Here is a 72,089-nt window from a genome sequence, read left to right as displayed (position 1 = left end):
TAATAATCATCTATAAGAACACTCCGGACCCAACAAATGATTATGCGACTAAGGTGGTGATGCCACAACACTCATGCCTTCAACTTACCTGTTGAAACACAGTGCATTCTCATTGTCATTGCCCATGATGTTAAATCATGACTACGAAAAGAAACAAGTACATATGCTTTTGGACAACAGAACGAAGGGGCTTGTCTTAAACTTTCCCATCTAAACAAAGTTTTGCTAATTAATTACAGTACATTGATAATTAATGTTGCATGCCTCTCTTTCCAAGGATAATTAATTGTACTATGAATTGCAAAAAAAATTGGCACACAATAATACACTTGTCAAGTACCACATATCCTTACCTTAACCAAATGGATTGTAGCCCAATGGTTATCTCTTTGTCCTCCCATAAGGAAGATCAAGGTTCGAACATCGGCAAAGACATTTGGGATTTAGGTGAGAAGTACTCCATATACAATAAAAACGGTGCGTTCACGCAAGAGACTCTTCTTGTGTGTTTCATTAACTAAAAATAAGTACTCTCTCCGTCCCTTATTTAAAGTCTAGTATTTTATTTTAAGTTGTCCCTTAATAAGTGTCCATTTTGTAAAGTTAGTGGATTCAAGTTGGTGTATTGTCTATTTTGTCCTTAAAAATAGTTTTCATTTTGAAAAGTTAGTGAGTAAAAGTGTAATGATGATGGGTAAGGAAAGAAAGTGAAGGAAAAAATTGATGTGAAAGGTATAATGATGATGCCTTTTTAATAAGTTGGAGTTACGAAGCAGGACACTTAAAAAATGACGAAGGGAGTACTTCTTTTTTAAATTAAAGGTGATGTATTAATGTAAGAGAATGTCATATCTCGTAAAACAGAAAATAAGTACTTAAAAAATAAAAACTTTAACAAAACGGAGCCAATAGCTTGAAATTGTAGCTTAAAAAATAAGTACTTAAATAGTAGCTCATCACTCTAGCTTGAAAATAGTAGCGTGGAATTGTCGTGGATATTCAAGGGTTAATGAGCAACTATTTAATTTTCAAGCTGGAGTGATGACCTTCCCTTACATAATTCTTCAAGATGCCCTATACTTTCTCTCTCAATTCTTGTACTGTATTCGCGCTCTCAATTCTTGCTCCCACAAATTTTAGTAGTTCAAGATACGTTTCAAAGATACTTTCACGCTCGCGCATACTCCCACGAATTATATGACTTAGGTGATGACTCAACACTCATTTGTGTTGAACCCATCCTTGGTATTGTTGTTGTTTTTCGAAGGTAGAAATTTTCATTGGCGGATATTAATTATCAAAATACGTCCCGGACCGTCATTTTCCCATATCATTAATTGGACATTGTTTAAAGATTTTAATTAACCCACCATTGGTTAATTTCTTCTCGTCAAAACCACCCCACGGCCCTACCCAACTGTCAATGCAAATCATGAAACAAAGAAAGAAAAATAGAGACTTCTCCTAATTCCTCACTTATCTTCCCTGTCGGCCATGACGTGCTCATCTCTCTCTCTCTCTCTCTCTCCTGGCAATATTTATTTTATTTCTTGGCAATTCATTTAGGCAGTTAAAGGGATCATGTGAGAAAATAAATACGCCAGCCTCATAAATCATTGAGTGTTCCTTTTCGTAATAGTTATAGTTGCACATTATATATTCATGCATAAACTATATCGAACAAAACAATATGGTACAAGGATTTCGGTGCACAAACTTGGTAATAGATATGTTCGGAATCCTTCGATGCACATGAACCCCGCAATACAAGTTTCGGGTTTGATTTTTGGGATGATGTAGTCATGGTCCTGTGTTGCGTAGATTCAAGTAATTGTTCCATTTGAGATTTTTCTATTGAACCAAGGGGAAGATGTATAATTTATTTCACTTCACTCACATTAATAAGCTAATTTGGCTTTAAAAGCCAAATAGTGACTTGTTTTTTTGTCTTTACTAAAAAAAAATCGCATTTATTTTTTTGCGTCAAACTTTTATGACATATTGATTCGTCTCAACGAGAAGAATCGGAAAAGTAAAAAATAAATTTTTTTGATCGAAACTCATAATTTTTTTTAAAAAGACCAAAAAGTAAAATAAGTTGAGTTTCGATCAAAATTTTTTACTTTTTCGATTCCTCTCGTCGAGATAAATTAATAAGTTAAAAAAATTAGGCGCAAAACAAACAAATGCAAAAAAAATTTGAATAAAGACGAAAAAATAAGTTATTACTTAACTTTTCAATCCAACCCCACCCCACCTTAAACATAAACAAAACAAAAATGTAGGGTGAAAAGCAAGAAAACTTTACGTGAGTAAAAAAGTCAACAAAGGGCAATTACCCACCTAAAGCGTCTTGTTCATTTTTCTTGGTCCTCCAACACAAAATAGTTTAAGTACTGAACTATTTTTCTTACCTCCTTTCAAAAAAAACTATTTTTCTTACCTCAGTTTTAAATTGGATGTCAATTTTTGATATTTGTGTCAATTTTAATTTCTTATATATTTTAATATGGATTACAAAAAATATGTAATATGGATCTTATTTGATAGTTCTCGATTAGTTCTATTATACAAAGTTTTTAAACTCATGAAAAATATTATAGATTGAAAGATATAAGCGATGAAAAATGATACGAGTTTCAAAAATCATCATCCTTTTTGAGACAGAGGGAGTATCTTTTTTTTTTTTCCTCCTATTTTTATGACGACAAAATGTAGGCCTCCAATTGGCCTATATTTTTGTCAACTTTTTTGTGCGATTTTTTTTTGGATATTTTCTCTTAATTCTTACAAAATTTTAGTCAATTTTTTTACACTACATCATTCGCCTTGATGAGAGGATAAAAACTCACCTTTTTTTAATAGTATTTTTGGTTGTCCTAGATGAATTTTTTATATTTTTTTCTATTTTTTTAAAATCTAGACGAACGATGTGGTATAAGAATTTGACCAAAATACAATACGAATTTGGAGAAAACAACCAAAAAAGGACAAAAGTTTGGCAAAAAAAGGCCCGTAGTCCCGTCTTATTTATATGATCGAAGTAATAAGATGTGCTAATCGACTTCCTTCTTCATAGACTGTATCATAGTCTTCTTCTTAATTTCCTCGAAAACATTTTTCCTTTTCCAGGCGACAGGATATTAGTATATTAGCATTTGTTAGACTACTACAAAGGCTAACTGTCTTGTCTATAAGAGTCGAACTCTGACTTCACGCTCCAAAAGAGCGCTACACGATCATTGAACCCAACACCGAGGTCGTTTGGGCCTTGAAAACTTGAAAAAGAAATTGCCAAGTCATGGTTAATTAACTAACCTATAAGAGCATCCCCATCTATCTCTCTAGCTTCTTCCTTCTTCAAACTAAACTAAAGAGCCAAAACTAAAAAAATACCCCAATATCAACCCCTCTTCCTCCGTCACTACTTTAATAAAAATTAGTAACATTTGCTACAGCGGCTCGTTTTCTTTGCTAAGGCGCACTGTTCACTCACGTCCGAATTTTTTAATCACTCCCTCTCTCTGTAGGCCTGGTTGAAATCGCTAATTGACTACGATGACGACGAAGACCTGGTTGGGGAAGTAGGCCGTTGAAGATGAAGACCACGACGCAGACCACAGTGGCGATCGGTTCGAGTCGGAATTGAAAGCTACGGTTTTCACGGTGGTGGAAGATCTGGTTTGGAGATGTTTTTAGAGAGAGAAAGAAAGGTTGCTGTTTTTGCTAGTTTTTTTTTTTTTTTTGCCGTTGTTGTTTTGGCAGGGGTGTTTGGGGGTGAGAGTAAAGTAGCATATGTTTTTTTTAAGTACGAATATTTAATTAAGTATAGAGCAAGAGTAAAGAGTCTGATTCTAATTGTAAAAAAGTGATATGTTAAAGTAGAGAAATGGATTTTGAGGATTAATTTGATCCAAAATCAGCTAAGCCGGTGTGAATGCTTTGAGAGATACTCCAGTATGAACATTCAGATACACACACAGAGAAAAAAGAAAAGGGAAACGAAACGAAAAGCAGTTTTTAAGCACAATTTTGGGCCACCTTTGCGCCAGTCAGAAGGAAAATGCTACTAGTAGTAATCTTATTCTAATCTAATAATATATATACTCTATATAAAGGGATACTTCCAGTTTGGTGTCTCCCATTTTTTAAATTCCATTACAAAGTGGTTTTCATAGGTACCCTCCTAAAAAAAGTGCTTACGACTATTTTTAACTCGCCGTAAAATAAGTGTTAGGGACAAAATAGTAATCAATTTAAAATCATTTTTCATAACCACCACCCCATATCTCACCCATCCTAAAAAACGTGCACGTACAAAGTGTGTGCCAATCTTCTAGTCTAGTTTCAATATGGGCATTGATAATGTCACTCTCCAAGTTAATAACCACACTCATTTCAAAAATAACATTATAGATTTGAAGAGTGACATTGCAAAGTCCGTTAGAAATACGTCAAAAAGTTGAGATTACAATTGATTACAGGGAAACAGGTAGTACCATAATTCCAATTTCAAGGGGTCCACTACCGAGAGAAAAGTCTAGTTTTAGAAGCATGTGGAAAGAAAAAAAGTAAACATCTCCAAGCATAGAAAAAGAAATTTGTTTTCTTTATGGACAGTACAGTCTTTTACTGGTAGATGGGAAGTACCTAGTTTTACGAAAAATCACACGCACAAAACAGATAGAACTTTTACAAAGCAAAACAACTATGTCGTACAGACTTACAAAAGCAACAACTATGGTGTGATGTAAAGTTTAAGCTTCTGCTAAATTTTCTTTTTATCGGCAGCTTCTACTTTAGTTTTGGTTGACAAGCAGATGTTCGGGTCAACTTCTGCGTACCTTTCTACTAATTTTGGAACACTCAAATTAACGAACGGACAAATCCTCTAATGACACCAAAGTTTGGCCTCTATCATAGCAAATATTTGCAAGATTTTGCTCCTAAAAAGGCTTTTCCTGAAATTTGGCCTAGCATTGGACATGAACAAAGAGGGGTAAGAGATTTACCAATTTGCCAATGAGATCTGAAACCAAGATCTTGCCAAGTTTAAGTACCAGGCTAATCAAGATTATTTAGAGCATCTCCAACCAAGCTCTAAAACACAAAAATAGAGAATGGATGTGACATACTAAGGGGAGATTTTGTAATTTATTTTCTCTTTTTGCACTTTATGAAAGAATCTTGGAGGGACCTATGGTACTTTTTAGAGATTTGGTCTCCAAAATGGGAATATGATCCCTATTTTTAGAGACCCAAAAGTAAATTTGGAAGCAAAATCTCTAAAAAGTACCATAGGTCCCTCCAATATTCTCTCATAAAGTGAAAAAAAAGAGACTAAATTACAAAATCTTCTCTCAATATGTTACATCAATTCTTTATTTTTGTGTTTTAGAGGATAATTTGGAGAAGCTTACAAGCTTCAATTAGTAAAATGATAGTAACTATTTATTTGACAATTAAGACATGTGGAATTTAGAGATTTGCTCTATTTCAGGTTTGAAACTATATATATATCTCCTATGAGGTCAATTCATAGCTTAATCATGGCTCCTGTTATTAGATTACATTGGTCTTATGAATTATTTGAAGTGTGCATAAATTAATCCAACTGATCGAGGGCGTACCGCTTTTTGAAAAAAGTAACTTTTAAAAAAAGAAGGTAATTTCAAGCTTAAAAGTCATGTGTTTACGCAAATAATTTTTCTACAAATATAGATCTTACTTGATAGATCTCATTGAGATCTTTTAAATAATGCAAAAAAAAATGAAAAAAATATTTCTCATTTTCATTATATTTAAACTTGAAATTACATTTTTTTTAATTATATTTAAATTTGAAATTACATTTTTTTTTAAAAGTTATTTTTTTAGAAACCAAAACACCCAAAATTAATTAATTATATATATATGGAGTTGAAACCAAAACACCTAAATGGGTTGTACCAGCAAAACGTGCAAAAGTCAATACATGGAGTTGAAAAGGAAAAGAAGCTTTTATACAAAGCTTTTTACAAATGCTATGCATTTTGCAAAACAGAATAAAGTGCCAGCTTTCTTTTGACCTTTTGAAATGTTTATTTTCTGCACCAAGATTTTAGTATTAGAGATTACATAAAAATAGAAAGCAAGCAGTTGCATCCTCATTAAAGAGATGAAATCGAAACATCTTCATCTGGGGAGAGAAAAGATGATCAACCAATACAATCAATTAGAAACCATTGAATACCCACCTAACACTTTCCTGTTAAATTCACCAACCCAACATTTACATTTCCTTCAGCCCTTTAATTCATGATGATACCCGAACTTCTGACCAGTCCACCCCACTGTCAATTTTCTCTTCCCAACATTACCTCTCTCTCTCTCTCTCTCTCTCTCTCTCTCACACACACACACACACACACGCACTCCCTTGTTCTCATTTGAAAAGGCTTCAGTTGGTTTGTTTTCTTTGTTGGCTTTCAGCAGCCCAGGCAACTTGAGGACACATTCCTTATCTTGAAACCCCTAAAAACTTCATTTGTTTTCTTTAGCAACCCATTTGTTCCTGAGCAGTAGTTTTCCAAACTACAGGCTAGTTTTTGTTTTTGTTTTTGTTTCGATTATTGGGGTTTTCTGGGGAAAAAAAAGACCACACCAATACTGGCGGAAAATGGTTTGTGATATCTCAAAGATTGAGTCTTTAACCCAGTAATCATATATTTGTTGCAACTCCAAAGCCACTGCTCACTTGGTGGAGTCTGTTTTTCTGGATACAATGGAGTTGGAGTGGAGAAAGAAATGGGGCTTTTGAAATGGTTAGAGCGTTTTGATACATTACCTCCCTCTTGCATCTGTTTCTGAGATTTTAGCCCCTGTCCTGAAATGGGTATTGTGTTTTTCAGCTCTATCCTTGTTCTACCACTCTTCTTTAGGGTTTTAGTATTTTGTCAAGAACCCAACACTGATGAGTACTTTGTCTCTGATTTCTTCCAGAAGATGGGCATAGCTTCTTCTGATGGTAACTTTTCTGGTCCTGTTTGTTCATGGGAAGGAGTATCCTGTGACCAAGAAAATGTTGTTGGGTTAGTGGCTTCTGGTTTGGGTTTATCTGGTTTAATTCCTGACACCACCATTGGCAAGCTAGAATATCTTGAATACCTAGATCTGAGCAACAACAACATCACTGGCTTGCCTTCTGATTTCTGGAGTTTGGGTTCTTTGAAATCTCTGAATCTCTCATCTAACCAGCTTTCTCAGACCCTCCCAAGCAATATAGGCAATTTTGGCTTACTTGAAACCCTTGACCTTTCTTCAAACAATTTTTCTGGGGGAATCCCTGATGCCTTTGGCTCCCTTGTCAGCCTTCAAGTTCTTAAGCTCAATCTTAATGGGTTTGAATCAAATATTCCATCTGGGATTACTAACTGCCAATCTTTGGTTTCAATTGATGTGTCATCAAATGAGCTAATTGGCACTCTTCCTAATGGGTTTTTTGCTGCATTTCCTAAGCTTAAGTCCTTGAATATAGCTGGAAATGGGATTCAAGGCCGCGATTCGGATTTTGAGGGGATTGGTTCCACTTCCGTTACATATCTAAATATTTCACGGAATTCGTTTCAGGGTCCGGTTATCGGTGTTTTTCAGGAGCCCTTGGAGGTGATTGACTTGAGCCAGAACCAGTTTCAGGGCCACATTTCTCAGGTGAATTTCAGTTCTAGCTTCAATTGGTCTAATTTGGTTTACTTGGACTTGTCTGAGAATCAACTTAGTGGGGAGCTTTTTAGTAATCTGAGTGAAGCCCAGAATCTGAAACACCTTAATCTTGCTTACAATAGATTCTCTGCACAACCATTTCCAGAAATTAGTATGCTCTTTGGTTTAGAGTATCTCAACTTGTCTGGAACCAAACTCATTGGACCCATCCCATCTGAAATTTCAGAATTGACTAGCTTGGAAACACTAGATATTTCCCAAAACCAACTAGTCAGCCAAATTCCTCAAATAAGTACCAAAAACCTTCAAATTATTGATGTTTCCTATAACAATCTAAGTGGAAGCATCCCAATATCCCTCTTGGACAGGCTCCCATTGATGGAGATCTTCAATTTCTCCTACAATAATTTGACCCTTTGTGCTTCGGGATTTTCACCCGAAACCATCCAAGAAGCCTTCATCGGGTCAGTAAATAGCTGCCCCATTGCTGCAAACCCAGATCTCTTCAGGAGGAAACCACACCAAGATAATGGTTTCAAGCTTGCTCTTGCTTTAACCATCTCCTTGGTTTGTTTACTTGTGGGATTACTGTTTTTAGCCTTTAGGTGCCGTAGAAAAACCAGAATGTGGGCAGTGAAACAGACTTCTTACAAAGAGGAACAAATCCTTTCCGGTCCCTTTTCGTTCCAAACTGATTCCACCACATGGGTAGCCGATGTTAAGCTCGCAACTTCTGTCCCAGTGGTCATTTTCGAGAAACCACTGTTGAATTGCACATTTGCAGACCTCTTGTCTGCGACTTCACATTTTGACCGTGGCACATTGTTGGCGGAAGGGCGTTTCGGTCCAGTTTACAGAGGGTTCCTACCCGGTGGGATCCATGTAGCTGTGAAAGTTTTGGTTCATGGCTCAACCATGACTGACCAAGAAGCTGCAAGAGAGCTTGAGTACCTTGGTCGGATCAAGCACCCTAATCTTGTTCCACTCACTGGATATTGCTTAGCCGGTGACCAAAGGATCGCCCTTTACGACTACATGGAAAATGGAAACTTGCAAAACTTGCTCCATGATTTGCCATTAGGTGTTCAGACAACCGAAGACTGGACCACAGATACGTGGGAAGAGGAAGATAACAATGGGATTCAAAATGTGGGGTCTGAAGGTTTGTTGACGACTTGGCGATTTAGGCACAAGATCGCGCTTGGCACTGCTCGTGCCCTTGCATTTCTTCACCACGGGTGCTCACCTCCTATAATTCATAGGGATGTAAAAGCTAGTAGTGTTTATCTTGATTGCAATCTGGAGCCTAGACTATCTGATTTTGGATTGGCAAAGATTTTTGGGAATGGACTAGAAGATGAAATCACTCGTGGGTCCCCCGGTTATGTCCCACCGGAGTTTTTGCAACCGGAAACTGGATCCCCAAAGATCCCCACGCCTAAATCGGATGTTTATGGATTTGGGGTCATTCTGTTTGAGCTCATTACTGGGAAAAAGCCGGTCGAAGATGACTACCCGGATGAGAAAGAAGCAAATTTGGTTTCTTGGGTGAGAGGACTGGTGAGGAAAAACCAAGGGTCTAGAGCTATCGATCCGAAAATTCGTGGAACTGGATCAGATAAACAGATGGAGGAAGCCTTGAAGATTGGATATTTATGCACAGCTGATCTTCCTTCGAAGCGACCGAGCATGCAACAGGTAGTTGGAATTCTCAAGGATATTGAATCAATTAGTAAACAATGAAGAACAAAACATCTGGTTTCTCTGCAATTTTTTTGTTTATGTTTTTCATGTCCTATGTTTTGGGTCCTTCTCTGCTGCCATGGATGGACATGTACAGTAATCTTGAGATTCTGTTTTGGAATTTGGCTTGTTTCTTTTCTTACCATTGTTGGTGGCAGAAGAGCTTGATTATATACTTGGGTTGATCTTGATCCTTCAAAGATTGCATTCTTACAAAATTATCAAATCTTCTCGGGTTTTAGAATGTACGTTCTGAAACATGATACACCTGAAACGTCGACTTTAGATTCAAATTGGTCCCCAAAGCTTTTCTTGTTTACTTAAAAACATCAGGCAGTGGATCTTTGAGAATAGAAAATGTAAAACCAGTGGTTACCATTCTCTGAGAAAATTTGTTTTACTTTCCTAATTTCAACAAATGTCCTTTGTTTTCTTGGATCCTCAGCACTTGTACGAAGCAGATTCTCATCTTCTAATTCATTTGAACCTACACATGAAACCTTTGCCTTTTAGTCCATAACTGATCCCACCAACCGCAACGGCAAGTTACACTGTTGCACCATGAACTGGAACCCCCTTGTATTGCTATTTCACACAAGCTTTAGCTTGCGGGAAGGGTGGCCCAAAAGATTTTGCTTTTAGTGAGAGTCTTACTAGAACTTGTGTTAATTTGCAAGACACTTACCTCGGCTCTGCAAGGCTTTGCATAGCATTTGAGGTAACACTTTAGGGTACCCTAAAGAATGGGGTTTTAATTACTAGGACTTTTGTTAAATTGTAAGACACTTAACTCGGCTCTGCAAGGCTTTGCATACCATTTGAGGTTAACACTTTAGGGTACCCTAAAGAGTGGGGTTTTAATTCAATGGTCAATGGGATGTTGGTGATGTCCAGGACCACTTGTTTTCTATATGTTTGCCCATATTTAGACCCAGTCATTCAGAAAGCTCCCATAGGCTGTTAATGGTGTTGGAACTCTCTGAAGGAGGCAGATGCATGCTTTTAAGTGGTGGAGAGCAAATGATGGGCAGCATTTTGTTTGCTTGTTTATGCATTCTTTTAATGCTTTGTTTGTACTGCCACTGGTAAGTTTTGATGGACCTGGTTGGTAAATTTTGGCACCATTACTGTTATGACTCTCAGCCATTTACTGTACTGATACACCATGGACCACCAAACTGGACCACTATTCCATTCCTGAGCCATGCATGTGATCGTTTTGACTTTGAGAGAAGAAATAGGTAAACGAGCCAAATCGAGCAGAGTAATACGTAACTATGTATTTTTGTAACTTACTTTTCCGGTAAAGGCGATGTGAAGGAACAGAGTGTTGCCTTGCTGTAACTTGTTTTAGCATGACTCGAAAACTTGTTAAGTTGGAAAATCTGGTAAAATTTCTTGTTTCTCTCTCAAACGACTCGTTGCTTGAACAATGGACGAAAGCGGGTTATCTGCCCATGTCTTCCAGCGGTTGTTGGGTCATTACAGGTTCTTATTGGGATTGTTTGGGCAATCTCGTTTCAAAAAACTGGTCAACCTTGGCTCATCTCTCTATAAAAGGCGACTTGGTTTGTGTACAGTTCAATATTACGCATAAGCTAAATGAAAAAATCCCAAGCTCAAAAAATTAACGAGCTTCAGAATTACTGACGTTTGACTTGTTCACAATACGAGTTGATCTTAAGCAAGTTATTTTGAGCAAAACTCATGCCTAGTGTCACGCCCGAGATTTTACCCTTGCGTGCCGCCATGCCTTTTTTAGGGGTCACGTGAGAGGAAGGAAGTGATCCGGTTTCTATGAAGGAGACACGCTCTAGTAGCCAGATCGGTTTTACAGCCTTAATTAAGTCCACCTTCAATCCTCTATGTCAAAATTGAACCATTTTCAAAAAGATTTTGCTGACCTTTTTATTTTGTTGTCTCTGCACGATTGCATCTAAAAATACTAATCTCATTCCAGCCTTCTAGCTAGGTAGCTGTTATTGAAGTCAAAGCTTGATATGTACATAGTAACAGATATGATAGTTTTGCAATGTATGTCACAGGAGAGAGAGGGGGTCCTGCCAGACTAGATTGTAGGATATGAATGATTATCTCATTAGAATATGATGCCAAGCCCACTTAAACAACTATAAGTTTTTTTTTCTTCTTCTTATGGCCAAATGTCCGGGTCATTTTGCGCGCAACTTTTACTAATTCTGGAGTCTTGAAGCTAACCGCTAGCAAATCTCCAGTGGTTCCAATATTTGAAATGTTTGACCTTCATAGAAATCAAAACTTGTAACCTCTTGGGGGAAGCTTTTTAGTTGCATTCTCATGTTCGCTTAGCGTAAATAGTTAACAACTATCAAGAGCATGCGGATAACAAATTGAAAAGTTGTGGTGAGAGGTTCCTATCACAATAGATACCAAGAAAATGCATCATTGCCTCACTTAGTCAATACACATAACACAGTCAAGGCATTCATGGTGTAGCTGTTAATGGCAAGTTCATGGCAACATTAGGTTATTGTTGGATTTGATGGTTGAGCATATTGGACTTTTTAACGCAATCTTGTCTCTGGTCCACGTAATAGATTGAACTGTGCTTTGGAACTTGTAATTAAAGTTCACCATTGTCTCATTTTGGTCTAAAAGATAGAATTGTGAAATCTCCACGAGTCTCGTTTTGATGATTTGAATCGTTCCAAACGTTAAAATGAATCTGGACCGTTCTTTTTTTTTTTCATGAACATTTTCATTTTCAGTGCATGCAACTTGAAATATATCTCTAGCTTTCAATATTAATAACTATCATACATGTTGGTGGGAATATACTCTCTCGTCCCATTTTAAATCCTCCCTACGTACGTGCCATTTTAACTTTCAAAAAAATCGTATTTTTCATAATCTTTGTTGAAACTTTTTTTCACCGTTTTAAAGTAGTCATTGAGATCTTTTAAACGATGCAAAACAAATTTAAAAAGTACTCTATTTTTTGAGGTTAAAGTTACACGGTCTCTCGTAAGGACCATTTAAATTGAGATGGAAGGAGTATAATTGTGTACCTCAGTGACGAGTGATATGGAGGCCCAAGGGGCCCTTTTCCGGGTCCAAACAAATACAGCCCAAGGAGTCCTTTTCAGAGACTAGAGAGTAGAGACCCTTTTGGATTTTCTTCCAGGGGAACCATCAATGGCTTGCAAGAACTGTCTTTAAACACACAAACCAAAACCATGATCGGTAAGGGCGACGACGCCACCGACGCTGAGGAAGATGAGGTAGACTCCGTTGGCCTCGGCGGCGTCGAAGGCGGCGAGCGAATATAATTTTCAATTTACTGACGGTTATGATCCTTCTGTGGGAAAAGCTGCAACAGTGGGGGGAGAGAGAGAGATGGAGATGTAGTGGCCTCATGGGGGGTTTCGTTCACCGGAAATGGTAATCGTTGTCGGAGCACGAGGTCATCGGATCCGTTGATATCGTGGAACAAACGCTAGCGGTGGTGAATTCGGGGTGGCAGCACTGTAGGGCAGCTGATAGCCGTCCAAGAGTGTTTTCAATTGGTTCGAATTTAAAAAAAAAAAAAAAACTTTTCCAAGGAATGTTATCCAAGTCTTGGATGAGTTTTTTTTTTTCTTCTTAAATTCGGACCATTGGAAAAGTCATTTTTAAATTCGGAGCATTGATTGCTCTGATGGAGAAGATGATCGGTTAATATAGTGAAAGAAGCCCTAGAGGTGCTGAATTGGGAGGCGCGAAGGATGAAGAAGGGTAATGTTGTCTTCTTACATGGAGGTTAAACTTTATTTACGTTTTCTTATCCTTCCAACTCTCGTAGCAAGCGTGTGTACACCACTTTAGTAATCGAGCTTGTTCAAGCTCAAGTTTTGGGTTCGTTTACTAACCGAATAGAGCACAACACTCAAAAACTTGACTGTTTGTGTAAACTCGGTTCGCTTTAAGATGCTCATTAAATAAATTAGCCAGGTTCGGCTCGTTTACACCCTCAGGAAAACGTAACAGTAGTAGCATTTTAGTCTGAAACCCCAAAGAGCTGAATTGGTCATTTTTAAAGGTTAGGGATGCGATGTGTAATGTAAAGGCTTAAACCGGTAATCTGCATTTAAGCCTTACTTTAAGTGATGCTAGTCCGTGACCGTGAGGTTCTCCTTCGTACTTGTAGCCAAGGGAGAGCCTCTTACTACTACTCCCTCCGTCCTAATTTATTTGTCCACTTTTTGACTTTTACTTGTCCCATAATGTGCATCCACTTTAGAAGACTAAGGGACCAAAAGCTACAAAATTCCCTTTTTGTTCCTTACCATTTGAACTAAAGTAATTTTTTTCAAAAAGTTTGGAGGGCAACTTTTGGAAAGTTGAGCATTTATAGGTGCAATGATTGTGTTCCCTTAAAAAGTTGTGCTCTCCAAATTGGACAAAACAAATTGGGACGGAGAGAGTATTAATTTCCCTCCAAAATCATCAAAACGGGTATGAATAAGATGAAAATGCCTCCTAATGACTATGGTGCTCCAAAACTGTCCGGTTCAGGTTCAACTTTGCAGAAACAAGATTTGACCTTGCGGCCGCGAGATCCAAAATGTCAAACCTTGTGGACGCAATGTCGATCCATCCAACTTTTATGAGTGTGTAGCTGCATGGTTTGGGATTGCCTGGGCTTCCCAAATTGATTTTTTTGGGCTTCTTGGATCTTACCAGGGACTAGTCCAGCTCTACTTTTGAGTTTAAAACGTTTTATAACCTTTTGGCATATGGCTGAAAGATGATTATTTTCATCAAGTTGACCCACACTAGTTATATGTTGGGCATTTCATGCTTCTTTAAAAAAATTTCTTTTACAAGTCATCTTTTAAAAATTGCTTGGAGGGTGTTGCAAAAATCATGATTCCTTATTGTGAGGTGTCTTATGGATGGGTGAAGTAAAGGTTTAAGAATAGATAATCCGGATACTTGAAATTAATGACCAATTTGAGATGTCGTTTTCAATATCATCGTCCGGGATACATCCGAGGCCGAGCTTAGGAATTTGTGTAATCAAATATGGGGTGTCTAGTGTCTACAGCTACTGGGTCATATTACGGTCTTTGGTAGGTGCACAATATTCTAATTGCTCAAATGTTCTGAGTTTCTATTCTTGAATACTAAACTTAGAGTTGGATTTGGAGAAATTATGCCAAACTTTTTAAGTTTTGTATGCCATTATGTAGTCTAACCTTGAGGATTATTTGTAAGAATCATGAGCGGGAATCATGGATCTCCCTACCTAAGCAAGTTAACATTCTTGGATACATGCTGATAATAAAAAAAAAGAGAGCAAATTCTGGGATGCAGTTCACATTCCCAAACATGATATCCAGCGCTAAAAACCTTGGCTTATTATACATAGAAACTTTTCACTACTCTTTGATTTTATCCTTACAGTGAAACCTTTTTGTTCTATTTGGTTCCCTGGCACTGGAATACTAATTTCATTGAATTGATATTCTATGATGTTAAAGTCAGCATGTTGATTCAGTTTTTGAGGAATTCCAAATTCATTGTATGCATCATATGAACAGAAAATTTCTCTAGTATTGAGTTGTCGTGTGTAGATTTACTGTGAAGTTGAAGGTGATCCCGTAGACTCCTGAAAGGCGGTCCTGGCGGGGATTATTAGGATGGTGATTATGTGAAACAACCCAGGCCTAGCTGGCGGTCCACATTGGAAGTATGTGTGGGCCCTGTGGGGGTTTTATAAGCAGGGTCAGTGAACCCAGATGACATCGTTTGGCTTTCCCTTTTTCGATGGGATCCCGTGGTGGTTACTTATGGTGTCCAAATTGTAAGGAAGACGAAAACACTGGACTTGCTGTTTTTCGCTTATGTTTACATGAGTTCCCAAGGAAATGGAAACATTTCAACTACCTTGATGGAAAAGGGTGGTGGGATTTATCAAAATAAATGGGTTTACTTTTGGGTGTTTTCCCATATCCCTTTGAAAGCTTCTATTTAGAGAGTTTGGTATGTAATTTCTCACATTTCTTGAATTTTATACTCGAAGTCAACTTTACGTTGCTTTATTGCTTCATTTCAGTTAGGTAGTAGCTCTCTCAAGTGTCAACGCATCACAATTGGCAATTTGTAATTTCCCACATTTCTGAAATTTTATACTACAAGTCAACTTTACCTGCGTTGTTTTATTGCTTCATTTTTGTTAGGTAGTAGCTCTCTCAAGTGTTAGCGTGGCACACTCACATTTCTTGAATTTTATACTCCATGTCAACTTTACCTGCTTTGCTTTTCTTGCTTCATTTCAGTTATGTACTAGCTCTCTCAAGTTTTAACGCAGCACACCTGCACCCTCTCTCACTCTCTCTCTCCACACAAACACGCAGACAGGGTTTCAGGTTTTCTCTCCATGAGCAAGTGATGGCTCAACCTGTTGTATTTGAAAATTTTAATGCCAGACTTTTTACTCAGATTACTTGACTTTCTTGTTCGACAACCCCAAAAGAAGGTTTATGGTTTGTCTCAAGAACCAAAAAGAGTGCTTATGGTTTCAGCATACCGGAATCATTTCGCGATGTATGAAATTTGGAATATTGATTGTTTGGCTGGTAAACTTGAGGGAGTTACGTTACCTGCCAAAACCAATAATATTCCAAGTTTCACATATCATGAAATTTTGATTGGTTGAATTAGAACTTAGAAGGGAGCTTAATCACCGTCTGACCCCTTTCAGTCGAATAGAATTACTTGCTGATATTGGGATCTTGGAATTTTGAATGGGTTTCGCAAGTAAATTAGAAGGATTTAAAGCATTTGCGTGAGGAAGACATGGCTCACAATAGAAGGGGGTCAGATCAGCAGCCGCAGAGGCGGATTTTGCGGACTCGGACTGCCCATTATTCAGGAGAGACTATGATGGACAGCGAGGTGGTACCCTCATCACTTGTTGAGATTGCACCAATTCTCCGTGTAGCTAATGAAGTTGAGCCCAGCAACCCCAGGGTGGCTTACCTTTGTAAGTCCTAATCGCCCTCGTTGTTCATATGTTATTTTTGAGTTGTATCTACTTGTGAAATTTTTGTCTGAATTCATGTATATAACAATTCTGTTCCCGAATCTATTAGATTTGTGTATTTAAAGAGCCTGTACATGAGGCTCCACAAAACACTGGCATAGAACAAGAGATTGGGCTCCCTTCCTTGGTTGAGAGAACCAGCTCCCGGTTGAGGTTAGGGATTCCCTCCCCTGGTCTTGATATTCTTTGATGAGCTGAGCTCAGGGAAGGCTAACGAAACATTCTCAAATGCAAGCCATTCAACTAGGAACACTTCGTTTATGTCAAGATTGTCACGGACAAAGGGAGGAAGATGAGTGGTTAGGTGGTAGAACTCTTTCTTCGTGCCTTTGAACGACATTGCTTCAACTCAAGACTTAGAATCAACTTCACTCGCACTTTTGTTTGTGTTAAAGAATAGGGGAGGTCTAAAGCCAACGTCCCTGTGGAAGTTCCATAGCCTATAGATCCAAAGCCATCACCCCCCCTAGATCCGGGGGTTCATACCCTCAAGTAGCAGAGGCAATAGAAGCCGGGGTGGTAGATCCATCATATCCAGATAAAGAACCAGCACTAGTAATAGAGCTAGAAGCATAGGTATCAGAACCCATTGATCCAGCAGCTCCAGATCTAGACCCAGTGCCAATCTTATGTTGCTTGGGAATGGAATGGGTGATCGCTTAATATAATGTTGGGACCTCTCCACCTATGAACTCTTAAGATTTTATGTTGGATACAAAGTTTCTGTATGGTATTAGAGTGGGGGCCATTTCATCCCACATTTTACAAAATTCCATCCGCACCCCACAATGACAGACCCAGTAAAAAGGATGTACGATGATAGACCTAAAAAGAGGCTATACTTAACAGACCTCAAATGCGCGCTGCTGCACTTGAGTGTAAGATAACTCGATATACATTGGTGGGCCTATTTCCTAACAGCTTAAGCTTTTGGTACTACCGGTGATTTAACATTTAACATGCTATTAGAGCTCAGGTTGCAAGAGGTCTTGGGTTCAAGTCTCTCTGTTTGCATTTTGTTCCCCGTTTGCATTCTGTTTCTTCCCTTCGTATTCTGTTTCCCTCTATCTATGAAAATTTGAATCTCCATGTGCAAGATGGGGTTGCACGTGAGGGAGGGTGTTAGATAACTTGATATACATTGTTGGATCCATTTCCTAACAGCTTAAGCTTAAGCTTTTGGCATTTTTTTCCCCTTTTGCATTATACTTCTTCCCTTCGTATTCTGATTTGCGCTATTTATGAAAATTTGAATCTTCACGTGCAATAAAGGGTTGCACTTGAGGGAGGGTGTTAGATGGAGTAACTTGATATTCATTGTTGGGCCCATTTCCTAACAGCTTAAGCTTTTGGGACTAATGGGGGATGTTAGTTACAAGACTACGTTGCTTGGAAATGGAAATGGGTGAATATAAAGAGCTTAAGCTTCTGGGTTGAATATAAAGTTTTTACAGTTTGTGCTCTCGGACAGGAAATATAATGAAGTTTCTACAGTTTTTTTCTTTGAACTGCGTGCCCAAGCTGGTTATATCAATAATGACTTAATTTAATATACACTGACCTACCCTAGGGTTCCTCATAATTACAGGCACCTCCCCTCAGTTTCCTAACATTACATTGACCTCCCTTCTGCTTTCCGTTTGTGTTTCAGTCGTCCCCTTCCGTTAGTTAACTGTAAGTGAGTTTAATAAGGTCACCAAACTTGTATATCTATATCCTGTTATGCCCTTTCCACCTCTTCCCCTCCACAGACCCTAGTAAGGCCTTCTTCCTTCCCACCTCCTCAATAATCCAGAATAAGCTCCGCTGCATGCGTTTCACTTTAGTTATATTTTTATATCCCGAAAATTATTATCTTTTAGCACAATACTTTCCCCCACCACACCAATATTCAGCTCAGTAAAAAAAAATAAAAAACTTAGCGAGATAAATTGGAGATACTTTTCTGCATACCATATAAAAATGGGAGTTGTAATTTTCATCGTCATTTGCAGAGCTCAAAAAAATCGATTATAATTAACTTTGTCAAGAGTGATGTTATTCTCTTATTGCTGTTTGGAAAAAAAAAATGCAAAGGTCATTTGAACATGAATCCTCTATAAACCTGGTGCATATTGATGTCGTTGCTGGGATCAGGTCGGTTCTATGCCTTCGAGAAAGCTCACAGACTAGATCCAACATCACTTGGACGTCGAGTTCGGCAATTCAAAACTGCCCTTCTGCAACGCCTAGAAAGGGTATGTTGTGCTTTTTCTTGATACAGCTAAATGTGCATATGACATCAATAGAGGTGTAAACATAGACGATCTTATTATGCATGAACATTTAGATGGCTGAAAAAAGAGAATATCATTGTTGAGGGTTAGTGCAGCATGGCTGTATCAGGAAACTATATTGCAGAACCATAATAGAGTAGATAAGGACATTTTCTTTTGTCTATGTAAATGAATTTTTGAACGGCGAAGAAATTTTGTTAGTTATAAAAAGATCAAAACCTTGAAACAGTACAATAGGGTGACATCGTTCGGCTTTCCCTTTCAGATGAGTTCCCGTGGTGGTTACTTATGGTGTCCAAATTGTAAGGAAGACAAAAACTAAGGAGAAACCACCAGCCACATTTCAGGCTAGTTCAAAAAGGTGAAACTAAACATTCCTGAAGCCTCAACCACTTAAACTAGACAATAAACATGTAAGATATTTTCCAAAGGCACCTGTAATGCACTTAAACAAACTGATACCCATTTAATATATTTCCCTAGACCTAGGCTATTCTAGCCTATTAGTTTTTAATGTGGATTACGTTTTACAGCCTTTTTTTGAAAGCAAAATCTAAGATTACACCCTTTGCTCGAAGACAAGATTTTGCATGTCGTAACTGATAACAAGAAAATCTCTGCACATGGAAACATTTTTATTTTTTCGTAGTCAGGCTCAACTTTTCTTTTTGTTCTCTTTTTAACAAAAAGAGACAAATATAAAAAGCTCTTTCCCATATTCCTTAGAGGTGTGCTTAATAAATTTCTTTTGCCTATCAACATAAAAAAAAGAAGCTGTTTTTCACTTATGTCCATGAGTTCCCTAGGAAAAGGAAACATTTCGACTTGCCGTTTTTCCTTTGTTCTCTTCAATCTCTATTCAGAATTTTACACTATAAGTTGATGACCCTTGTTGTTTTCAGGAAAGTGTAACAACATTAGAAGGACGAACAAAAAGTGATGCTCGTGAAATGCAAAGTTTTTATCAGCATTACTACAGGGAATATATCCAGGCTTTACAGAGTGCAGCTGATAAAGACAATCGGTAAAATATCAGGGGGCCATCTAACTATCTACTTGGAGATTTCACTATTTTGCATTATGCTTTTGTAAAGTAGGCTTAATTATTTCTGGGGTATTGTGTTGTTTAGGTGAGGAACCAATGAGTGTAGATGAGAGGGGGCCAAAACCAAGATGTCTTTGAATTCATTTGGGGGGTTGGGAGTTACCTAAATTAGGTTTAGTTGTGGGGATGAGATTGGAGTAGAACGTGTATAAATTCCTGTGTATGCTAGTGTTGAAATTGTGGGAAAAGAGAGAGGGGGGAGAGAGAGAGCGTGAGCAAGAGAAGAGAGATATGGGGAACCCAAGGGCGTTTCCCCTCAACCGTATGTGTGAGTGAGGGGTGTTTGTATTTTGCATTTTGCAAATTGAATACAATCAATTAGTGTGGTGTGTCAAATAAGAATCGACTCTCTTAATCCCATTGTATTTTAATAGACATAATTTGCCCCGTAATCCAGTGCTCGGCTTACTAAGGCTTATCAAACTGCTGCTGTTCTCTTTGAGGTTTTGAAGACGGTTCTCCTGACTGAATCTGTTGAAGTGGCTGAGGAGGTGAAACTGAGTTTTTATTGGTGACTTTTGAGTAATGTCAAATCTTTAAAATTTTGCAATTCAACTGTTGAAAACAAACCTTCTTCTTTTAGAACTTGATTTGCTTCTGGTAGTCCTCTTGCATATTCTGTCCTGGTATATATATGTACACGCGCGCGCACACACACACACCTTTTTCTTGTCAAATTAATGGACATAAGAGCCTGTTTGGTAACCTTCTTATTTTGTTGAATTTACTATCTGCCCAGATTTTGGAAACTCACAATAAGGTTGTTAAAGAGACAAAGATATTAGTACATTACAACATACTTCCTCTCGATCCCGACAGCTTGGATCAACCAATTATGAAATATCCTGAGGTTAGATTTTGAATAACTGGTGTGATATCATGATCTTTATCAGTTTCATTTTCTATTACTTAGTTTTTTCCAATCTGCAGATTCAAGCTTCTATTTCTGCTCTTCGTAACACTAGGGGTCTTCCATGGCCCAAGGACCACAAGATGAAAGTAGACGAAGACATTCTAGACTGGCTTCAGGCTACGTTCAGATTTCAGGTGGCGAACTTGTTGCTTTTGATGATTTCTTTGCCTATGTGTCATGAAGGGATGATGTTTAGTTAATATTTTTATGCAGAAGCATAATGTGGCAAATCAAAGGGAGCACTTGATATTGTTGCTGGCAAATGTTCAGATTCGGCAATCTCGAAAGCCTGATCAGCAACCTAGGGTATTACACTCTGAAATGCCATTGGCTCAAAATATCGTACTTCAAAAAAGATGCTTAGTTGACTTACATGTCATGATTGGGGTGTAGTTGGATGACCGCGCTCTTGAAGAAGTTATGAAGAAGCTTTTTGAAAACTACAAAAAGTGGTGCAAATATTTGGGTCGTAAAAGTAGTCTTTGGTGGGTGTATGTTTTTATTTTTCCTATCATTTTAGGTCTGCTGGGAGGATCATATTCTTCTGAGTTGTAGTGGTTATTCTCGATATTGGATATATTCTCATACTGTCTTTGTGAAAAATTAAACCTTATATTATCTTAGGCTAGGCTCTGTTTGTTTCGACGTAAAATATTTTTATCAAAACTAATTTACTAATGAGTGGTAGTGGTTATTCTCCGTAGAAATTTCTTTCAAGGGTTGATGCCAAATACTAAAAGATAACTTCAACAAAATCATTTTACACGTAAAAAGTTTCACTTTCCTTGGCAATTATTTTATGACGAAACAAACATAGCCTTAGGCTCAGTACCTATAAAGTATTTACATTATAAAAAAATTTCCTCGTAAAATTGTTGTACTGAAAGTAAAACTTTTCTCCGGTCTTCCAGTGCAACGCCCCAAGTAGACCACTGGCCCAATACCTTGATTTTGATCCACAAGCCACACCACATAGCCCAAAAGCTTAAGCCCAAGGTACTAGTAGTAGCCCACAAGATTTGTTATATGCCCAAGGTCACCCATGTAGACTTCCGATGTGGGACGGGGTATTACAAATCTCCCCAACTTTATAGCCTCGCACCCTCGTGAGGGGTTAAGCACTATAATCACTAATACTAATCAAACCAATAACCAAATCGAACCAAACTCCACAGGCCCACATGGTCATGTACACAACTTGGCTCTGATACCATTGATACCACCTGTAACGCCCCAAGTAGACCAATGGCACAATACCTTGATTTTGATCCACAAGCCACACCACATGGCCCAAAAGCTTAAGCCCAAGGTACTAGTAGTAGCCCACAAGGTTTGTTATATGCCCAAGGTCATCCATGTAGACTTCCGATGTGGGATGGGGTATAACATCCAGTGTTTGGTTGGCCCTAGGAAAAAGATTGTCCAAACCAAAGCTCAAACCCTTGTTAGGCTCCACTAATTACAAACCACCGATACCTCAATCTCATGGAAATTCTGCCAAGTGCCAACACACAATCAGCTTGCTATACATATATACATGTATGTAATATATGTATACATACTCGTGCGTTTTTGGCATTGTACATATAACCGCAGGTTGGGATGAGGCCAAGCCAACCTTAGATTCCAAACCCTCTTAATCAGCTCCATTCCCTGCAGTACATTGTGCAGATGTCAATATCCTGCTCTCACTCTTCTTGGGCTTTGACGGGAAAATGACTTACACAGGGATTCATGTGTAGAGGCACAAGTATTTTACCTTCCTGCATGGAACTATATCTTTTAGTGTTTGGCCTAGGTAGATGTGGAGAGGCACTATTCACAAATGTATTTTACCTTCCTGTTTGTTGAGGCCGGTGCAAGCAGTTTTTTTATTTTATATTGCCTGGCTAAAATAGGTAACATTCCATTTAGCTCATTTGGTGCACTTGCTCTAAGGTCAGGTTATTCTGCAATTGCAGGTTGCCAACTATTCACCAGCAACTGCAGCAACGTAAACTCTTGTACATGGGACTATTTCTTCTCATATGGGGGGAGGTGGCTAACTTGAGATTTATGCCAGAATGCCTTTGTTATATTTATCATCATGTAAGTATTAAGATGTGCTCTTTCCTTTGCGCATGACAAACTTGTGTTATAAATTGCCTATTTGTTTTCTAAATTTTCTTGTAGGATTTTTTTTCCTGACACTAGTGTCTTTGCCAAGTGCGTTGCACGTGGTACATATTTTTCCTTGGCTTTGATATTGTTCTTGTGTTCAGAGTTGGGTGACTCAGGGAGATAGGAGTCATCAAGTATAAGAAGTTGTAATAGCTTTAATATGATATTCTTGTGTACGTATTTTTACCTCAACTGTCATTATGAAACTTAAGTTCATTGTAGAGTGTAGACTATTATTCCCCTACGGCTAGAGAGGTCTAAGATTTTGGCATGGATGGACTGGGTTTCATATTTTGTTTACTATAAAAGCATCCAACTCAAAATTAATTCGTGTGGAGAGGCCATCCAAACTTATGTGCTCGTTTTGGAGTGGATAATGAACAATTGTGGGACATGCACTGACACTTTCCGGACATGCAATCCCAATCTGTCGAGATGTAAATAAAGGATCCATTACATAGGGATCCCACTGGAAGAGGTGCACTTAAAGCCCAAACAAAGGGTTATCAATCAAGAAAGTGTTGTCCAAAATCCTCCGAAAACCTATTGCTGGTACTGTGGTAAATCATCAAACTCAAAACCATTAAACAATGAGTGAAGAGGCTGCCTAGACTCATATAATAGTTTTGGAGGTGATAGTCAACCAATGTGGGACAATCAACATCCAAGTGTTAATGTTTCCCTCTTGGTTTTTGTACAGATGGCATTTGAACTGTACGGTATGCTAGCTGGGAGTGTAAGTCCCATAACAGGTGAACGCATTAAGCCTACATATGGTGGTGAAGAGGAGGCTTACCTAAGCAAAGTGGTAACTCCAATCTATAATGTAATAGCCAAGGAGTTTCCTCTGCTTGTTTCCTGTAGTTTTTGAAAGTAATTGATGTGATGCTTTGATTATTGCGTTTTCTTTGGTTCATATATATCTTAGCATTTTTGCCGCTTCGTGCTTCGTAGGAAGGTAGAAAGTCCAAAGGAGGAAAGTTGAAACATTCTCAATGGAGGAATTATGACGATTTAAATGAATACTTTTGGTATCATGCTTATTGTTTGTAAACATTTTTTTTTGAATTTGCATATAAACATTTTTTTGAATATGAATCTTTTTTTTTTCAAGTGTAAACGAATCTAAGAATAACTGTAGGTCAGTTGATTGTTTTCGGCTGGGGTGGCCGATGCGTGCTGATGCTGATTTCTTTTGCCTGCCTATTGACCAGTATGAGGTATATAACATATGGGTCCTGGTAAATAACTACCCTCCTGTTCATTTTTCCTTTGTTACAGATGTTTGACTGTCACTTCCTTTATAATCAATTATGTGAAAGCTATAGGCTATTTCATGAATTTTTTACTAAATCAAGTTTACTGTCACTATCTCTAGCTATCACGCTGATTTTCATTTTCAGGAGATCATACCAGCTACCAGGGATCGATGGATTGGCAAAGTCAATTTTGTTGAGATCTGCACATTTTGGCATATATTTAGGAGTTTCAATAGGATGTGGATCTTTTTAATATTGTGTTTACAGGTAATCTAGTGTGCATTCTTTCTGTTTTCTTCTAAACAGTTTCCCTTATGCCTCGGTATCCCCTTATCACATCATGTTGACATGAATTTCCCTCTTAAGGCGATGATCATCATTGCTTGGAATGGATTAGGCAAACCAAGTTCTATAGTCAAAGCTGACGTGTTCAAGAAAGTATTGAGCGTCTTTATAACCGCTGCAGTATTAAAACTTGCACAAGGTAAAATTTGCTTAATTAGATTATTGTTTCTTTTCTGGTACCTTCGATTACCACACTCTCATCCTGATAGGCCCAAATGTGCCTCGATAGAAACAAGTCCATCACATTTAAAACAAGACTTTTTGAGAGGCTTTAAAGAAATTTTTGAACGGCACATTTAAAACAAGACTAATACTCATACAAGACCAGATTGCAAAATCGAGAAAATATGCATTAGGTTCAAGTCTACGAATAATGCAGTGGGGAAGTTTTAGGTAACAATAACAGTCTACTCATTGTATTCTTGCTGTAAATATCAGCAACAAGTACGTAGTTTCATGGCTTGGTGCAATTTTACTCCTATGAGCAAAGAGTAAACACACAGTCTCTCGATCGATCGACTTCCCTTGCTCCACATTCCTCCCTCCCACGATGCCAAGGGATCAATTCCTCTTCATAGTCCCTGTCTCCCCCCTCCATATACTCTTTTTATGGCTCCAGTCGACACCGAGAGTCGGAACTGTTCATCTCGTAAAACTTGCAGTTAGCTACGTCTGGAAAAAATTAGATTCATCGGACATCTATAAATGTGTAAACAAATCGCATTTTGGTTCAAACATTGGACAGTTAAAGTTTATAGCGACATAGCTTTCCATTATGTGAAACAAAATACGATTTGTTTATACATTTATAAATTTCCGATGAATTTGATTTTTTTCACAGACGTAGATAATAGCAGATTCTACGAGATGAATTGTTCCAATCCTCGGCATTGGCTTGGGAGTGAAAGCCACAAGGGGAGTATGGAGTATGGAGAGGAATTGATCCACAGAAACCCAAACCCTGCCCCTCCTCGCCTTATCCCTCACCATCACCTGCCTCCTCGTCCTCCCCGTCCTCTACTGCAAAATACTCTCACAAATGCACCACTCCAATAGCATTAGATCAAATAAAACTCTTTCCCCCTCACCGCTTCGCCTACTCTGTGGGTTTGTGTCAGTTTTCAAAGGAACACTCAAATCCGGCCAAAACGTCGCCGTCCACAACAAACTGATGGACTGGAAGAAGCGATTCGCAATCGCAATGAACATCGCGGAAGGATTCATATACTTCATTGTCTTATTCCGGCAATCATTCACGGGGATATTAAACTGTCTACTATTCTGATTGATGCATTTTTCAATGCTAAGCTAGCTGATTTCGGGTTAGCTCAAGCGCTTACTTCTTTATCTTTAATCCTTTACTCGAGGAAAAACTCAGGGTGCGTTTGGCATTTGTGGGAAGAAAGACAAAGCAAGGGAACATAATTATGAATGAAATTGAGAAAGTTGGTTACTTTCCTATGTTTGGGTTTGCAAACAAATTGAAAGAAAAAGAAAGAGAATGAGGACAAAAAAATAACTTTACTGTGTTGGACTATGACGAGAAAGATGATAGAAAACAGTAGCGATGACTAGCAAGCAAAGAAAGAAAGTGAGAGTACGGAAAAATAGAGGAAATTGTGAAGAAAAGAAATTTCTAAATGATTTGCTTGATTTTGTTTTATTTCTTCCCAGAATAGGAACCAAACATAACAAGGAAGAAAAAGTTGAAGAAAAAAAAATTGTACTTTCTCTTTCTTTCCCTGTATTGCAAACAGACCCTGAGGTTTCATGGAGACCTCTACATTCAGCAATAAGATACAACATCGATAGCATAGTACCCATGTAATCCCCAATCTACCGGGGTATGGATGGGGGATGACTAGAGACAGATTCAATCTTTGGCTATATACGCACAAATTAGCTGCGTTCAGAAAGTTTTGGCCCTATAATAGCGGCTTCCCTATACCTCCAAAAATCGAGGAACTTAAGGGACGTTATGCTGTGGAAGCATGCTTCCGGATCAAAGCTGGAAGGCATCAAAGAGGGCAGGTCTAGGGACCCGATTCAGTTTTTGTGCTCATTACCTTCCTCTAATAAAAATCTAGAGCATCTTTAATGAACAAATGGATTCAGCAATAATGAAACAATAATGTTGTTGGTGAAAGTTAGTGAATTTCTTTTGCTTTTTGTGCTTGCAGCTCTCCTTGACATAACTATGAGCTGGAAAGCCAGGCACAGCATGTCAATGCATGTAAAGCTAAGATACATTTTGAAGGCTGTTTCTGCTGCAGCTTGGGCAATAGTTTTACCAGTAGCTTACGCATATAGTTGGAAAAATCCCTCTGGTTTTGCGCAGACCATTAGGAGTTGGTTTGGCAACCGTTCAAGTTCACCTTCTTTCTTCATTGTGGCAATTCTAATGTACTTATCCCCGAATATGCTTTCTGCACTGTTGTTTTTGTTTCCATTCATTCGCCGGTACCTGGAAAGATCAGACTATAAGGTTGTGATGCTCATCATGTGGTGGTCCCAGGTATGCAGGGACTTCTCAACCTTGTCTAAAACTCTCTCCGTCTCTCTTTGTTAGTCCATTTTGGGGAATCCAATTATTCAGGAGACATATTTATTGCACTTTGAAGACTTAGAGTTTCCAAGAGTACGCCACGAATTTTTTATATCCCTCCATGTCATTTGAGTTATTAAGGGCTTGTTCGTTTTGGTATTTGGATTTTGGATTTTGAGTGGAGAGAGAGAGAGAGAGAGAGAGAGAGTAATGATTGAGAGAAAATTTATTGGAGACCGTGCATAGGGAGAGAATCCAAAATCCCAAGTACCAAAACTAACAAGGTCTAAGCGATTTCAAAAGTGAAGGGCAAGACTGTATTGTGATAATTTTGCTTATTGACCTTTGAAAGAGGACATTCTTTCTGGGACAGCCAAAAGTGGAAAAACGAATTAACAAAGAGAGACGGAGGGAGTATCAAATTTCTGTGTTTCTCTACTCCTTAATTCCAAAAGTTATTGTTTTCATAGATATAGTGCCTGATGCTGCATCCTTTTAATATGTCGTTACTATGTTCCCTATGTGTTACTGTTGCATTCTTTCTGATATCCTGTGATGTCTTGCAGCCGCGGCTCTATGTTGGAAGGGGAATGCATGAGAGCGCATTTTCTCTTTTCAAGTAAGAACAAAATTTGGACTGTGAATCTAGCTGGGATGGCATGAATCAGATATCTGCTGTTGTAATTGAGTAGTTCTAACTGTTTCAACTTTCAGGTACACTACTTTCTGGGTTCTCCTGATTGTTGCGAAGTTAGCGTTCAGTTACTATGTACAGGTGTTTCTCTCTTCAACTTCTACTGCTAGACCACTAGTGTTTATTCTAGCAAGAGTGGAATCTTTGGTTCATTAAAAAATGTGTGGGACGGAAACTGTTAATTTGGCCGACTTACGGCAGTAATCTAAGATCTTTGTGAAATGTTTAGGCCGTTTGGCTGCTTTTGGCTACCACAGATTGCAACCCTTTTGCAACAGTGTGATAATCACGGAAACTGAATTATTTAACCAAGCACTCCTAATAAATTGTATCAGCGTAAGGACAATTTGAGTCTAAGGTAGTCACTCTTGTTAGACTTGTCCCACACCGCTCATCTAAGCCACCCAAGCTTGGTTAATAAATTCTAGAGGCTACTCCACCTATTGTCAATTGGTTTGAGGTTGGAACCCTCCAAGAAATCTACCATGGTATTAGAGCTAGGTCTTGGGTTGCCTCACCTATCGTGGAAAAGTCTCTGTCGCCCTAGTCAATTGGTCTGGTCTCCTGGTCTGTCACCTCCACGTGCATCCGGCCTGCACGTGAGGGGGAGTGTTAGACTTGTCCCACATCGCTCATCTAAGCCACCTAAGCTTGGTTAATAAATTCTAGAGGCTACTCCCCCTATTGTCAATTGGTTTTAGGTTGGAACCCTCCAAGAAATTTAACAACTCTGATCTTTTAGTTTGCACCACTGGCATTGTCTTACGAGTTTTTACGCGATTTAAATTCCCATATCCTAGCTGATGAAAGTTATGTCTCATCATAGAGACTAGAGATTATGTATTGTTTCCCCAGTCCCCAAGACATCGGCCAATTGCCTCATTCATTTTCTGTAATTACAGATAAGACCTCTTGTGGGTCCTACCAAGGATATTATGCGACTTCACATAACAACTTATCAATGGTATGAGTTCTTCCCTCATGGTAAGAAATGATTGACTGTTATTCCGCAAATGTGTAGTATAAATGTACAAGCTGGAGATGGTTTTTGATATTATCATGTGCTGTTTGCAGCCAATAAAAATATTGGTGTGGTGATTACACTCTGGGCACCTATTGTTCTTGTAAGTTCATTTCCATTTCGTGCTGGATCTGTTCCACTCTGTTCTCTAAGCTCATTTTGTTCCCAATGTCTAAAGACTAAAGCAATGAATACTGCAGGTCTATTTCATGGATGCACAGATTTGGTATGCTATTTTCTCTGCAATATTTGGAGGTTTATATGGTGCATTTCGCCGTCTTGGGGAGGTTAGTGGATATTCCTATTCTCTGACTCTAGTTTGTATACGTTATTTGTTTCGCTGCACAGTTTTGTGTTTTTACTCCAAATTTGTTTTATTTTTATTTTTTGACCGTGGTTCAAAGGATTAGTGAATATGCACACAAGCACAGAATAGTTTTTGTCATAATCAATTTGTGAAAATTGAGTGTCGTGTTTCTTGAAAAGGTGCATTTTATTACTTATCATAAGGTTCTTCGACAACCTCATGGAAGAAAAAGTAATTTTATTACAATGCAGTTTATTTCTGTATCTTAGGTTCTTTAAATTATTACTCACCTTTTCTGTTTTGCTTTCAGATTCGGACACTAGGAATGCTGAGGTCCCGATTTCAATCATTGCCAGGTGCTTTCAATGCCCGGTTGATTCCACCGGAAAAGAATGAGCAACCTAACAAGGGACTGGAAGCTGCACTATCCGGCAAATTTCATGAGGTTCAGTTACGTTTTATTTAGTATTTTTGTTTGGTCCTTTGTGAAGTTTCAGGAATTGTTAAATATTCAGTTCTGTTGAACGAAGGAAAGGAGGCAGCAAGATTTGGTCAGTTGTGGAACGAGATAATAACTAGCTACAGGGATGAGGATCTTATAAACGATAGGTATTATGGGGATTCCAACACTGGAAAATCTTTCCCTTTTGGTTTTATCTAGTTTATCACCTTCCTCTATATTATCCGTTCTGGTATTCTTACTTTTGTATGTTTTCTGGGTCCTATCCTGTGGTGCTTATGTTCGTGTCCTTGCAGGGAAATGAACCTATTGCTTGTCCCATATTGGGCTGATCGCAACCTGGATCACATTCAGTGGCCTCCATTTTTACTTGCTGGCAAGGTTTATGCTATGTTACATGGATATCAAATGTCAGGACTATTTGGTCCTACTTCTTTACTAATGCATAAACTACAGAGAACTATTTGCAACTGTTTTTATTTAGTTTTTGGACTTTCAATTCTATAATATTTTGTTTATAACATATCATCTTGCGTATATGTGACTCTTTATGTAGTGTCCTTACTCCGTACTACACAGAGGATGTCCTTTTTTCCATGAATCTCCTGGAAAAGCTGAACGAAGATGGTGTATCTATCCTATTCTACTTGCAAAAGATTTTTCCAGGTTAGACTTCTTATGAGTTGTCTTGTCACCCTTTGATCTTCTGTGAATGATATTGTTTAAGCATAGAACTCAAAATTAATTGGCTAAGTGCGGAGAGGCTACCCAGGCTCATATATTAGTATTGGAGGTAGTAATTAACCGATGTGGGACATTAATTGGCTAAGTGCGGAGAGGCTACCCAGGCTCATATATTAGTATTGGAGGTAGTAATTAACCGATGTGGGACACGCTCTCACTTATGTGATAGGTGATTAGGGTACAGTGCCCTAACTCTGGATATATGTGAATTGTTCAGATGAATGGAACAACTTTCTTGAACGGGTTGGATGCAGCGAAGAGAAACTAAAGGGAAATCCAGAACTGGAAGAACAACTTCGGCTGTGGGCGTCTTATAGAGGCCAGACATTGACCAAAACTGGTATTGTTTAATTTCAATATCTTTGTGGGTTTATTTTTTTTTGGATAGCTGTTGTTCCTTCAAATGATGAAAATTTTCTCTATGCTCTTAACTCCATGCTTACCAAATAAGTACGAGGTATGATGTACTATCAGCAGGCTTTAGAACTTCAAGCTTTCCTTGATACAGCTAAGGATGAAGGTACTTACTTAAAGCATGATTATATATTCTTCATAGTTTTGTATGGTAATTGAATTCTTATTCCTTTCTCTTATTATTTGCTTGTTTTCTTAAGAGTTGATGAGAGGTTATAAGGCTGTTGAATCCAATACTGAGGAACAACTAAGGAATGAAAGGTCGTTGGTGGCTCAATGTCAAGCAATAGCTGATATGAAGTTCACGTATGTGGTGTCGTGCCAGCAATATGGCATTCAAAAACGAGATGGAGATGCTCATGCCCAAGACATTGTTAGGCTTATGACAACGTATGTTTTCAAGATTGAGTTAATTGTTTATGCTATGGTTGGATGCATGGAATTGTTAGGCTTATGACAAAGTGATGGCGGTTACCACCTTTACTAGACTTGTTTTTCGTCAATGTCAGATTATAGACTATGTTACATGGTTATGATATTTATAGAAAAGGAATATCAAATTAGCTAGAAAAGCAATATTTCAAGTATTTTACTTTGACAGGAAATAGCAAAAACATATTTTTCTTAACCCCTTCTTTTTTAAATACATTTTTTTTTTGTTCAGGACATGTTTTTACGGTATCCATATCCAATTTGGGGACACATATCCTAGTATCCTAAGATTTTAAGTTTAGCAAGGTTCGACGCTTGGACTTGCACCCCGCACCCGGTACTCACACCCGAGTCCATGTAACATAAATTATAGCAGTTCCCCTTCTCAAATCTAATAAATAGTAACCCTTTCCTCTGCTGTTTATGGAGAATGCCTAAAACTAAGTAGTCAAAGGCCCAAAGCCCCCAAAATCAAGTGGCCTACTCAAAACATTAAATTTATGTCTCAGTTGACGGGGGAAATGTGTGTATAGACCATATCGTTCTATGTTCACAGAAGCAAAACAATCTCTATGCTTTTGAGTCATTTCCATCATCCCGAGGACATTGCAATTGAAGTGCTCAATTTTTCGAACTCTTGATGCTAATGCATATAACTTGAGAAATACTTTGTTGGAGTTTTTGATGTCGATTGTACCATAGGTTTATTTATTGACATGAATTAAAGCAGGTTGAACACAATGTAAAATGTCTCACTTTAGTAGATAGAACTTAAATTATTTTTCTTTTGTTGTCTACGTGGATACAAGAAATATGTTAATTAAATATTCATGTAGCATTCTATATTTCTATCTGCTTTACTCTAATATATTTTCGTGTAGAATTCTATCATTCTATTAGCTTTTTGGTCTATGTTTGCCACTCTTTTAAGTAATATCCCGACTCCGTCCCTCCTTGAGAAGGAATGGTAATTTGATTAGTAGGAATCAACTACCTAGTAATCTATTACCTGAGCTAATCCCCATTTCAATGTTTGGATTAGATCAGGAATTTAACTCAAGAATCTTTTTTTTTTTCTGGGAGATTTGTTCAAGTCAACGTTCTTCGGAAAGAGCTTCTATCACCATATATCGAGAAGAACCCACCTAAGAAGCCCCAATAGAGATACGAAATGCGGGCACGAAATGACACAAATATGCGGGCATGTGATTCTTCTTAAAGCTAGGACAAGGACGCGTTGGGATATGTGAAATACATAAATAGATGACTGTATAGCTATACACATAAATTTCATAGATTATGTGAAGATATTATATTTTCCCAAATTAAAGATAACAAATCCAATGACGAAAATGAGAATGGCATATTGAGTTTTCTCTTTAACATAGATTATAGATTATAACTTCCATATTTCTTCTCAACTGTACAGTTGGGAAGAGGATGAAGAAGAGGAAGAGGAAGAGAGAAAATAGAGATACGGATCCCAAATCATAGGGAGCCCAAAATCATATAAGAACTCAGAAAAATAGAGTATCTGGTGTGCTGAAATCTTCTCCCTTGTCTCTCTTAGTCGCACTCTGTTATTCTGTCTCCTAGGGTTTTCTCAGTGTGTATGTTACGCTTTTCATCCTTTTTAAGTTATTTAAGTGTTTAATTCTGTTCACATTTCAAATATAACATTTTTTACCCTGTTTGAAGTTGTAAAAAATACATTACGACCAAAAAGGTGTCCCACGCGTGTCCGGTAAGTGTCGGAGCATGTCCAAAACGTGTCCGACTAAAAAAAAAACCAAATTAGATACTCGGACAAATAATTTCACTTGTCAGACACGTGCCAGGAACGTGTCCAAGCTAGTTTGTATCTGATACGTCTTCAATACGGATACGGATGGCCCGAAAACTTGTTCATACATCTTAGCAACCAACAAATATAAATTACCATGGTTTAGGGAGGAATCAGATTCTTGTTTGGTTTACTTAGTTTCAGAATGTGATAACGGGTAGATGTGTCATTAGGAATCACATTCCTATTCCAGTCTGTTCCAAATGTAGGAATCATGAGAATACATCATCACATTCCAATTCCTCCCCAAGATTCTTGCCGTCGAAATACAGCCTCGAGGTTTATTTCTTACCATCTTCTTGTTTCTCGGGTCAGGTATCCATCTCTTCGCGTAGCTTATGTTGATGAGATTGAAGTAACCAGCGAAGATAAATCCAAAAGGACACTTGACAAGGTTTATTATTCAATTCTTGTGAAGGCTTTACCGAAATCTGTTGACTCATCTGAAGTAGACCAGGTACTATTCCAGCTGAAATTGGACTTGGCCAATCTACTTATAATGGTTTGTTTGAAGTTGAACATTGGATAAATCACTTTAACTCTATGTTTCCATCCCATTCAATAACAAGCATTAGTGACAAATGGCAATTGCTCAAATATCCTTATTCAGGTTATCTATCGGATAAAACTACCGGAACCTGCTATATTAGGTGAAGGGAAGCCTGAAAATCAAAACCATGCCATAATTTTCACACGTGGGGAAGGCTTGCAAACAATAGATATGAACCAGGTAACTATCTTATATACGTCTTCTTGTCTAGTTAATGATAAGCTTGATTTCAATTCCTGAAGTAAGATCGTTGAATTCTTATTCACAGGATAACTACTTGGAAGAAGCCTTTAAAATGAGGAACTTGCTGCAAGAATTTCTTAAAAAGCATGGTGTGAGAAATCCAACAATACTGGGACTTAGGGAGCATATATTCACTGGCAGGTACCAGACCTGCTGTTACCATCTGGTGATGGATTCTAGTTGGTATATCGTTCCGTGGTTAGTGACAGTTCCTTTTTATGGGTTAATTTGTGCAGTGTTTCTTCTCTTGCATGGTTCATGTCAAATCAAGAGACAAGCTTCGTAACAATTGGACAGAGACTGTTGGCTAATCCCTTGAAGTATGACGTCAGTTTGATCTATCACTTATCTGTATGGGGTGTGTGTGTGTGTGTGTGAGAGAGAGAGAGAGTGAGAGAGAGAGTCATTGGATTGGTAGGTGGTGATGGGAGCATGGGAAAGGTGGTGGCAATTGTAGTGGTGGTTTTCTTGATTCCTAGTAATATGAGATTAATTTGACAATCTGCGTAAAAAAAAAAAAGAAAACTGTCGGGTTTAGAAGGTGATTGCGGGTTGTCCACAATGTTCTTATGAAGAAGGATTCAAAATATTTTCGCTAGGATTCAGTCGCTGTTTAGTTTGCTTATGTAGTTGTTATCTACTTTGTTCTTGTATGTTTAGTATACTGAATGTTTGTAATTTTCTCTTTCTACCCATTTAGGGTTCGTTTCCACTATGGTCATCCAGATGTGTTTGATAGGCTCTCTCACCTGACCAGGGGCGGTGTGAGCAAAGCTTCCAAAATGATCAACCTAAGTGAAGACATATTTGCAGGCATTGTCATTGCTTCGGGCCTTTGTTTTTAATTGTAAATACATGATTTCAGCTTCATTGTCCATCTTTCCAGCTCCTCCATGATGTGCAGGTATCAACTCTACTCTACGAGGAGGCAATGTTACCCATCATGAATACATTCAAGTTGGTAAAGGGAGGGATGTGGGCCTTAATCAAATCACGCTTTTTGAGGCAAAGATAGCCAATGGCAATGGTGAACAGACACTGAGTCGTGACATTTATAGACTTGGCCACCGTTTTGATTTCTTCCGAATGTTGTCATGTTATTTCACAACTGTGGGGTTCTATGTCAGCACCTTGGTATGATATGGGCTAAGTCTCAACCAATTGGGGTCGGCTATGTCAAATTTTATTTATTGTTGTTGTATGGACTGGAAACGTATCTTTCATTGTTGTCTGATCACTGTGGTTCTTCCCTGGCAGATAACTGTGCTTACGGTCTTTGTATTTCTATATGGTCGCCTTTACCTTGTTCTCAGTGGTCTTGAAGAAGGACTGATTACTCAACCGGCTATTCAGGACAACTCTTGCTTCTCAGTGTTTTGTTCAAATTGGGTTTTCGATGGTGTTGCCTATGATGGTGGAAATAGGCCTTGAGAGGGGTTTCCGAAATGCCTTGAGTGATTTCTTACTGATGCAACTACAGTTAGCTCCTGTATTTTTCACGTTTTCTCTTGGAACAAAAGCCCATTATTTTGGAAGGACTTTGCTTCACGGCGGTGCAGAATACAGAGCTACAGGTTGTAGATTTGTTGTGTTTCATGCGAAATTTTCTGACAACTATAGGCTGTACTCACGGAGTCATTTTGTGAAGGGGATTGAATTCATGATCCTACTTATCATGAATGAAATATTTGACCAATCTTATGGAAGTTCAGTTCCATACATACTGATTACAGTATCAATGTGGTTCATGGTGGGGACATGGCTGTTTGCTCCCTTCCTTTTTAATCCCTCTGGGTTTGAGTGGGAAAAAATCTCCGATGATTGGACAGATTGGAATAAGTGGATAAACAACCGCGGAGGGATTGGGGTGATTCCTGAAAATAGCTGGGAATCATGGTGGGAGAATGAACAAGAGCATCTTCGGTATTCTGGATTGTGGGGTATCATTGTTGAGATTTTATTGTCCTCGCGCTTCTTCATCTATCAGTATGGACTTGTATATCACACGAGCCTTACCAGGAAAACCAAAAGTGTTCTGGTATTTTCCTTGACCATATCTACTCTAGTATGTGCATTTTTGGTTAAGAAATTTCAATCTTGTTCACTTAAGTGGCAGTTGAATTTACTTTATTTTTCTTTGGGCTACAGGTGTATGGTATATCATGGCTTGTGATCTTTGTAATACTGTTTGCGATGAAGGTGAGTGATCAAATTTCTGCATTTCCCAAGTTTTTATCTTTCGATTTTTTTTTTCCCTCCTTCCCTTTATACCAAGCTGAGGCTATATACTAGGGTTTGCGTGTTCTATTATAAGAAAACAAACTAGTATTACAAAGTGAAGAAACAAGCATCTTTGGCCTTTTTTTCTTTTTCTTTTTTTTTTTGAACGACGTCTTTGGTCTTTCTTACTGCTCTTGTAGTCTTGTGGGTCTAAAAATAGTACGCACTCCATCCCAATTTGTTTCTCCATTTTGGGAACCCAACTTTTTAGGAAACACAATGATTGCACCTAGAAATGTTTAAGTTCCAATATTTGCCCTTGAACTTTTTTGAAAAGTTACTTTATTTTAGAAAAACAAAGGTAAAAAGGGAATTTCATTCATCCAAAAAGTCAAATGGACACAATTTGGGACATGCAAAAGTCTAAAAGGGGACAAACAAATTGGGATGGAGGGAGTAATTTGCTTCGAATACCTACAGAAAATAGAAGTGCCCGAAATCTGCTCAAGCTAAACGTATGTGCATACGTTGTATGTCATGGTAGACACTAGACAAGTAGCGGGAACAGCTGATGAGATTTATTTGAAGTTAGTAATCAGAACCTATTTTGTGGAGTTGTAGACAATGTAAAGGAATGAGGAATCCAAAGTAAAGAAAAAGATATTTGCCGCCAAGTGGACTCATAATCAAGAACGGACATTCACAACAGGAACTTTTGGTTAGACATAATAGAAGACTTCATGAATTGCTATATTGCTGCTGATTTCACTCTTCGGCATGTTGTTGACACTCAATTTTGCCCCACCACTCACAAATCAAATATCAGAAGATTCAAAACAAGAAGCCATGCACCATGTGGTCTCTTGGATTCGCTGTTCGTGTGTTTGCGTAATTGAACGACCGACCTCATCATTACAATCTTTGCGGTACAACAAGACAGACTTTTGACTGGATTCAGGTCTCAATCAGACACCATTAGAGCGTCGCACAACAGTGTGCAACAGTAGCCAACAAGGGACGATAACCCACCTTGTCGTATCACTACATGCGTTTTCTGCATCTCTAATTGCGTCATCCCTCCCCCCACCCATTTTTTGGACTATAGGTAGCAAGCCCTTGTTCCAGTTTTGATATCGAAAAAATACCAGAGAGAGAACTCTGGGTAGAAAATCCAGAGAGCCTTTGGCAGCTCTGAGCGTGTATTCATCGGCCCGAAAAACTTCCGAAAGTGTTCTGATTCTGTCAAATTCCCCCATAACCCTCCAAAGTTGTAGGCTACAACATTAGTATAGCTCGGAAATATTGTGATTTACTAGAGCACTTTTCAAGTTATAATTTCGTTTAGCTTGTGTTTCAATTCATCAAGGGCCTCATCTTCCTCACATTTGTTACTGGCCTAATTCTTTTAATAGCATTCTTTTCACAAAAATAAGAAAGAAGCATTCTCTTCAAATTTTGCAGGTTGTGTCCATTGGAAGGCAGAGATTTAGTACAACCTACCAGCTTGTTTTTCGATTCATCAAGGGCCTCATCTTCCTCACGTTCGTTACTGGACTAATTCTTTTAATAGCACTTCGCCATGTGACATTTAAGGACATTATAGTATGCATTCTTGCTTTCCTGCCAACTGGATGGGGATTGCTTCTGGTGAGTTGTGTCTTCTTTGATCCTCTCACTTTTCAAGTAAGGTCGTGTTCCTCTCACTTTTGTCCTTTCATTTTTTTATAACTCACGTGTCCGACCCAACTTACACACACCTCAACTAATTCTGGGGAACCAATCCTTCAGCCCACTTTTATTCTTTCATGTCAATACACATGTATCATTAAATTAGTAACTGATTAATAGTCTGGGTGGGACCCATGTTTGTTTAAGAACTTCATCAAAAAATCAAAAACTTAATAGAAACCTTGATTTGAAACAACTAATGTTTTTGGAAATGTTACTCCATCCTCTAGTTTAGTTTTTCTTCACCTCTAGGAGTGTTGTTTTATTTTTGCCTTTTTTGGGAAATTAACTTTTCTCAGCTCTTAAATGGCAAAATTTCTGTGTATGTATTTAGATAAGGCTTTTTGCCCCCACTTTATGAAAATTGTGTCTCTGCCTCTAGGCTAATGTTTTATATGATGTTGGCCTTTGACCATTCACCATGTTTTTGGGGATCTCGTGTATTTGAAGATTGCGCAAGCTTTGAGGCCTTTAGTTCATTGGGCTGGATTATGGGGATCAACTCAAAAGCTTGCTCGTGGCTATGAAATGATGATGGGCTCGCTTCTATTTGCCCCAGTTGCATTTTTGGCTTGGCTTCCCCTTGTTTCGGAACTCCAAACACGGATGCTGTTTAACCAAGCATTTAGTAGAGGTCTACAGATCTCGCGTATTCTGGGTGGACAGAAGGACAGGTCTTCGAGCAAGAAAGAATAAGCTTTGTGAATCTGTGATCCACGTACATATTCTCAACACCAGTTCCTCTGTCGAAGGCACTACTTTCATTTCACATACTTCTGTTGGTATTGTTCAGCCATTCTAATATATATATATAATCTGTACTGGTTTTGTTGTAGACATAGATTGGAATCGGAAATGAGTACATGTATAATTTTTAAGCCATTTTACACATGAAAGTGGTAGTTTTAGGCATAAAGGGGAAGTGTAGTGGGAAAAAGACCTGTTGTTTATGATGATTCAGTGTGGACTCGTCTTTAAGTTATCCTGTATATGGCAGTGAGATATATTAAGGCTGTATATGAGGTTTTGTAAGATATATAGGAGGGGCCAAGTTGCTGGTCTGTTCAATAAACTCTGTTGTTTGCCGAGTTTGGCCTCTTTTGGAGTGCTGTATGCTTTGTCTTAGATTTTCCTCTTGCGAGGAATTTTATCCTTTGCAAGTCAGGTCTTTCACGCTTCTGGCATGCCTTAAATTCATTTGTTGCTGCACCAGTGATTTCTCTATCAATCTTGTGTTTGTATTCGCGATATCAAGCACAGTCATGCAACGGTTATAATTAGTTTGCGATTTGTGTGATTGAGATAAATTATGTTGGGAGAGATGAGTTGTGCAGGCGATTAGTGCCTTTGCGAAGATTCATGTCAAGCTAGTCTATGTTGATTGACGAATCGTAATCTCCTTGGGTTTCACTCTTTCGGGATATACAGTCTCTGACATAGGTATACGACATTACTCATTAGGCAGGTTGTCAATGACCAATCCTTGCCATTGAGATGGGTGGTGTCAGTGAGACGATCCGGTTGAGATAGCTTTTACGGTGTATGAATCCCGTGAATCTTCTTGGTGACTATCGTTAGGGATTGCATCCCTTCCGGTAGTCTCGTATTTATGTTAAATAATTACTCTAGATTCAAGTACAATTATGTTATGAGGAAGAGGTGAACTCGAAACCCTAGTCTTGTTCTCCAATAGTGGGATTCGAATTTGCAACCTCTTGGTGAGCAAACACTTTAGTTGCTTTTTTATGCCAATAGCCCACTCAGCTGTCAAGAGCATGTGGACAACAGTTTCAAGGTGTGGTGGCCCCTATCACAATAGATACCAAGAAAATGCTCATCATTACCTCAGTTAGTCTATACAAAATAGTCAAGGCTTTCATAATGTAGCTGTTAATATCATGTTCATGGCAACATTTAAATATGTTTATACTGGAGCAGTGGTTGAGCATAATATTGGACTTTTTTAACCAGTCTTGTCTCTGATTCACTTAATAGATTGAACTAGTGTTGTTATAGCCCTTATGATTCACCGCGGTCCCAATTCGGTCGAAACATTGCGTCATGAAATCTCCACGAGTCTTATTTTGATGATCTGATGGCGAATCCTGCAGGCTTTTAGAGCATGGTTCAATCCTTCAACTGTGCTAAACAAGCCTTTTTAAATCTTCTTCACATATTGAATAATGGAAACAATCTATGGCACCCTGCTGTACCATTGGAATTTGTTAGTTGATTTTGTTACCTCCCTGCATCAAATAATGCAACTGAAAACATAGCCTAAATAAGTAATATGAAATTACAATCATAACAAATGAATAAACTTAACTTCAAGGGGTTGGCCTAGTGGTCAAGGCTTGAGACTTAAGAGTTTGTTCATTCTTAAGGTCTCCGGTTTAAAACCTCTCAGGTGCTACCAACTCATTTGGAGTCAATTGCGTCTCCGCAATTGGGTGGTGAGATTGGACCCTCAAGATTAATTGATGTGTGCATAAACTGGTTCGGACACCTGAATTATTATAGAAAAAACAAATGAATAAACTTGGGCTATGACATGGTTGATTTCCTTTTCGCACCTTGTGGGAAGATCATCAAAAGTTAAATTCCCCAGATGATGAGAGAATTTCAGGGCATGCAACTTGACCCAAAATCTTTATTACTAACTCTATCATACAAGTCGGTGGGAATATAATGATTGTGGGAAAAATTATTCAATGCCCATGAGGCACCGCCTCGTGATGTCCCAGACCTTTCTTCAACCACATATTTTTGTAGGGCTTAAGACTAAGTGTGAAGACTCCACAACAATGAAAAGTGGGGAGAGATTCACAGGCTCCGCCACTCCCAAGGGCATTAAATAATCTCTTGTGGATCTCATGTACAAGTGAAAAGGAGGCCCGGAGAGCCCTTTTCCTAGTTCATATCATATACCACTTTCTTTTTGGCATATACCACTTTCCTCCCAAAAAATTGTCCGATCCGTAAAACGAATAAAAAAAAATTGTCTGATTCATAAAACGAAAACTTAAAATTACGTATTTTTGTCACAAAAACATTCAGACTTTTTGCAGCTCATTAATAGATAATGTATCTTTACACCAGTACCACAACCCTTACATGAACCATCGTCCTCTCTACATCTCTTCACCATATTCTACCGCTACAACCACTCTGCTTCATCACTATTCACTACTAGCTAAGACTACACTACCATTTCCCATTGTCAATTTGTCATCACTTATAACACCACCATCCATCTACCACCTCCCCTCATTTGCTAAAATAAACACCACCACAAGCTAACATGACCACCATCTCTTTACCGCGCCACCGCATTCAATCAACACCGTCCCTGACCGCCACCACAGGCGCTAATAAAATCAAAGAAGATAAGCAATATAATCATAATTCGTTGATCTTTGTATCAGTTCAACTCTTAATTTTTTTATCAAACAGTTGTTCAATTAAAAGACAATTCAGCATTTAATCAGGACTTTTTTTTTCATTTTTCATATTTTAATTTCAATTTCCAGTTACATGAACACATTTTCAAATGAAAACCATCTCAGTCCGTGAAGGCGTGAACAAAGTCGGGTTCATATAGGAGCTTGGCTGTAAGACTATTCCTCCATTTAAAATAAAAAAAGAGCATTTTTGGATAATGAATTGCGTTTTATTTTTTTTACTTTAAAGTTGATGGGAAGAAGATTATTGCTACTGGTACCTTTTCTAAGGTGGGGCTGCCAGTGCTTGCTAGTGGGGAATCTGAGTTTTTAATACTATGTCCCATGGCATGTGGCATCTAATTCCTTTTGTGGAAAATGAAAACAAAGAAAAGAAAACGTGCGAGCTCACTTGATTATACTCCATGAAAATGGACTGCACCATTTAGTTGACCCGTTTGTGGGCTCTTTCCGGATTTATTTGACAATCCAAATCATCCGTATTTTAAAATTTTTTGAGAACATTAGTCACTCTAAAATTAGGTTATTGTAGAATTATTGAACGGTTTGGATTATCCGTGCATGATCTGAAGTAGGCCCCGCGTGCCAATGTGTGCACCGTCGGTGCACAGATGGTCAGTTCCCATAGAAGGGCTCATTTTTAAAATTTGTTGAGAACATTAATCACATCAAAAATCAGGTTAATCGGATATCGTTTGATATGATTTCAGAGCAAATTTGTTTTAAAAACATAACAAGATTACAACTTTAAATTGGAACCCACTTAACCCATTTATCTCAAGCAAGTACATTCTGAAATTACATCAATCGGTATCCAATCAATGTGAATTTTAACGTGATTGATATTATTGATGAGCTCTAAAATGTGAATTGTTTGGATCATCAAAATGAATCCAAAAAGAACCCACAAAATGGGCTAACTAAACGGTCCAGTCCAATCCATTTTCATGGGCTAGAGAGGATTCTCTTCCATTATAATACTCTGGAAGAGCAAATTTCAATTGTGGAATTGGAAAGAATGATAACACTGTTCTACTTCTACTTCTGCCAAGGAGAAAAGGTGAAAGTTTAACTAGAATGGAAGGTTTGTGTTAAGATCAACCGTTTACCATCTTATCAAAGCCGTAGTGGTAAATGTGCAATTCTATTTCAGTATTTTTTTATACTAAAACGTAGCAGACTCCAAATATCACGGTTTAACATGTGTAGGCAGGATGCTGGCCCGCGACCAATAGTTGAAAGGAAAAAGGATAGAACGGGGGAGTGAAATGGATAAGGTGTAAAAGAGGTAATTGGGTCCCTCAATGACTAATGCGGTACGCTTATAGTACACCTTGGTAAATCTTTGAATGTAGCATTATCATTACGATTTTAATCGTTGATTTTACTATAGAGTTTCCTTTAATTTTATTTGTACAAAAATTAAACTAATCGAATATTTGTAGTTAAATGATCAGTCCAATTGATTGTAGAAACAATAATGTGTTCAACAAATGAGCGATTTGATTGATGGACCCGCGATGAGCATGATAAATCATTTGGAGTGCTAGGTACCAAGAAAATATACCCCAAAATTATCTCAACAGATACACTTCAAAGTGAATCTGTACCATTGATTTACCTTTTCGTGGTACAATTTCTTTGTATTTAGAATTTCTCAATCATCAATTATTCTAGAGCCACAAATATTTTACGCACGCACTCACATCTTTTGATGGGTATACACACGTTGAAAGTGTAGTATGAGAGAATTCCAATGTGAATGTCAGTACGTTTGTGTAAGTGCTTATGGTTATAAAATAATTGATATGTCATTGATCCAACAATTCGCATTGCTGCTATTTTCCAGTGAAAGAAGAAATATAGTATTAATAATGATAATAATAGGAGTAATATTAAAAAACACTAAAAACTTAACGTATTATACTATCTTGTTTCTAGTCCCCTTCTTATAAGGACCTCCTTATTTTAATAAAATGCGGACCTCCCTTTTCCGATCGAATTTCGATGATCCGAGCCGCTTAATGTGTTCAGAACGTGATTTTAAGGTTACTCACGAGGAATTAGCAAAAAAAAAGACCGGAAAAAGCTTCATCTGAGCAGTTTTTGTTTATTTTTATCGAACAGTTCAAATAAAAACTGCTCAAATCAAGCCTTTTTCGGTCATTTTTTTTGCCGATTTCTCACAAATACCTTTAAAATCACGTTCTGAACACATTGAGCGGCTCGGATCATCGAAATCCGATCGGGAAAGGTGAGAAATGGAGAGGTCCGCATATAAGGTTCTCATTTTAAGATCTTTATCTGAAGATTTCTACTTGTTTCTATTAACAAAAAAGTTTCAATATTTTACAATCTTGTTTCCACTAATAAAAAAGGTTGTCAACAATTTTTTTTTGCTACAGTAATTCTACTCACAAACACATCAATAACTTATTCATTATCGAAATATTTCTCAACAATTTATTCACTTAAGAACTTTTCAACTATAAATAAAAATCTATAAATTTTTTATTACCAAAAACACCCCTAATACAATTGATAAAAGATACTCCCTCCGTCCTAATTTACTTGTCCCAGTTTTATTCTAACTGAATAAAAAAACTAGTTATATCTTTAAATTGGTAATGAATTTTATATCCAATATGGATCTTGTTTGATAGATCTCGATTTGTTCTATAATACAGTATTTTTAAAATCACCTAAAACATTATAAATTACAAGATATAATCAATTGAAAAGTAGCACGAACTCCCAAAAATGACAATTAAATTGGGACGGAGGTAGTATAATTTACAAGTTGAAACAAATAACATGTCAAATCGAATGAATGACATATATACTTATAAATTGATTGGACGGTCAAATGAATTGCTGCTATTTTCAATGGTTGTGTTACTTGTGTAAGAGAGGTGCTAGGGACACATTAGGTGTGGCACATGTCCCACCTGTATGTGAGAGGGGTGTTGCTGAGATGTGCCACACCCGATGTGCCTTTAGCATTTTTGCTTGTGTAACTACTAAAACTGGTATAAAGATGCTGCGATGGACTGAATCCTTGCCTACTTTATACTCCGGCAGAAAGAAAAAGAAAAAAGGCTTTCTTCAACATTCTTAGAGAGAGAAATAAACTTTGAGATATCACAGAGAGAGAGAGAGAGAGAGAGAGATGTCGGACGAGGAGCATCACTTCGAGTCCAAGGCCGACGCTGGGGCCTCCAAAACCTTCCCACAGCAGGCTGGAACCATCCGCAAAAACGGCTACATAGTCATCAAGAACAGGCCTTGCAAGGTCTCTCTCTCTCTCTCTCTCGTGTGTGTATATGTTTATCTCACTCTTTTTGTTTGAATTCGTGGTGGGTTATCATCATCTTTCATCTGGGTTTGTGTTAATTTTTCCAGATCTTGGTGGTTTGTCTTGTATATGCTCCTTTTATATCTATCATTGTTGTGGGGATTGATTCAACATGTTATTGGGTGTTTATTGTTGTTTTTTCGTTTCAACAAGTAATTGAGTATATACGGATTACATGGAGACTAAGTTATTGGTTCCAGTGACAATATTGATACGTGAATAAGAACAATTTTTTTTTTTTTTGGTCATTTTGGGGCAGATAAAAGGGACTTGATAAATTTACAAAAAGTCTACTCACACATACAATTAAGCACAGATTCGACAGAGAATTTCTAGGGGGCCCGCCTCGGGTCCCGCAAAGATGATCCAAACTACTCAATTTTCCTAAAATATTTGTTTTTGCATTCCTGTTAAAAATTATTTCAATTGGATACCGGTAAGAGCTTTTTAGAAAAAAGTTCATAGAATCGTTTAGCTTATTTAAAATACACTAATGGATTGGAGCAACTAACTGAAATCTAATTTCCTAAGAGTAGTTTGTCTCAATTTAAGAGGGTTCTGAATCTCAACCGTTATGCTTTGTTTCACCTGCTTAAAATTTTTTTATGGCCTACTGTATTGATATTACCTTGTATATCGACCACTATTGTGTGTTATTGGCTGATACATAGCTGTGTCACTGATACTTATCCAAATCCCAATACCGCCGGTGTTCTAAAAGGCAGCCTAGCCGATTAATCGGTGCCGAGGCGGTACCTCGCCGCCTTGCCTAGGGATCTAGGCAGTGATCTAGGTGCCGAGCTGATTAATCGGCCGCTAGGCGGGATTACTCAGCAATTAATTGGCTAAGTGGCTAGGCGGGCTAGTGGGATAAGCGTCTAGGCGGGATTCGGTGGACAATTAATCGGCTAGGAGATGTGATTTTCAAATTTTAAGGGCTTTTGCTGTCATGGTAATACAGTGTAAGGGGCTTTGGTGTAATTTTTGCCTATGATATAAACTAATTTCCAGTAAACCCAGTACCCAGTTCACCATTGAAAATTCAAAACCCCAAAGGCCAAAACCTAATCGTACTATGTGTCATCATGCAAAATTGATTGCTTTTTATAACAGTGCAGTGGTGTAATTTTGTCCTACACTTCCTTTTCCTAATTTGTTCACGTGTATCTTAAATGGAGATGCTGCACTACTCACAAAATTATCCTTGATTCCGATGCTCTGAGTCACTGAGCGTGTCTGATTCTAAGCACTCCAAGGGTATGCTCAGCTTACTTTTGTTTATTAGGTAATCTTAAATCTTTTTAATGATGAACTCAATCTATTTGCTAAACTTCACGCCCTAGTGCACCTTGTACATTGGGCACCCCAAACTTGTTCCCAGAGTGCATCTTCCACTTTAAATACATTAGTTTCCTTGCCTTGATCATCTCAAATATTTTAAATGATGAGTACTTTCGGAGTTGATTTGATGCATCTAGCAAGATTGATTTGGCTGAAGACATCTACATTATGCATTTGACAAGAAAAATTTAGGTTCATGCTGACTTCAATTTGATGCAATTACTGAGGTTTATTTATCCCGAGTTTCCTTAGATTTCTGCACTTTAGTGCGGGTAGGCTGTCTCGAGTGACCTTTTTTCCCCTAATTAATCTAGCGAGAAGGGGAAAGTTAGATTTGATGCTATTTGCATGTTTTGGTTTATGTTCATACCTCATCAAGAGATTCAGGGCCTTAGGTGTGACCTTTTTACGTCTAATCTTTGTCAAGAAAGTACATGAACTTACAAGTTCCTTCATCTGAATATAGCGTCTTCACAAATGCACCTTCTCTAATTTTTGACTATTTCAAAGCATAGCAGAGGAACACTGCTCGGGTTATAGGCCCTCAAAACTTAAGGAATATGTTCACGCCATGCATGATTTGTAAAGAAGCTCATTGTCTCAGAAAGATGAAATAAAACTAAATACAATCAAAAGGCATGTCCTGTCTCGTAGGTAGAGATTATCAAATATATGCAACTAGGGACTGATGCAGGACATTTAGGAAGGATCAAATCTTGAATCTTGTCCGCACACAAGTAGTTGACCATTCTCTTTAAGGAGATAAGATTGGGCCAGCTTAAGTTTTGAGGCCTATGCCCCATGTAGGCTGCCCTCTACATATTTCATTTTCATATTATTTTTTGTTATATGGATTTACTCACATACCGATATGAAGAGTAGGATACGGTGGATGTAAAGAAAACCAGTGGATCTGACTAGGATATCAACTATATTGCTTGATCCGAGAATAATGGATGTATTGTATCATCTAGAATATTTTCTTTTGTCAATCGGTAGGATACTAAGATTCATTTGTTTCATGAAAATTACAGTAGCGGGACACTACATCAACCATGTGAGAGTCTGCAATAGCTAAATCAAACACTAGAGCCACCAATCAAAGAAATAGCCCTGTAAGATTGAGAAATGAACCAACAAAAAAAGGCTCCGTGTAGAAGAGAAATTTCTTAGGCAATATTTGCTCCCTGACCCTCATTTGAAACTATACAAGGGTAGCCAACTAGGAAGTTATCTAGTGTGAAGTGAGATGTGCAGAAGAGAAGGTTGAAGACTATTAATCTAATATTGCAGTTGCTCCTTTTGGTACTGTGAAGTATAAACTGTGTTAGAAGCAACTTTGAAGTGCTGAGCTTACATGCCGACCAGGCTTACACATGGCATAACTTCTTTGGCAAGAATTTCGTATTTGGTCACACCTTTTTATCATGAATCCATGCTGCAAGTCTACTAGGATGTACTGATATTACATGTTGCTAGCTCAAAAGAAATGGTCTTCGGCCCTTGTAGTATACTTTGTCTTAGTAGCTAGCAAGATACAGTTGTAGACTTCTCTCTCTTTGATCTACTGTATTCTGCTATTGTAAGTTGGTGAACAAGTCTAGCTTTCTTGTAACAATCCTTTGCTTCTCTTCTTTTTTTTTTCCTGACAGGTTGTGGAGGTCTCCACCTCAAAGACAGGCAAACATGGACATGCAAAGTGCCACTTTGTGGCAATAGATATCTTCAATGGCAAGAAGCTTGAAGATATTGTTCCTTCATCCCACAACTGTGATGTAATGTCATGCTTTGTTATTAGTTTTTCTTTTTTCTTATGTTTTAACATTTACATACGCATTGTTTCTTGCGTTACAAATCTTGTAATTCTTCCCCCAGTTATGCATTTGTTTCGTTGATTTTTGTTTTCTCATTCTGGTCACTTATTTCGTGTTTTAATCTTTTCTCAGGTTCCCCATGTCAATCGTACCGACTACCAGCTGATTGATATCTCTGAAGATGGTTTTGTAAGTTTTCTGTTATTATTCGATAACAAGATTTGGTTCATGGCAAAAGTAGTGTTCAACAGTGTCCCCTTTCAAATCAGTGTCATGCTAGAGAGAAAATGAATTAGTTTTCCCTGTGTTAATTTCCGTAAATGGGATTAGCATAGGTGAGGTTCAATATAGAGGACCCATATCATTGTCCATTCTTGTGTAACTGTTTTGCCCCTGAGCAGATGTGGGATTATCCTGGGCTGGACTAACTTGTTCAGTAATCGCTTCCATGCTCAAATAAAACTCTAGATTTGTGTTCACCAATAGACAATCACGTTTGAATTGGCAGTTGGAGTCCTGTGATCTTAAATGACGCGTTTTTTTTTGCCTTTTCAGGTGAGTCTTCTAACTGACAATGGAAACACCAAGGATGATCTGAGGCTTCCCACGGATGACGCTCTCCTCACCCAGGTACACCATGTAGAACCAACCTGTTTTTTGCCTTGAACTTCCGGAGTTCCTAATTTTTCCCCTCTTTTCTATATTTATTTGTTCCATTCATAATTAGAATGAGCTTTTTGTTTCTACATTTCTTGTGTGTAGATCAAGGATGGGTTCGGTGAGGGGAAGGACCTTGTGGTGACTGTTATGTCTGCAATGGGAGAAGAGCAAATCTGCGCCCTCAAGGACATTGGTCCCAAGACTTAACAATGCGCCGTGCTTGTGGGCAAAAGCTACCCTTATGTTCTAACAGTAAATTTTATTGACTATATGGTGTGTAAGGGCGTGATACTTATAAATATTATCTAAAGCCGTGTAACTAAAACCTATTTCCTGGCTTCTGTCTCGCGAAAGGGGTCCTTGTTCTTGTAGCAAGATGAAATTCATAAATGCACGATCTCTGTGACATATTCCGTTCTGTCCTTGTGTTTCTTTGACAATTGTTTGAAGCCTCAGTTTTCATTTGTCGTTCTTCCTCTTTCTTACGAGGCTGGTGTCCAAAATGGGTTAGAAGTTGGCACCACAATTTTCCGTTACTGCACGATTTGAACCATGAATATTGGGGAAGCTTGTTGGGCTTTCTTTGAGTTGCTCATTTAAGGAAAACAAAATTCGCCATTAGTTACGTTGATGGCGAGGAAGGTCCTCGATCCTCGATTCTTGGACAGATTTTGAATATTGATTTGAAATCATCATTTGCAGAACACCTCCCTTGGGCATGCATCTTCTTTAGAACGTTGGTTTGTTCTTTCATGAACTTTGGAACCGGACCGATTTTTTGAGGTAAAAAATGAACGCAGTCTTTATGCTTTATAGTTTGTACAAGGAATTGTTCCTTCTTGAGCTGAAATAGCTCTTAAGACTACGAAAACGTCTTCTTGGTATCATGCTTGAAATGCAGTGACAGTCCAGATCTTGTTTAGGATCAGATTCTGGCAGAGGCTTTTGATCTGTTTTCCATAGATTCACATCCACATAAAGCTAAATAAACCAAAACCCAAAGTCAATTTCACCTCCATACACGGTTTCGCACATGCGTAAATTGAATCAAACAAGCGGAGAACGAGAAAAGCTCGGAAATGACTCCGGCGAAGCAGTAGCCCCGATATCAGTCATGTAATTGTGGTAATACCCGAGAAGCTGAAAGGTTCGGAGGAGAAAATGAAAGTGATACTTCCATACAATTTAAGCTGTTCTTTGATTGCTTCTTCTTCTAGGTGATGTGCATTTTAGAGCAGGGATTAGCTGAAATGTTTGACATAATCAAGAATTCAGCTTCTTGATAGAATAAATCGTTGCTTCTCAATATTTTTTGCTGTCGAGGTCATAGGTAGGGCTGTCAATGAGTTTGAGAATTTACCTTCAGGCTTGGGTCGGACTTTGAAGGGACTCTCACCGTTTTTAGCAGTAAATGGATATCTCCAACTACGATGAGAAAGTACCAACTGCCTCAAAAACTCTTTACTAATTGTGAGTTTGAAGATATTATTTTTCTTTGAGTTTATGATTGAAGATCGTAGTATAATGTTCACGTATCGAATATCCGTGGCTCGTGTCCTGTTTGAACATGAGACACTTTCATTAAACCAGACACAAACCAACTCCCATTCTTGAACATACAGATGATGTCGTTTCAAAGTGGAGTTGGCGATAGCTCCCTCGTTAGGTTGAAGGTATGATTCACTTTTTTATGAATACGTAGGTTACAGATGCCTTCCCTCCAGTTGGTGACGATACGCTCTAGTAGCTACAGGAAAGGAAGCTGTGGCATTGAAGACTGGTCCCGAAAGCGATTAGTAAGTGAACTAGGATCTGCAAAGATTCGACTTTGATCCGCCTATGAACCTTGGCTCACGCTCTGCGTATCTTATTCTTTCAAGCCTCTTTCTTCTGTCTGAATTGCTTGGTTCCTTCCCTTCCTTTGCCGAAGAAAGGAATGAACCAAGTGCCATAGCCCCTTCTTTTATTGTCTTCCATAACAATAATGAAGGCGCGCATCTCTAAGATATTCAGTTTCGCAACTCTATGTTCATACCGTTCATAATGCGCGCATAACTACCGGTCTAGCTTTAAAATGAGGTTCAATGCAACTTCTAGGCCTAATGCAATGCCTAATCCAACTGAAGCAGAAGATGAGGCTGTAACATCAAAGTAAAAAAGAAAACCTGTCACTGATACTCTAGGGGAGCCAACCAGACAACCCCAATTAAAACCAAAATCCCATTTGCCATTGCTCTTTTAAACAGCAGTTACCATCGTTAACTATAACAGAACTTTTGGACTCAATAACGAAAATATTATTTAGTCAATATCGTGAACGCACCCTTTAATAGAAATTCTATTGACGATTAAAAAAGTCTATACCTTGTAGCAGTTAACCAATTCAGAAAATGGCCCAATTGAGCGAAGTCTAATATTATCCAATACCCATTGTCGCCATTGCAGCTGTTGTCAGACAGCATCTGAATTTGCCATCAGTTGGAGGGAAAAAAAAAAAACCCCTAGACTCCAAAACTTCGCTTCACCCAAATCATTTGTTGCTCCGGAAGGTATTTTCTGACGCCGTGGTGACGGATGGTTTCAGCCACGAGAGAGCAACTGATTGTATAAGGTGGCGGGAGAGGACTGTTGTCGAAGTCATGTTCCTAATTTACGCTTTTAAACGTTTGCATCATGAACGCAAACTTTCGCACTCCGGCCGCAAACTTTGTTGAAGTATCATTCGCGCTTTTATACAAAAACTCCCGACCACATACTTTTGTGTTATGGCCGCAAACTTCTTTGGACGCAAAGAATTACTCCATCCGTCCCAATTTAATTGTCCCTCGTTCTATTCTAACAGGCTAAAAAACTAGTTATATCTTTCAATCCACAATGAATTTCATATCAACTATAGATCTTGTTTGATAAGGCCTTAGTCAGAGGTGCAGGATTTTCTTTTCACTGAGAATGTGAAGAGTAGAATCAGCTGTGAATGGTGTGAGGGATTCTTACAGCAAGAGTAGAAATAGCAGGTCTAAATTTTAGGAAAGCTCAAATGACCCTGTGGTCAACAGTTTCGAACCTTTTTCTGGAAGATGCATCCTGCTCTTTTGTTGAATGGGTTCACCTCTCACCAGTAAGGTCAGTCCAGTTGGTAATGATAGTAATTTTGCCAAGTATAGCACTTGGATTTCTTCCAAATGTAGTTCTCTGTTATGCAGCAGGAACATTAAACTTTGTAAGCTTTACTGTCTACCCTTGTTTGTGCAAGTTTCTGGTGATTTAAAGTTTTAGCTCTCTGGACTTGATTTTACGTTGGCATTATTGTTTTGCTTGGGAGATACGATATTGAAGCACCATGCTAACATTAACTATGTACTATGAGTGACATGAACATAGGACCGGGAATCTGAATATCATACATATGCCTGCTTCGATTATTCTTGTGGAAGACCATTCGAGGAAAGTATCACCAACTCCACTTTGGAAAGACATCTTGTGTATGTTTAAGTAAGAAGTTGGTCTGTCATTGGTATGAGGGGAAAGCACCCGTGGATCAGTTCCAAAATTAACAATATAACTCATTGATTAAACTACTTGTGTTCTCTTCTACCCTTGTTCTTGTTTTTATTTTCCCCGAAAAACTGTAAGAAAAGAAGACCAGTTTGAATCTTTGTGTTTGTGAATAGGCTTTCTTTCCAATTGGGTTTGCATGAAGACTGGATATTATGGGTAACAGGATGTGAGAAAAAGGCATATATAGTTGGTTTCCTTTGTTTGGTGTTTGGATTAACAGCTTGGTGGGTCTTTGATTTCGTGAACAAAATGGAGGGAAATACATGCTGGGTGTTGAAGCAAAAAAAGTGTAAATCTTGTTAACCAAATCATTAGTTGAAGTTTAATAAAGGGTTTTTGCTTCCGCTATACGTACTTGAGTCCCTTTTGTCATTTGCTAATAAGATGATTAATGTTGAAATGGCCTCAGTAATGGTATCCCTGGCGCGGACTTATATCTTCAGAGACGGGCTAGGGTCGTGACAAAATATTATTGATTCTTTTTTTTAAATTGGCAAAGAAATATAGTAGACATAGAAGAAGTTTACAACAAAGAAACGGCAATGGCTAAGGATTAGTTGATTAGAAATGAACGCACAAGCAAAGACAAAGCAAAAAAGTGAGGCCAGCCAAACAAGGAAATGAACACAGGGTACAGTATCGTGCAACAAAAACAATAAGTACTGCAGCAGTAGGGTGTGGGCTGTGTCAAACAAGGAAATGAACGCAGGGTAGAGTATCGTGCAACAACAACAATAAGTACTGCACCGTGGGGTGGGGTGTGGGCTGTGTCGGACTTGGCGTTGGATTTTGGATCTATTCAGCCTTCATCTTTTATGGATTGGTTTCTGGTCTGGGTGTTGGCAGCCCCAGGCGAAACCCATATCGTTAAGGCTGTTCTCGTGTTGTGGGGTTTGTGGCTTCATCGAAACAAAGCTCATTTCGACGGAGTGCAGCATTCTATCAGGCAAACGACTGAGATGATCAAGCAAATCTCAGTCTCTGCCAGATAATGGAGAATCAGAGCGTTTCTGCGGTTGCAGAAGACGATCAGTCTGTTCATCCGAGAGCAGTGGATGAATTTTTAAGGGTTATGGACAGTCAGCAAGAAGATCAAGGCAGTAGAAGACATGTGGCTCAGATTGTGGCGGATGGCGCCTGGGATCCGGGAGGAATCAAAGCGGGTGCAGCTTGGGTGATTAGAGATAACAACGGTTTGGTTCTTCGAAAAGACAGTGTGGGTTCCCTTGCAGGGTCAGTGTCACAAGCGGAATACAAGGCTTGTTTGGAAGCTCTCTCGTGGCGTTTTCGCAACAATTTTCCCCAAGTCGACCTTCAGACAGATACCTTGCTATTAGTACATGACTTAGTGAGAGGAAAAGCCTCAGAATGGAGGCTTGAGGTCATGTTAGCAGATATTATAGCTTGTTGTCATTCTCTTTCCTTTGTTTGTGCTTGTAAAGTTGATAGGGCTATCGTTAAAGAAAGCCCATACTTTGGCTGGCATTGCTGGGGAGTCTCTAATTCCTTAGCTTTGTTGATCCCTTGGTTTGGCCATCTAAACCATGTCGCCTCCGTACGTGTCGTAACGTCCTCCATTTCTCTCTTCTAATCTACTCTCTCGCTCTCAGTGGCAGCTCTAGAAAAAAAAAAAAAGGATTGTCACAATAGAGCAAACTTAAAAGCTCTCAGTTCTAAGAGAAAAACAAGTAACTAAACAAATTGATATATTGCTTTTTGAAACGAAACAACATTTTGTTAACATTTTATCTTTCTTTTTTGAACGGCAACATTTTATCTTTCATCCTCCAATTGCTTCTCTAAATTGAAAATTTGTATTTTTCTTTTAACAAAAGTGGCTTCAAATTGGGTAGTAGACTCTCAAATTTTCAAATTGAATGAGTTTGGTGTTCATTGTTGATTGAATAAGCCAGGTGCTCAATGTTAAACATTTTTGGAGTATGAAAAATAGTTCATGGTGTTCATTTTGCTCTGTTGCTTCTAATGTGAAGTCATTTTCAATCTGTGCCCAGTTTTTTTTTTTTTGAAATGGTCAATGACATATATCATTCAAAGCCCGAAGGCAATACACAAATCATCAAAAGATTAGGAGAGAACCAAAACTACCTAATCCTAGATACAAGCACCTACTGCAAATGCAGGCCGGTAAAACGTCGGTACATAAGAACCAATCATAAAAGAGGTAGCAGATAAACCAACAGAGGTCCCCAGTTCAAACCTTAGGAGCGCACATGTGAAATCAGCTAGCTTCACCACCGTGATATCCACAAGCCAGACTAATGAAACTGCTGTCATTGTTTGGGACTTCATTTGTGTGATGGGCCATTTACACATGGACTGGACTCGACCTGTTTGTCCACCCTGAGTCCATTTCAATAATTGACATTGTTCACTTTTTAGATCTTGTCGAGATCATTAACAAAGATACAAAAACAAATGTCATTTGATAGAATTCGGAACATATTATATATTAAGATAAATAGGTTAAATGGGTTGTGATTCCGTGTCGTAATCTTTTTTTTTCTCAATATATTCAATTTTGGTGAGATCGGAGAGGGCCCAAAAATGGACCAACATGAAGGTCAGTCCATTTAATTTTACGTGGGGATCCAATACCAAACAAGACTCTGAATTGAGTGCCAGAATTTGGAATTATGCAAGGCCATTTTTCTAAGTTTCAAAACTATTCTCTCGTTTATACCCTTTATATTTTCCAAAGTTTAGGGCATTTAGCTCAGTATCACTTGATTTACTTGTGTCACATGTTCTATACAGGGAACTGTTAGCCCAAAGTTTCTCCGAAAAGAATATGACTACGTACATGGGGTACATTCCTCAGCATACATGCGTCTTTGGGACCCATTTGGATCCCTCAAAGTCAAAGATGATTCAAGCCGCTAGTTTTGTTCAAAATATGTTGTTTCCAAGCACATAAGACCATTCACAAAGCCTTCGTATTAAGAGAGGTTATTGAGTGCTCTTGGAGCAATGGCTCACACCATTTACAATGTATCACATGTCACTTTGTCCCTTAACTTACCAACACAAGAAGGTACACCAGTTATGTAGTTTTCAGCAATTCCAATGCACTTTGAATGCCACATGGCCTTGATCTAAGACCAATATTTCATAATTTCTCTTGTATTGCTGGCAAGTTTGTTTGATCGCACATGGGCATTGAATTGGACTATATATCTATACAGGGAAAGACTACAATACACACCTCTTATTTGGATGTATATCATATACACCCCCCAAAATGTTATGAATTATAGAGAAAATATTACGAATCGTATTGCTAAAAAGTTATGAATCGTATAAAGATTACGAGATACACCAAAATGTTATGAATCATAATGAAAATGTTACGAATCGTACTGCTGAAAAGTTATGAATTCTAGGACAAAAGTTACGAAACACACTAAAATATTGTGAATAAACCATAAAATAGGTACATATAGTACACCCTTTTAAGGGGTGTATATCGTAGATTTTCCATATATCAAAGGGACTAGACTTTCGGTATTCAATTACCGGCCAAATAGCATCTCTGATGCGCAGAAAGCTCTTGTCGTTCCGGTGTATCCGGATTTAGTCCCCTACAGATAGTCATAGTGATGTGATGCGAACAATATTTCCTGGCAGAGACAACATAGTACCATACATGCACTTCCATTTTGTGTACCAAAAGGAATGTCTCGAGATTCCCGTGTTTGGAGGTTCGTATATAATTAATCTACGAAAATAAAGGTACACCAGTTTTTGTTTACAGAGAGAGGACCAGGCTGCAAGAAAAAAAAGACCCATATTCTTGTCTAAACTGAGCATTGAGCAGTAGACAGACACTATGAATGGAATTCAATGGCGACACCCAACTAACCTTCAATTACATATGAACCAAACAGATTATGAGGAATCCTTACTCAACGAATAGTTACCGTAGATATATGATGCGAATCCCCAGAAGGTAATGATCAGAGACAATATTTTGAATCCACTCATAGGGTCCTTCAACAATATAACTGCAGCAATGCTTGTGATAGGCACCCTCACTGCATTAAGAACACCAGCTAAGACAGTTGAAGCCAAGAAAAGCACAGCAGTGCTTCCCAAAACTCCCAACTGGAAAGTAATAGCACCCCAGATAAGAACCATGATATACGAGACTTTTCCGCCCTCGAAACTCCTGGCCTCGGAACTCATCCCTTGGAAAGCGTTGTCCGTGATCATCCCAATTGTGGTGAACACAAAGGCGAAGAAAGAAACCATTACTTGTTGCTCTAGAACAACATGGAACGATCTCCTTCCGAGCAGTTTCAGGAAGACAAGCTCCGAGAGGGCAAATATGAGCCCGTGGAGAGCAGACCCCATGATATCCCAAACGAAGCCAATGATGTATTGGCTGTCAGTGACATCCCCGTATCTATCGGAACTCGAATCCAATCCAATGATCGCCATAGCGGCGGTAATGATCACGATTGCATTTATTGTAGAAGCGTTGATTTTGTTTTTCACAAAAACGTATCCAAACAGGGCCGAAAACACTAAGGATGATGACGCTAAAAGAGAAGCAGTTGATGCTGGGAGATATGCATATGCATATGCGTACATGAGGTTATCAGCCGCACTTAAGAAACCCAATACAATATAGGAAAGCGTGAGTTTTATGGTAAGGGGAGAGGGACAAGTTTTGCAAAAGAAGTATGTGGGAATGAGGATTAAAGCCGTCAGTGGCCACCCTGCAACAGCAACCCATGAAATGATCCATTTGCTCTTCCCTCCGTTGGAATAATAGACACGTGAGAGGAGACTAGAAGCAGGGAATGCCACGAGCATTGCTCCGCTGCTTAGGAGTAGAAGAACCCAATATGAGATTGGCTTGCTTATATATGTTCCCCACACCATTCTCTTGTAAGTGGAAATCTTGTCCATAAATGAAACAGGTGGTTTTGGTGCTCCCTCCTCCATGCCTTCCGGTGCTCCCTCCTCCATGCCTTCCCCTACCATGGATGGTCATAACAAATACCAAACAGAAGCGATGGTGTCAGGTCAGATGTTCCCATCATGAAAGGTGAATCCATGAAACACAAGAATGATGCATCTGCAGACTTTGAAGATGTATAAGACATAACATGCACAAACAAATGCTTGAAAATCAACTACTCCGTTTGTATACAGAACTTAAACGATATTGGAAACTGGTGCTTTTTCAGGTGCAGGAAATGATAATTGGGTAGCAAAACAAGTTCCTGTGTTGGTTTCAGAGAAGTTTGATACATCCCAAAATGAGTACGATTGTGTCTACTAGAGCTGTAAGACAATCCAATGGTAGGTCATCGGCTAATTAACATTCAGTGGAATTTATTCAAAAAACTCATGGTAAAATTAGCAGCTGAACCAAAAGTTAATCATAGCAACTAAATTGGCCAAGAACATATTGGCAAGGCGATGCAATACGATTAAAGAAAACTAAAAAGTCATAGCAAATTAACACCACAAATTATCGTAACATTTGCACCCCATGGCATAATAATTTCACCACAAATGGTGAATAACCTTTTCCTCAAAACGCCATAACATTGTTACAATCACTTACTTTATGTTGTCCCTTCGTAAGATCCATCACAAATTGACATAACGTTCACCACAAAAGGAAATGTCTAAACATTTTTATGGTGCTCCAGTGGTTCGAAGCTTACTCCCATGAGGTTTGGTGACTAGCAGAACATAGGACTCGTGCCTATCGAACACAAGGAATGAGCTTCTTGTCACCGTGCCCCTCGATGGGAATGGGGATGGATCTCTGTGCTAGTTCTAGCAGCACATTCCATTCCTCTTTTCAATACCAAATTCTCTATCCAGTACTCAACTTTCCAACTGCATAACTTTTTCCACTCAAAATCAGCCACCCAAAAACCCACAAGGATTTGTTCCGGTAACTGTAGCGAACAACATGTCATAGAACACAATTTGTACAAAATTTGCCAATTTCAATTACCCAGAAGCAATAAGAAACACCCACAAATCATAACAACTAACAAGCATATTACATTCACATGTAAGAAATATGCATATAGTCCAGCACAGCAAAAGTGATCGAATCCACCAGAGCATCTCCATCCCTAACCCCTTTTCTTGAATCAAAACCAAAATTTGAGTAAACCCTAAAATTCACTCCAGTTCTTGACTCAAAACCAACTCCCAATTGAGTTCTACTCAAATTTTTTATTCAAATCAAAGGAAAGGAGACTCAAATTCTTATTCAATCCCTCTCAAATTAACAGCTATGTCAATAAGGAAGCTTTTACTCAAATAGTAATACTGGCGGATCAGTGAAATTGAGCTCACCTGGTTCGATAAGTGGCTGTTGCATTTAAACCCAGAAACTGCGTGAGCCGGAAAACTGGGGAATAATGAGAGCTCAGTCACGCCTGGCCTGGTGGGTGTTGTAGCAAATTCTGGTCGAGCATAATTGACTATTTTGGATAAATAATCCTTCACATTATTATTTTTTACTATCTTTATTTAATTTTTATATATATTTATTAATTTTACGTCAATTTTTTTTATAAATAATTTCTCTGCGTTGTGAAAACACTAAGTGAATTTTTCCACGTACAAAAAATTTGGCTAAACTGGTCAACCCCACTAATAAACTTGGTTGGAGGGTAAAAGGGACCACTTTCTTTTGTTCTCGTTTTTGTTCTTTAATTGGATTTTATTATGCTGTTGATAGCTGTATTTTTTTGAGAAAAATTGAAAACCACGTTTTTCTTGCAATTAATTAATAATGGGGAAGGCTTTTCGGCAATCGGACAGGGGGTGTGTGCTGTGCAGCTTCGCGCAGCACAGCGTGCTGCACGGCTTCCGACGAGGCTTTTCCGGCATCGGTCCGACGATCGGAGACGTTCACCACGTAGAGCTCGTCGAGTTCTACATGTGCATCAAAAATCAGCTCGATCAAATATCGTTAAGGGCCTCATCGGAACATATATAACTTGAAAAAAAATGAATCCTAATGGATACGAAACACTGGATCAAAACCACTAAATCCATTTTTTTTCAAGTTATATATGTTTGGATGAGGCCTTTAACAATATTTGATCGAGCTGATTTTTGGTGCTCTTGTAGAACTCGACGAGCTCTACGCGGTGAACGTCTCTGATCGCCGGACCGATGCCGGAAAAGCCTCGCCGGAGGCCGTGCAGCACGCTGTGCAGCACGAAGCTGCACAGCACACACCCCCTGTCCTCGGCAATCTTAATGCAACTTCCAAGTTTTGGGGCTTTGCGCAGTTTATTTTAATGATCAAAATTGTTCAATTTGTAGAATATGTTGAGAATATTAACCCTGTCAAAAGGGTAAATTAAATTTTATGTTGATTTGAAAACAAATACTTTGTCTAGAAAAGTATTGACTCTTTTCGTGATTTGCAAACCGTTTTCTAAAGATTAGTGATGCTATATTGACTCTATCAAAAATATTAAAAATGTAGACCAATATTTTTTTAGGCCACAATGAACTATCAATACATGGCTAGGGAGGGCTAACTTTTAAAACAAGATAAGATGGGATATCGACATGGACATAGAGGGCAAAATGTTTGAATTCAAATTTTTATGTTTGAATGAGCCAACCATTCCGGCCGCCCATTATGTTAATGGAGAATTCGAAATTTAATTCGAACAATGGATGGTTTGAATTCGTAGAAATTCGAATTAAATCCGAGCCATCTATATCGATATGGATGGTCGGATCGACCGTAGTGCGGCTGCCCCTCCCAGTCCCCATCTTATATGTAAAGTTTGAATTTGTCTTCTTTATGTTGAGTAAGCTAAGCCCAAAAAATATACGAGAGCATTATAAATATCAACTCTAGAGTTTTAGGTAGATGATGTGACGATTTTAAGAGCTTTTCTTTCTCATTCAAGTACGTTTTGTGTTCATACGTTATTACATGGGCATAAAATCTTTTTACACAGTCTCAGATAAATTTTCTTTATCCATCTCTTTTTACTTATTACTTTAAAAAATCTCCTTCAAAATCACAATCGAACTGGGCCTCCGTAATAACAAAATAAGCCCAATGCAGAACCATTCATATACAATGGTACTAGGCCAGCCTAGGTTATTAAAACTATGTTAACCCCATGAGTTTGCCTAAAAAATCCTTAAAACCCACAAACATGAATGGTCTTCGTTTTAATAAGGGAAAAGAAAATGATTTTCGCATTACTCCTTTTATTTACTTGCACTCATTTTCTTGTTTTCATTCATATGAAATTATCAAACAATCCTTGTTTATTCGCTCACTTTTTTACACGTAAAGGGCATTTTTGTTTATTTTACGTGAATAAAAAAGAGTGCCATTGGATAAACAGTACAATAATCATTTTCTTGGAGGGAAAAAAAAAGCTTGGAGCACAACAACGAACTCGAGAATGCTGTCGAGCAGCTCCCCTGCCGAGCGATTGCATATCTCAGCACGGACGGTTCGAATCGAATATAAGCACATACAAATCTAAACCATCCATTATTCGGATAAGATCCGAACCGTCAATTATTAACATAAGTAGGCGGATCGGCCATTCTACACCACTCTACAAAGAGATGAGGTCCCACAACAAGTGGGGTTCACAACAGGGGTCACTGTATCAGAGTCAAACAGTCCAGAAAGGAACGTGCGCACCTACTCCTGACGCCGTTAAAAGAAAACGTCAACGATCCTCGTTTCCCGCACCCCTAAAGTAACGGCCGCATGAAACGGCGTGGGTAAAAGAAACCAAATATCCGAAGCACCTGAGACAACACCGGTCAAAAGGTCAAAAGCCACATAAATGCAAATGAATCAAACGAATAAACAAAAAAAAACACACACACACACTTCCCACTTTGAACGACACGAAAAACATTCGGATTCGGTCACCAAAATCAATGCAAAAAAGGTTTCTTATTGGAGGCCTCGTTTGGCTACTAGCCTACTACCCACCTAAAAATTGAATTTTGCAAAAACTAGGTTTGAAGTACTATAAAATAAGAGGATCAAAAAAAAAAAAAAGTACTATAAAATAAATTACTCGTAGTGGTTTCGTTATCAAAATCAGACCCTATTCGGTTTGGACTGGGGGGAGCTGCTGTCCCGGCCGAGGAGGTCCCGCTACAGTCTTGCTTCGATAATCGAAAACGTTTACATACTTGATCAAATATCATTAAGTGCCTGATTGAAACACATATAACTTGCCAATAATGGGTTCTAGTAAATTTGATCTAGTGTTTCGGATCCATTCTTTTTTAAGACAAAAAGGTTTCGATTAGACATTTAATGATATCTGATCGAGCTGATTTTTTACATACTTGTTCAACTCGACGAGCTCTACGAAGTGAACGTTTCCGATCATTGGAGCAAGACCGGAGCACGGCCCCTTTGGCCGAGATAGCAGGCTGCTGTCCCTTTCGAGTTGAGGAAAGTTTTTAAGAGTAATGAGTAGAGAGAGATAGATAGAGAAAATTTATTGAAAATCGTGCGTTTTGAGACCCCAAATGAACAAGCCTTTAGATCTAGAAATAGTTTTTCAATAATTCGAACTAGAATTTGAATATTTTTCTGGAAAAATATAGAGTTTTTTCAGGAAAAATATGCTTACATGTGCTGAAGGAATGAATGAAAGATCCAGCTTCTCACTGGTCTAGGATCTTACCATCGGTTTTGAGGACTCACCACAAGGGCCCTTCGACAATTATCTAGTTGGTTTCTCACGCTAGATTTTATTTGTTAATTCGGTAGTGACAACGAATTTAACAGAAACGATGACACGATTTTAACAAATTAATCTAAACGAAATGCTTGGAGGTCGGAAAAATGAATCGTTGAAGAAGAGTCAATCGGCGACCGCTACGACTTGAAATTGGATTGGTCCATTCCTTCCACGAATCTTCGTTAGATCACATTTTCTCTTCTTCTTCTTCTTTTTTAATGAATATTAATGAGCAAAATCAAGAAGAAAACAAATAATAATAATAATAATTGACTTTCATTTACTTCATTCTCTATCGTGCTTAAACAACTCAAACTCACAAAATAAAATGAGACAATCCAAACAGGCGATTAGTCATACAAGTAAAAGTTTTCATTACTATGAAAATCACATTTTGCCTCCTACCCAATTCATACTAAAACATCCGATACATACAAGATTGCCATAAAAATTTAAAAAGATTTGGGCGCTCTGTGTTTAGAACTTGAGAAAAGTGAAAAAAAATTAAGAGAAAAGAAAATAAGAGAACTTGTACTGTGCACAATTTTAAATTTTTTTATTTTCTCTCATTTTACTCCAAACCAAACTATAGGAGAGATTTTATTTTATTTTTAAAATTTTTTCTACCCTTTTCTTACAAGTTCCAAACACACCATAAAAGATTTCGGTTGTGTTTGGTTGAGAGTTTAGTTTAGTTTAGTTTTGATAGTGGGTGGAGAAAGAAATAGAGTAATGATTGAAGATAGGGGTAATGATTGGAGAGAGATAGAGAGAGATGGGAAAGTAATAATTGAAAAAATAGGGTAATGATTGGAGAAAGAAATAGGGTAATGATTGAAAACAAAACTAAAACTAAAACTAAACCACGAACCGAACAAAGCCGAATTCATAACTAATGGTAATAAAATACTGTACTTACACACCAAAAACCGCTCGAGAAAACCTTTACTCTCTCTCTCTCTCTCTCTCCACCTTCGAATCGGCCATGGACGAGAGTAAGCAGCAGCAGCAGAGTCTCGATTCTCTTGAAGAAGCAGAGAAGACGACGTCGTCGGTAGATGAAGAAGAAGAAGAGGAGGAGGAAGAAGAATTGGACGAAGTTGATGACGACGACGACGACGACGACGACGGTGATGACGGTGGAGGCGAATTTCGCGTCGAGCAGAGGAAGCAACTCGGCGAGTCACCGAAAAATGAAGCCCGAGTGAAATCTGAAACCCTAGCCGTGGCGTCGTTGTCGGAGAACGATTTTAAGTCCAATTTCGCTGCTTCTGCTCACCTTCTCTCAGGTATGATCACGCGATTAGTTATTTATATATACTCTTGTCGCTCTGTGTGTATGTGTGCGTATGCATGTGTGTAATTTGGAGTGTAATTGGGGGTTAAAAAGGGTAATGATGTGACAGAGGTGCCGGTGGATTATGCTCTGCTACGGCCGCTGGAGTCGCCTAATTTCAAGGTTAGGACTTTTCTCTCTCTCACTCACTGCTCTGCTGTTTTTTATGTTATTTTATATTTCTCCCATTTCTGTGGTGCTCTGTTCTAGTTTCTTTTCTTGTTGACGGGTATACGCGTGCGGATTGCCATGACTGTGATTTGTTTCTCTACTAGACGCCCAGGCACACGTGATGGATTACGTGAAAAGAGGAAAAGTGAACAACTTTCAATTGAGATTAATCCGTAGTAAAATCTGAGGCGTAAAAGTAGAAGAAGGGGAGAAGAAAATTAGAGTGGTGGTTTTTTCTTCTCTTCTTGGCAGTTCTTTGTGTAAGGGGGAGTTTAGGAAATTAAAATTGTGAGCCAAGCTTCCTAACCGCCGTTCACACCATAAAGGGGTGTTCTTTTTATATTAGTAACAGATATTTGTATGTATGTGCTATTGATGAACTTGGTGTGGTACTGGTATTGGTTTCAATTGGGCATTGGGTGGCTCAAAGTATTGAAAATTTCTTTGATTTTTGTTCAACGGAGCTGGTTTATTAATTTGATCAGGAATTATCTGCAATTAGTTAAGACTTTTTAGAGGGCTGGGATGTTCTTTTTCTTTTTCCCCCCAAATGCTGGAAATATGGGTTTCTGTTTTAAAGTCATGCTCTATGTCTACAAGGACAGAGCCTTAATACATTTTTGGGGGTTGCCGAAGCTTGGGAAACAAATTTCCATCCATGGGAAACGTTTATAATTGTGCCGCTCGTATAGAGTTTTCTGGCAAGTATAATTCCACACTATATACTCTGGTGGTGGTGGTGTTGACAGGGGGCTGCTATCATAAAGACCTGCCAGTTATATTTTGCTGGTTCAGGTGTTGATCAACCTGAAATTGATGAGCATATCGAAGATGAGATTCACCTTGAATTCTGAAAACTGTCGGAATCCTCCATCAATCTGTATATGATCCCTACTAGTGATGGGTGAGTGTGGTGGAATATTGATTAAAGAGAGGGCTTTGTGTCGGAACAGAGAAGTAAATAGAGTACAGAACCGGAATAGGATGTTTTCTGATTCGTTTGAACGGTAGAAGTTCTGCAAGAGTGTAAGTTAAGTGATTGCTGTGCTTTTGGCTTGTGTGGAAGTAATTGTAATAAACAGCCAATGATATCTGAAGTCCGTCCCCTTTTGCAAAGTCCTTGATACCTTAATTGCATCTGTTCCTCTACCACCTGGCCGTTAACTACTATATTCTACGTGTATTTGATACATATTCTCTCGATGGCACTTCCTCCGAGGGTGCGTAGTCCCATTGTTTTATACATCCAGTGTTACTCTTTGATTTCAGTTTGTCTTTTCACTACTGTCCAGTATTCTGGATATTGTATTTGCCGTACAGCATTTTACCTCCAGAACAAGTTGTTTGAAAGACCTTATGCCGTCTTTACCAAGAGCATTCCCTTTTTTCTAGAAAGCATGTAAATAATTTCTTTAGGGTGCCAACTAAGTCATCTAGTTTAGGGAAAAGGGTGATTGGTGAATTGTCTTGATAAACACAACCATGCCTTATTGCTGCTATGGAATCAATGGCATATGTATCCATCTTTTTGAAATATACATACTGCTATGTCTCAACAATCTATTTTTCATTGTCCTTGCAAAGGAAGGAAGTAGGATAGGGCAGAAATGTTTGGTTACGGTTTGTCGTGATGCCGAATCTTTGACATATAGAACATTGACAACTGAATCATAGGTACAGTGAGAGTTACGACGAGGTTGGAGGCAAAGGAAGCAAATCTTTAACTCCGGTTGATTAATTGGAGGTGTTAGCTTATGCAAGCTATGTCATTGGGCAGCCGCCTTGGCATTGCTTGAGCGACGGGCCTTGAACTAAGTGACTGCTCGACCTAGTGTTACTGGTCAATTACAAAATTTAAGGAATAAGTTGTTGCAACGGAATCCAGGGCTGAGTTGGGGGGAGTACCAACTAACCTTCTCTTTTACAACTTTTAATTTTACTTAAAGCATTCATCACAAATAGTGCATAGAGTATCCTAGTCCTGCGAGAAAATCGTTTTGAGCCTAGTGAGGCTTGAATCCATGTGTTTAATATGGATTAAACTATCAAATGGCCTTTAATTACAAGCCTGCTATGGCTCGAGCGACATCAATTACTGAACTGCGCCAAGGCCCTATTGACCAAGTGTTAAGCAGTTAGCTCTTAATTTTTTTTAAGTCCTTTTCGATGTCTACCTGAGGACCTCTTTGAGTGTATTGGAAATTTGGAATGGGGATACTTCCTCCTAGCTCCAAGTCAAGTGAAAAAAGAAGAATGAACTTTTAATCCTTGATTGGTTTCCAAGGCACATGATGTTATACGTTCCCCTCTTGAAATAAATAATATGAACTTAATGAAGCTTGAACCTAGGGTGCGTGCATCGATTAAGCACAATTAAGCACAAATCTTACTTTTCCTTTGGATTGAACTTTCAGAGTAGTTAACAGATACCCCTTGAAGGAAAAAGAGTAGCACTCCTAGTTAACACCCACACAGACACCTATATGGCTGAACTTACCACATAAATTAGTGAAACTAAATTGTAGAATGTCTTAGCAATCACATGGGTGGGCAGTAGCTCAGGCCCATCGCTGGAGGTTTTTGAGCTAAATCGATTGTAAATTTTGACATTCAAATCTTCAAGTTGGGCACAACTTTTGCTCGAATTGGAGTTTCGTTAAGAGAGATATGGTCTATAGAAATTGACCATGGCTGTGGGTAGAAGCTGCAACTCAAGGGCGGAGCTACGTGGGTCAAGTGGGGTCACTTGACCCTACTGATTTCCACATTTATGCATTATATTTGTTAATTTTTTCCTACCCTGATGATTATAACATTTATCCGTTAAATTGTACTACATTTTGTGTGTTTGACTTCACGATTTGAAGGACATTGTCCCAAGTACGAAGCAATCCCGCTAAAACTATAAATATGCCATATTTTTAACAGTAGAATTTCACTAACCAACTTGTGGATAATCCTTATACAGTGTTAAAGAAGTTAGAATTTTAATTCTCATATTTCGATTAGAATACACATTTGCGAACTTCTGTGCATACACAGTTCATAATATCGAGACAATTTTTGCACAATATTGCTTCCCAAAGGGCTGTCAATCACCAATAATTTTCTAGTACTAATACATTTGATTTTTTTATTAGCAAATAAGAAGAAGATCAAGTATGTTTCTAAATATTGACCCCACTGTCAGATATTCTTGGCTCCGCCCCTGCCACAATTGCAAGCTTGGTCGACCAGCCTATTGCATAACTAGCATCGTAATCAACCAAGACTATAAGACATGGGTTTGGTTCACTAACTGGCACAAATTTGACAAGACATGCCGTTTACAGCCGTTGCAATTTAAACCTATTATGGGATTAACACCTCAAAACGGAAAAACTAATGATTAGGATTTTAGACTAAATACAACTGATTGATAATTCACCTTCCCAAACTAGAAAATCATAAAATCTAAGAGAGGTAAAGCTTGTCTCTTTGAATATTCATATAACAAGTTTAGAGTTGAGCAAGCTTGAAGATTTGAAATTTTGTTATAAACACACATGAATTTGTGACTATAGACTAGGAGTATTGTTGTAGCTTGGGGTTTATCCTAGAAACCCATTGTGCTTTATGTGTTGAGGAAGACCTTGGCGGTAAGCTTACGAATTCCACTGTTCGAGTTGGTTGAGAGGTTGTGGCCCTGCCCTTGCAGGCGACCTTGTAATACCCTTTTAAGCTTTGTGAAATAAATTCCATTGGAGGGTGTTGGGATTTGTCCCACATCGGTTAATTATCTCCTCCAAAACTAGTATATGAGCCTAGGCAGCCTCTCCACTCTTCGCCAATTGGTTTGGAGTTGGATGCTTTAACATGGTATCAAAGCTAGACTTTCGGAGGCTTTTCCCCTTTGTTTGTGCCATAGTTACACTTTGTTTCATTGTGATCCGTGTGTTCCGGATCCTTTGTTAACCTCTCCACGTGCGAATCGGGGGTCGCACGTGCGGGGGAGTGTTGGAATTTGTCCCACATCGGTTAATTATTTCCTCTAAAACTAGTATATGAGCCTGGGCAGCCTCTCCACTCTTCGCCAATTGGTTTGGAGTTGGATGCTTTAACAGAGGGAATCTTCTGGATTGTTGTTGGCAATCTGAGGGGGTTCTTGGGTGCCATTTGACTGAAACCAAGATACTTGTGTGTTTGAAAATTCACTAGAAAGGTTCCTTGTGTTTGCTGCTATTGGTGATTCAAGTGGGCAAAATCGTTTAGAAGGTTCTTGGTGTGCCGCGTTGAGGTGAAAACATCGAACAAAATGTAGTGGAGGACTATTAGGAAGTGTTGTGGGATTCTCATTTCTCAGTACAAAATCTACAAGAAATGCTATTAGGACTTGGGAGATCCTAACTCGTAATAGCTTAGGTTGAAAGATATACCAAGAAATCAAAAATGGGGGGGTTCAGATTTTGGGTCAACCTACTAAAATTCCATTTGAGATATTGAGGAAGACCGGGTGCCCTAGTGTGCTAATTGTTCAATGTTTTGTTTGAGTCCAAGATTCGCAGATTTTTGAGTCTCAAATTGGGAATTGCTACGTATCTTAGATGAATTATTTAGGTGTAACAATTGATTAGTGAGAGCAACCTAATCAATCATACCACCTTGACTTAGGTTAAGACAGAGAATCTTAAGTGAATAATCCTTCATGTACTCAATCTCTCAGTTTTGATTCCAAAAGCATTCTTGAAACATATTGCATAAGTGAGCAAATTTAACCATAGGAATATAGGATACAAATTAAATCGAATCCATGCAGGGGAAGATAGGAAAAGAGGGAGGATGTGATTGTAAACTTGGAATTCCCGCAAACCCCATTTCCCCACCCCCCCCCCCCCCCCCCCCCACACACACACACACACACACCAACCACCACTTTCCGAATGACCGTGGCATGGTTACTTCCATTTTCAAAACTGATATCATGAACAACTAGGGACAGTTTTCACTATTGTGAAAGCTTAGCGCAACCGCAAAACTGTGCAGTTTGTTTTCTATTTTGAAGTTACTCTGGTATGCTACTTTTGTCTCTCTTTATTTGTAAAATTGTGCGCCATCAGTATTGTAAGGAAAGTTGAAGAAAAAATGCATTGGCTTACTTCCAGTCTCTTGGTAGTAATGATTTTCACAACTTTTTCTTGTCCTAATTCTGGGCGTTTTTTACTTGATTTTTCTTCCCTACGTTTTTTCTTAGAAGCCTGTTGTTTTTTATGGTTGCTTCTCTCTCTCTCTCTCTCTCTCTCTCTCTCTCTCTCTCATGCATAGACACAACATCCATGGTAACATGTCTCTTTAATCTTTATGCATAGTGTTGTTACACTGTTGTAGGTTGAAATTCATCTGATCATTTTCTTTTTGCAGGATCAAGTTGGGAAGTCCCACCAACAAGCTTTGGTAAGTGTAATAACCGAAGCTGCTCAATCGCAGTTACAGAATGAGGTGACTAAGTCACCTCAGTGTCCAACTTCTTCATCTGAATTGTCACCAACTTCTGTTACGCAGTCCATTTCATCAGGCCCAACTAACAAAAAACTGTCACTAGTAGCTAACACCAATAGTGCATGTATGCCGGAAGTGGTACGGCAGAATTCTTCCAACCGTAAAAGTATACTGTCCACTGATGGCTATAATTGGCGTAAGTATGGTCAGAAGCAGGTGAAAATTCCGCAAGGCTCGCGAAGTTACTACAGATGCACATATTCTGAGTGTCACGCTAAAAAGATTGAATTCTCTGATAACTCAAACCGTATGATTGAGATCATTTGTAAAGGCGAGCACAATCATGATCCGCCTAGGAGAATAAATTGCACTAGGGAAAGTAGGCTTGCATTACCTGCTGCACCTAACAGTCCTGGTAGTACAGGTCATCCAGTGAGGGTGCTTAACGATTCAGATCCATCGACTTCTTCAAGAGAAGTCATACAAGAAACACCTGTACTACCTGAGACAAAACGACAGAACTGTATTGGGTCCAACGGGACTGCTGATGTGGACATTAAGGAGGAGCATGTTGATGAACCAGAACCAAAACGAAGGCAAGTTGCTTTTTAGTCTGTTCTCTCATATTCGCGCTTAGTTTTGCTAATTTGATTTCTTTCTTTTTGTTTGGCAGTTGTGCTGTTGATCTGTGCATATTTTGAATTTTCTTCCATTTTTGTTTTAAGTTTGACCTTTAATTAGCTGTCCATATAACCAGAGTGAAGAAAGGCAACACTGCATATTCAGGTCCTCTATGTAAACCTGGCAAGAAACCGAAAATTGTTGTGCACGCAGCCGGTGATGTGGGAATCTCAGGTGATGGCTACAGATGGCGCAAGTATGGACAAAAAATGGTGAAGGGAAATCCTCACCCCAGGTGCATGCCTATCTAACCTTTCTCTTCTGAATCTTATCTCAGTATCTTCTCAGGGTATAAATTTGTTTACCACTTTACCTTAATATAGTCCTCTGTCTAGAGGCATAATGCTGATTGCAGTAGTTCTGCAACACCTTTATCGATAAGTAACTATTAGCCCAATATGTTACTTGAACGCTTTAAGTTTGTACGGGAGTTGGACTCATGTTATATCTGGTGTATGAAGAACTAAGTTTACCCCCATTAACTGACAATGAGAGACAGATTTTACCAAGCCTTGAGTTGGAGTAGATGCTTTTTTTGTGCTTGTTAAGCATGTTGATTACTACCTTGATTTCTTTTTTGAACGGGTTAACTACCTTGATTGGACATGAGGGATTGTTTAAGCCACGATTGCATGGTTTTCTTGATGAAACTTTAGAGAGATTGGCTAATTTAGTCTTTAGAAGCTCATGATTAGCACAAATCATCCAAGTGCACATCATTAGCACATTTTGCCATTGCCCAAATAAATAATCACATAAACTTTCTTGAAGCTTGAGGACTGATCCTCTTATGGCCTAGAAAGAGAACTATTTTCTTGTTAGCTGGTCAAGGTGAGACAAAGTGCCTTTGATCCAGAAACTGCTTGTCAGCTTTTAAACTGCTGAAGTTTTATTTTTCACCTGTATGCTTTGAGAGGAGGGGATTTCTACTCAAGAAGTAACCATTGAACCGGTTTGAGGTTGTGGGTTCGAGCATTAGGGCAATCACTTTTATGCGAATATTGCCTATGATCATGCTTTTATGTAATTTAGCACTCTAGTCCTCCGTTACTGGGTACTGAAGGTGTTTCGAGAGTTAGCGAGCCCATGATTTGACCAAAATGCATGTACTTGATACATTTGAAGTCATCACATGTGCATTATCACTGTCTTGTTTTGAAAACCTTCCTTAATTGTTTCCAGGAACTACTACAGATGCACCTCAGCCGGATGTCCAGTCCGGAAGCACATCGAGAGAGCAGTAGATAACACTACCGCCCTCATAATAACATACAAGGGAGTGCACGATCACGATATGCCTGTACCCAAGAAGCGGCACGGCCCACCTAGTGCTCCTCTTGTTGCTGCTGCTGCACCTGCTTCCATGAACCCAAACTCACAATTCAAGGACACTGAACAAACCCAGAACCAAATATCACCAACCCAATGGTCGGTGGCCACAGGGGGAGGATTAACTAGTGAGGCAATGGATACAGGGGAGGAGAAGGCAATGGAATCTGCTCGAACTCTTTTAAGTATTGGATTTGAAATCAAACAATGCTGAGAAAGCCCATTTGATGGCCCAGGAGAGAGGAAATGTGCAAGTTCATGGGATGAGATAATGAAGATTATTGTAGATTATCAATGGCCTTTCCGCGTTAAGACTAACATGGGTTTCCAAATAAATTATTACATTTTTCGTGTTTTATTATTATTATTTTTTTGGCTATGTTCATTTTGTTTGTTTTGGTTCTGTTGTAGTCTTTAAGCAAAACAGTTGTGTACATTTGGGCACAATTTGCGTTGAATGTTGTTAGTAGTGGATTAGTGTAAAATTGGTTGATACCCATTGCATGACCATCTTTGTATTGCTTGAAATAGATGCGGATAAAAACACGTAACCAATTTCTCTCTCTCTCTCTCTCTCTCTCTCTCTCTCTCTCTCTCTCTGCGCGTGTGTACATGGCAAGAATACGTTTAACCGTCCAAGTAATCCAACTACTTCTTGGTCAAATTGGAGGTGAATGACTTAACCCCGTTAAACTTAACAGGTAGGGATGACGGCAAGTTGCCAAACCCAATCTGAGGTTTGCTACTACTGCCGAACCCGAATCGCAAGCAGATGGGCTTCTTTTTGCCTAGACTGTATCGACAGGTATCGGTTTGGTTTTTCCCAACCCTGGTGGCTGAGGAAGGCCACAAGCGGCGCACGACAGGCATGACAGTTGCAAGTGAGAGGGTGTGACTTAAGTTGGGAACTTTTGTGTTGCTTGAAATAGATGGAGATCCAAATATAAAACCAATTTCTCTCTCTCCAATAAATTCGGAAATTCAAGTTATCCAACCATTTCTTGTTGGTCAAAGTAGAGGTGAATGACTCAGTACCCCAGAAATGGGTTGCCCCACTTTAACTGGCGTGATCTTGCTCTCAACAGTGGAAACAAGCTGCAGAACTACAGAATTCTTTCGTCCACAAACGGCACACACGGAAATGGTGTCACCAAACTACCCATTGTCAATCATTAAAAGCCAGATCTGACCTGCCGATCTTTACTTCTCGAACTACTCCATGACCCGGACCACCGCGTGGTATTTTACCTTATTAAGACGGATATAAAAGAACCCATGAAGGGTTTTTACTTGCGTTGCGCTAGGAGGTGGGTCTCGAGAAAGTAAAACTTTAGGTCTCACTCTAATCCAATATGACTGATTATAAGCTGCTGAAACCAAACAT

The 72,089-nt window shown here is 38.6% G+C and overlaps 4 protein-coding genes and 1 pseudogene across 7 annotated transcripts; 4 read left to right on the top strand and 1 right to left on the bottom strand.

Annotated features, from left to right (window-relative positions):
- Window positions 1-6,137: 6,137 nt before the first annotated feature.
- LOC131303511 (probable LRR receptor-like serine/threonine-protein kinase At2g24230) lies at window positions 6,138-9,644 on the top strand. Its single transcript, XM_058330403.1, has one exon. It carries the CDS (start codon window positions 6,871-6,873, stop codon window positions 9,442-9,444), a length of 2,574 nt encoding a protein of 857 aa, XP_058186386.1. The 5' UTR covers window positions 6,138-6,870; the 3' UTR covers window positions 9,445-9,644.
- Window positions 9,645-13,864: 4,220 nt separating this feature from the next.
- Window positions 13,865-38,857, top strand: LOC131326480 (callose synthase 3-like; annotated as a pseudogene).
- A 5,430-nt stretch (window positions 38,858-44,287) lies between these two features.
- On the top strand, window positions 44,288-48,818 carry LOC131303501 (eukaryotic translation initiation factor 5A). Its single transcript, XM_058330394.1, has 5 exons — window positions 44,288-44,522; window positions 47,579-47,701; window positions 47,873-47,929; window positions 48,296-48,370; window positions 48,503-48,818. The coding sequence occupies exons 1-5, from the start codon at window positions 44,400-44,402 to the stop codon at window positions 48,605-48,607; spliced, it is 483 nt and encodes a 160-aa protein (XP_058186377.1). The 5' UTR covers window positions 44,288-44,399; the 3' UTR covers window positions 48,608-48,818.
- A 6,815-nt stretch (window positions 48,819-55,633) lies between these two features.
- On the bottom strand, window positions 55,634-58,460 carry LOC131303476 (probable purine permease 5). 4 transcript variants are annotated; one of them, XM_058330367.1, is made up of 2 exons: window positions 58,307-58,460; window positions 55,634-56,958 (listed from the first exon to the last, which is right to left on the bottom strand). In XM_058330367.1, exons 1-2 carry the CDS (start codon window positions 58,329-58,331, stop codon window positions 55,865-55,867), a joined length of 1,119 nt encoding a protein of 372 aa, XP_058186350.1. In that variant the 5' UTR covers window positions 58,332-58,460; the 3' UTR covers window positions 55,634-55,864. The 4 variants fall into 4 exon arrangements, with proteins under 4 accessions (XP_058186350.1, XP_058186341.1, XP_058186359.1 ...); XM_058330358.1 differs by having other exon boundaries at window positions 55,634-56,973; window positions 58,307-58,439; XM_058330376.1 differs by having other exon boundaries at window positions 55,634-57,059; window positions 58,307-58,424.
- Window positions 58,461-62,618: 4,158 nt separating this feature from the next.
- Window positions 62,619-71,204, top strand: LOC131303467 (probable WRKY transcription factor 32). The gene is made up of 5 exons (XM_058330346.1): window positions 62,619-63,002; window positions 63,120-63,172; window positions 68,618-69,291; window positions 69,453-69,611; window positions 70,559-71,204. The coding sequence occupies exons 1-5, from the start codon at window positions 62,699-62,701 to the stop codon at window positions 70,917-70,919; spliced, it is 1,551 nt and encodes a 516-aa protein (XP_058186329.1). The 5' UTR covers window positions 62,619-62,698; the 3' UTR covers window positions 70,920-71,204.
- Window positions 71,205-72,089: the final 885 nt, after the last annotated feature.

Source organism: Rhododendron vialii, chromosome 1a (genome assembly GCF_030253575.1).
Source record: "Rhododendron vialii isolate Sample 1 chromosome 1a, ASM3025357v1".
In the NCBI taxonomy this organism is placed as follows: domain Eukaryota; kingdom Viridiplantae; phylum Streptophyta; class Magnoliopsida; order Ericales; family Ericaceae; genus Rhododendron; species Rhododendron vialii.
This window is presented reverse-complemented; position numbering and strand designations above follow the sequence as displayed.

Coding starts and splice junctions, on each gene's coding strand:
- LOC131303511 (XM_058330403.1), top strand. CDS start 6,871: ATGGGTATTGTGTTTTTCAGCTCTATCCTTGTTCTACCACTCTTCTTT.
- LOC131303501 (XM_058330394.1), top strand. CDS start 44,400: ATGTCGGACGAGGAGCATCACTTCGAGTCCAAGGCCGACGCTGGGGCC. Junction 44,523..47,578: donor TCAAGAACAGGCCTTGCAAG/GTCTCTCTCTCT, acceptor TTTTCCTGACAG/GTTGTGGAGGTCTCCACCTC. Junction 47,702..47,872: donor CTTCATCCCACAACTGTGAT/GTAATGTCATGC, acceptor ATCTTTTCTCAG/GTTCCCCATGTCAATCGTAC.
- LOC131303476 (XM_058330358.1), bottom strand. CDS start 58,331: ATGCAACAGCCACTTATCGAACCAG. Junction 56,974..58,306: donor ACAGCCACTTATCGAACCAG/GTGAGCTCAATT, acceptor GGTATTTGTTAT/GACCATCCATGGTAGGGGAA.
- LOC131303467 (XM_058330346.1), top strand. CDS start 62,699: ATGGACGAGAGTAAGCAGCAGCAGCAGAGTCTCGATTCTCTTGAAGAA. Junction 69,292..69,452: donor GAACCAGAACCAAAACGAAG/GCAAGTTGCTTT, acceptor CCATATAACCAG/AGTGAAGAAAGGCAACACTG. Junction 69,612..70,558: donor AAGGGAAATCCTCACCCCAG/GTGCATGCCTAT, acceptor AATTGTTTCCAG/GAACTACTACAGATGCACCT.